This window comes from Vicugna pacos, unplaced genomic scaffold, assembly GCF_048564905.1.
Source record: "Vicugna pacos unplaced genomic scaffold, VicPac4 scaffold_20, whole genome shotgun sequence".
NCBI classification, from domain to species: domain Eukaryota; kingdom Metazoa; phylum Chordata; class Mammalia; order Artiodactyla; family Camelidae; genus Vicugna; species Vicugna pacos.
Window position 1 is genome coordinate 70,184,947 of NW_027328741.1, and position 72,089 is coordinate 70,257,035.

Consider the following 72,089-nt stretch of genomic DNA (forward strand, 5'->3'; position numbering starts at 1 on the left):
AGGTAATATCAGATATCTAATGTAGACTTCTAGGGCTTTGTTAAGTGAAAATTTTAGACTCTTGGCTCTACGCAATTCCATGGGATTTCTGTGAGGACAATTTCTCCTAGACATTGATGCCATATGCTGTTCCTGTGTGTGTTGTCCTGTATATCTCCAATTGCTGGTGTTGCATTTGCTGTGATAAACAACCCATACTATTTCGAGTAGCATAACTTCATTTTGATTACGTTTATCTCACAATTCTGAAAGTGCGCAGGACACTTCCTCTTGTGGAAATGAAGCTTCTAAAGGTTCTCAGCTCTGCATTCTGCTCTATGTCATTTTGGAGTGTTTCCCAAACAGCAAACTGAGAGTGCGCTTGTGCTTTGTAGTGCCACGGGAATGTCCCAATGAAAGCAGTCCTTCCCAGAGCTTCTCTGTCTACTGACACAACAGTGGAAGCATATCTATGGATGTCACACATCAGGGCCTGCTGGAATGGTCCCGCAGACCTGCATTGGCGTCCTCTGTGCCGTACCGTGCTGGTGCCATCGAAAATGTAGCATCCGCTTTTGGGAGATAATGGTGAAGGTAATGCTTCCTCTTCTCACGCTGTGGACTTGGACCACTCTTCCTTGTCCTCTCATCCTAGTGGCACGGGTGCACGAAGGCAACCGCAGAGCTTTTGCGCATCCTGTGCCTCAAACCAAACCATAATCCCAGCCCAGGTTATGAATGTAGCAGATCCTAAGGCTTTTCATTCTGATTTCAAACCCAAGGCCCCTGGATCCCTCAGACCAGATGCACGATAGCTCTGATTCAGCCCCACACGTGCTCTATTGGCAAAATGCCCAATTGGTCCCTGGTCCTGCAGATGCACTGGGTGTGGCCATGGGACATATCGGTAATCTCAACCGCGTGACCAGTGTGGTTGCTTTATCATTGGTACACAGTTCGGCTTGCTCTCTTGATTTGACCCACCACATCCCACAACGCACTCCAGATCCCTGAGACTCAGCGTGTGCCATCATCCGTAGCCCTATCCCTCACTGACCGTTGCCTCTGCTACCTCAAATTTGGCAGATCGGATCTTGGTCTCAGAATCAACTGTGGGGATATTTTGCGCTGGTTTCTTTGAGTTCTGTCAGCCAAGCATCTGCTGTGCACTCTTGTAAATCTCAGCACATCACCTTCAATCCCATGTCTCCTGTCCGCTTGAGAGTGTGCGTCCAAGTTAACAGAGTTCCACCCTTGTTGCTCCATCACCAGGGGTCAGACCCTGCACTGGTTTCCATTCCCTGCATTGCCTTCTCCTGCTTCCAGGTGTTCTGAGGCCTCATCCTGTCTTTGGTAGTAACAGACCTCTCTTCGGCAAGTGTCCTGTGCAAGGGCTGGGTGAGTGGATGTTTCCATTGCTCTGTACATGGGAGCGAGTGAGTGCAGGTTGCACTTCTTCTCTGCCAACTGGGCATCGATGAATCAACACTATCCAGATACATTTCACAGAAATGTGGTATTTGCTTAGCTCTTGGTTTCTATACAGCCGTGGTGGGAGGGATTGTCCGAAGACAATTGTTTTGACATTATGTTGATATCTCATTTGCACCCTTTAAGAATTTTAACAGAATTCATTTACATGTTTTGGGAGTTATACGAAAATGAAGTTATTTTTTGAAACACACTAAATCGACCTAGAAGCCAGACTTGTCAATTTTGGTAACATTTTGTCAGCTCTACGGAAAACCTAGACAGATAGAATGCAAACTAGCAGTCCAAACTGTTAAAGGGGTCATGTCAGCTCTTTACGGTTGAAGCCTCCGAAAACAACAGGAACCATGAAATAACTATTGGAAACAGGAAGTAACCCCCAACCTTGGATACACTTGTGCATGTGGTGCCCTTTACTCCCAATGACACCTACTGGCCAATGTTGGCATTTCAAGGGGTAACACCCCTCTCTAGGAAAATACAAGAGGAAACAAACCAAATATATACATTTAGGTTTGAATCTAAAAGCACCTAGAGGCATTATAACTAGGAGAACCCTGCTGCAGTTATGCTAGTCTATTGAGAACCAGGTGTTCTTCTATCAGTGATGAGAACGCTTAATCATCCGATCATGTTGGGTAAAGCCATTTAACGCAACCAAGTCTGCACCCCCATGATATAGTGCCCCCGGGGGCTTGACTCAAGTGAAAGGCGATCCGCAAAAGCTGTGACTTTAATGTCATTGGCGACTTTTACAGTACAGTTCACTTTCTGACTTATACTATTTACCTATACTGTCTTGAAAAACTGAGGCCTAATACAGATTCAAGTTCAGTCAATGATTCCCCTCACTTACCACACTCCCTTCACCCCAGGGAAGACATAAACACAACATTTGCTGAATCTAGCGGAAGGCCATCGTTTCTAGGTGTGAGCTAAGTATTCAATTCCTATCTATTTCAGCCGAGACTATTTGACCTTTAGGGAGTTCACTGTTGTTCACAGAGTGTGAAGCTGGAGGAACTCTGATTCTAGGAGGGGCTTGCTCTTCTCGTAATGGCTTCCTTGCAGCTCAGGTACTGATCCTTCAAAATGGATGCCTGAGTGGAGGGGAGGGAAGGGCAAGTGCTTGCTAGCTAGGCCCAAACCTGGGAAAAGGCTTACCTGGGCTTGGTGAATTTTGGTCTGAATGGCTTGGGAATGCCCCTTGGGACGTGTGGATTCTCACGACCTCTTCCAAGAACAGGAGCGTTTTGATCATCTCTGCCATCTCTTCTCTTTCAGACGTCAGGGACCTTGGACCCGTTCTTGGAGAAGAGAATTGAGGAACTTCCTCAAGTCCACGTTGGCACTCCGTATGTTTCTGCCAGGATCAGCGAGGTCCAATATGTCTCATGAATGTCTTTTGAGCCTGGTATCCTCTACAGCTGTCTCCACGCCAGTATTCTCCATGGTAGCAGAACAACACTCATCAATGTGTTGGTATCTCTCCTCAATCCGTGCAGCCAGCTTTCCGGCCAGCTTCTCTTCGTGCCTCCCATAAAGTCGACTTCACCAGGACTGGGCAAGTCTGAAAGTACCTCGGAGCCTCACCAGTAAGCTGATGACAGGCAGATCTTCCACTGTCTGCCCTTTCAGGTTCTGGAAACTGACCTGTGAACTCAGGTCTTTGGGCAGCAGCAGTATCTCGAACTTACACAGCTTCCCGGACCAAACACCTAAGCCAAGCTCCACAGACGGCGGCAGCCCCTCCATCACACTGATCCACCCACAGAACTCTGCCCGGTTACCTAGGATCCAACAGCCACAACAAGCCTCGCGTTGCACACCAAAATTCCACCTGGAATCCAACCGGTAACTGCCATCCCCAATGGCTGCTGCGTCTTGTCAGTCTTGGGGGAGGGGCTACATCCGACCAGAGGTTCCTAAGGTAAATGTGATTCTACCCACTAGCGTCCCATGGGCCTTTCTTCTTCCCTCTTTCCTTTTGTTCAGATCTGTATGCACAGTACCAATGGAGGGAAGTGTGTCCCTTTTCAGTTGATGCTTTCACACGTCTTTAAACTTTCTAACAGTTCACAGTACACAGAGACCCACGAAAGGAGACTTATGTTCCTATAATATCCGTACACCCGGAAGACATATGCGTCGCCTGATTTCTGCTGAAACACCCGCACTCTCAGGACATGGATCCATTTGTTTCATGGGGGCTGAAATTCCAAGAAGTGAAACCAACCCCAATGTGCACTTTACTTTCTGGCTCTTTTGCTCTCAGTACATTTTGGCAGAGCTACTTGCCTTTGTTATAGGCTTCTTACATTTCTTCTCTACGTAGCGTAGAATATGGCATTCCTTCATCCTGTTGGAAGACATACAAATCTACATCACCGACAAGGAATCCATTTGATTCCAAATCAGCATTTGGGTTAGGTCACGATATGCTCTTATGAATCGATATTTACGAATATGAATGCACGCCTCTGATTTCCGAATACAAGTGTGCTGATTACATGCAAGCCGCGATACTGGGTCGATGCTTGCTGAAGGATCCTTGACATCACCTTGAGTATTTTCTTTTGAAGAATCATGGTTCCCTTGGTATATGTCAGCCAACCGTACCCGTTTGGTGCTTGTTTGTTGGTTTGATTATTTGTTGGTCTGCTTCTCGCTTGTTTTGCAAACACGTCAGGCCATGCATCTCTCCTTTCGCTTCAAACAGAGAGTCAAATAAGCTGATTCACTTAAGAGATTGCTTCCAATCACCTATGATTTCCTGCTTCCCTCTCCCATCGTTAGGGTTTTGATGTCCTCCTTGCCTTCTTCTTGTTTCTTCTTTGCCACTCATGCTCTTCTTGCATTTCCAATAATGGTTTTCTTCTTTCCATTTCCTCTTGCTGCTTTTCTATTCAGGGGATTATTGTCAACCTTTCTTTTAGAAGAAGTTTTGAACTGCTGAATTCTTTTAAGGTTTGCCGGTCTGTGGAAGCTCTGCCGTTATTAGAAATGGTGGTCATGTGGCATAGGCTACCCTAGATGGCAGCATTTGGCCATTCAGGATATGGTCTGTGTCCTGGCACTCCTCCCTGTCCTGCAATATTGCTGCCGAGATATCAGCTGAAACCCCTCTGGAGGTTCCCTTGTGACTATGTTGTTTCCTCCAGGTGCATTTAAATCACTGGGATATTCGTGAATCTTATAGCTGCTGGTAGGTCTTTTGGGATTCCACCTCCTTTGGACGCTGTGTACTTCCTGAATTCGCATAGATGATACTTTCTTGGCTTTCAGCAAGTTTCAGTCTGATTTTTCTACAGATAAATTTTCAGATATTTTTTGTTTCTTTACCTCTTGCTTTTCCATCTGGGACTCTTATGAATTTTAGTCTTTCATGCCCTGTCTTAACCCAGGATTCAACAGCAATGTTTGCATTGGTTTGCACTTGCTTTCTTATGTCTGATTCTGACCGAGGGATTTCTGTTCCCCTGTCTTCACAGTCATTCACGCATCCCTCTGCATTATCTAGTCTGCTAAGGACTGAATTTTAGCCCTGATATTATCACATCCATTGAGTTTTCTGATATTTCTTGGCTCGTCTTTAGACTTTCTCTTCCCCTTTTCTGGTATTCTGCCTTTGGTGATTCTGAGACACTGTTGTTCTTCAGTGTTTTCCTGACCACCATTTTCAACACTTGGTCTGGATAGCGTTTTGCAGTCTAGTTGTTTGAAAGCTTATCTTTTGGGCCTTCAATATCTTTGGAACTGAAAATGGTACTTCCTGTTTCTTTTACTGTACTTCTTCATCTCTACTGGTCAGGTAATATCAGATATCTAATGTAGACTTCTAGGGCTTTGTTAAGTGAAAATTTTAGACTCTTGTCTCTACGCAATTCCATGGGATTTCTGTGAGGACAATTTCTCCTAGACATTGATGCCATATGCTGTTCCTGTGTGTGTTGTCCTGTATATCTCCAATTGCTGGTGTTGCATTTGCTGTGATAAACAACCCATACTATTTCGAGTAGCATAACTTCATTTTGATTACGTTTATCTCACAATTCTGAAAGTGCGCAGGACACTTCCTCTTGTGGATATGAAGCTTCTAAAGGTTCTCAGCTCTGCATTCTGCTCTATGTCATTTTGGAGTGTTTCCCAAACAGCAAACTGAGAGTGCGCTTGTGCTTTGTAGTGCCACGGGAATGTCCCAATGAAAGCAGTCCTTCCCAGAGCTTCTCTGTCTACTGACACAACAGTGGAAGCATATCTATGGATGTCACACATCAGGGCCTGCTGGAATGGTCCCGCAGACCTGCATTGGCGTCCTCTGTGCCGTACCGTGCTGGTGCCATCGAAAATGTAGCATCCGCTTTTGGGAGATAATGGTGAAGGTAATGCTTCCTCTTCTCACGCTGTGGACTTGGACCACTCTTCCTTGTCCTCTCATCCTAGTGGCACGGGTGCACGAAGGCAACCGCAGAGCTGTTGCGCATCCTGTGCCTCAAACCAAACCATAATCCCAGCCCAGGTTATGAATGTAGCAGATCCTAAGGCTTTTCATTCTGATTTCAAACCCAAGGCCCCTGGATCCCTCAGACCAGATGCACGATAGCTCTGATTCAGCCCCACACGTGCTCTATTGGCAAAATGCCCAATTGGTCCCTGGTCCTGCAGATGCACTGGGTGTGGCCATGGGACATATTGGTAATCTCAACCGCGTGACCAGTGTGGTTGCTTTAGCATTGGTACACATTTCGGCTTGCTCTCTTGATTTGACCCACCACATCCCACAACGCACTCCAGATCCCTGAGACTCAGCGTGTGCCATCATCCGTAGCCCTATCCCTCACTGACCGTTGCCTCTGCTACCTCAAATTTGGCAGATCGGATCTTGGTCTCAGAATCAACTGTGGGGATATTTTGCGCTGGTTTCTTTGAGTTCTGTCAGCCAAGCATCTGCTGTGCACTCTTGTAAATCTCAGCACATCACCTTCAATCCCATGTCTCCTGTCCGCTTGAGAGTGTGCGTCCAAGTTAACAGAGTTCCACCCTTGTTGCTCCATCACCAGGGGTCAGACCCTGCACTGGTTTCCATTCCCTGCATTGCCTTCTCCTGCTTCCAGGTGTTCTGAGGCCTCATCCTGTCTTTGGTAGTAACAGACCTCTCTTCGGCAAGTGTCCTGTGCAAGGGCTGGGTGAGTGGATGTTTCCATTGCTCTGTACATGGGAGCGAGTGAGTGCAGGTTGCACTTCTTCTCTGCCAACTGGGCATCGATGAATCAACACTATCCAGATACATTTCACAGAAATGTGGTATTTGCTTAGCTCTTGGTTTCTATACAGCCGTGGTGGGAGGGATTGTCCGAAGACAATTGTTTTGACATTATGTTGATATCTCATTTGCACCCTTTAAGAATTTTAACAGAATTCATTTACATGTTTTGGGAGTTATACGAAAATGAAGTTATTTTTTGAAACACACTAAATCGACCTAGAAGCCAGACTTGTCAATTTTGGTAACATTTTGTCAGCTCTACGGAAAACCTAGACAGATAGAATGCAAACTAGCAGTCCAAACTGTTAAAGGGGTCATGTCAGCTCTTTACGGTTGAAGCCTCCGAAACCAACAGGAACCATGAAATAACTATTGGAAACAGGAAGTAACCCCCAACCTTGGATACACTTGTGCATGTGGTGCCCTTTACTCCCAATGACACCTACTGGCCAATGTTGGCATTTCAAGGGGTAACACCCTCTCTAGGAAAATACAAGAGGAAACAAACCAAATATATACATTTAGGTTTGAATCCAAAAGCACCTAGAGGCATTATAGCTAGGAGAACCCTGCTGCAGTTATGCTAGTCTATTGAGAACCAGGTGTTCTTCTATCAGTGATGAGAACGCTTAATCATCCGATCATGTTGGGTAAAGCCATTTAACGCAACCAAGTCTGCACCCCCATGATATAGTGCCCCCGGGGGCTTGACTCAAGTGAAAGGCGATCCGCAAAAGCTGTGACTTTAATGTCATTGGCGACTTTTACAGTACAGTTCACTTTCTGACTTATACTATTTACCTATACTGTCTTGAAAAACTGAGGCCTAATACAGATTCAAGTTCAGTCAATGATTCCCCTCACTTACCACACTCCCTTCACCCCAGGGAAGACATAAACACAACATTTGCTGAATCTAGCGGAAGGCCATCGTTTCTAGGTGTGAGCTAAGTATTCAATTCCTATCTATTTCAGCCGAGACTATTTGACCTTTAGGGAGTTCACTGTTGTTCACAGAGTGTGAAGCTGGAGGAACTCTGATTCTAGGAGGGGCTTGCTCTTCTCGTAATGGCTTCCTTGCAGCTCAGGTACTGATCCTTCAAAATGGATGCCTGAGTGGAGGGGAGGGAAGGGCAAGTGCTTGCTAGCTAGGCCCAAACCTGGGAAAAGGCTTACCTGGGCTTGGTGAATTTTGGTCTGAATGGCTTGGGAATGCCCCTTGGGACGTGTGGATTCTCACGACCTCTTCCAAGAACAGGAGCGTTTTGATCATCTCTGCCATCTCTTCTCTTTCAGACGTCAGGGACCTTGGACCCGTTCTTGGAGAAGAGAATTGAGGAACTTCCTCAAGTCCACGTTGGCACTCCGTATGTTTCTGCCAGGATCAGCGAGGTCCAATATGTCTCATGAATGTCTTTTGAGCCTGGTATCCTCTACAGCTGTCTCCACGCCAGTATTCTCCATGGTAGCAGAACAACTCTCATCAATGTGTTGGTATCTCTCCTCAATCCGTGCAGCCAGCTTTCCGGCCAGCTTCTCTTCGTGCCTCCCATAAAGTCGACTTCACCAGGACTGGGCAAGTCTGAAAGTACCTCGGAGCCTCACCAGTAAGCTGATGACAGGCAGATCTTCCACTGTCTGCCCTTTCAGGTTCTGGAAACTGACCTGTGAACTCAGGTCTTTGGGCAGCAGCAGTATCTCGAACTTACACAGCTTCCCGGACCAAACACCTAAGCCAAGCTCCACAGACGGCGGCAGCCCCTCCATCACACTGATCCACCCACAGAACTCTGCCCGGTTACCTAGGATCCAACAGCCACAACAAGCCTCGCGGTGCACACCAACATTCCACCTGGAATCCAACCGGTAACTGCCATCCCCAATGGCTGCTGCGTCTTGTCAGTCTTGGGGGAGGGGCTACATCCGACCAGAGGTTCCTAAGGTAAATGTGATTCTACCCACTAGCGTCCCATGGGCCTTTCTTCTTCCCTCTTTCCTTTTGTTCAGATCTGTATGCACAGTACCAATGGAGGGAAGTGTGTCCCTTTTCAGTTGATGCTTTCACACGTCTTTAAACTTTCTAACAGTTCACAGTACACAGAGACCCACGAAAGGAGACTTATGTTCCTATAATATCCGTACACCCGGAAGACATATGCGTCGCCTGATTTCTGCTGAAACACCCGCACTCTCAGGACATGGATCCATTTGTTTCATGGGGGCTGAAATTCCAAGAAGTGAAACCAACCCCAATGTGCACTTTACTGTCTGGCTCTTTTGCTCTCAGTACACTTTGGCAGAGCTACTTGCCTTTGTTATAGGCTTCTTACATTTCTTCTCTACGTAGCGTAGAATATGGCATTCCTTCATCCTGCTGGAAGACATACAAGTCTACATCACGGACAAGGAATCCATTTGATTCCAAATCAGCATTTGGGTTAGGTCACGATATGCTCTTATGAATCAATATTTACGAATATGAATGCACGCCTCTGATTTCCAAATACAAGTGTGCTGATTACATGCAAGCCGCGATACTGGGTCGATGCTTGCTGAAGGATCCTTGACATCACCTTGAGTATTTTCTTTTGAATAATCATGGTTCCCTTGGTATATGTCAGCCAACCGTACCCGTTTGGTGCTTGTTTGTTGGTTTGATTATTTGTTGGTCTGCTTCTCGCTTGTTTTGCAAACACGTCAGGCCATGCATCTCTCCTTTCGCTTCAAACAGAGAGTCAAATAAGCTGATTCACTTAAGAGAGTGCTTCCAATCACCTATGATTTCCTGCTTCTCTCTCCCATTTTTAGGGTTTTGATGTCCTCCTTGCCTTCTTCTTGTTTCTTCTTTGCCACTCATGCTCTTCTTGCATTTCCAATAATGGTTTTCTTCTTTCCATTTCTTCTTGCTGCTTTTCTATTCAGGGGAGTATTGTCAACCTTTCTTTTAGAAGAAGTTTTGAACTGCTGAATTCTTTTAAGGTTTGCCGGTCTGTGGAATTGTCTAGCTCTGCCCTTATTAGAAGTGGTGGTCATGTGGCATAGGCTACCCTAGATGGCAGCATTTGGCCATTCAGGATATGGTCTGTGTCCTGGCACTCCTCCCTGTCCTGCAATATTGCTGCCGAGATATCAGCTGAAACCCCTCTGGAGGTTCCCTTGTGACTATGTTGTTTCCTCCAGGTGCATTTAAATCACTGGGATATTCGTGAATCTTATAGCTGCTGGTAGGTCTATTGGGATTCCACCTCCTTTGGACGCTGTGTACTTCCTGAATTCGCATAGATGATTCTTTCTTGGCTTTCAGCAAGTTTCAGTCTGATTTTTCTACAGATAAATTTTCAGATATTTTTTGTTTCTTTACCTCTTGCTTTTCCATCTGGGACTCTTATGAGTTCTAGTCTTTCATGCCCTGTCTTAACCCAGGATTCAACAGCAATGTTTGCATTGGTTTGCACTTGCTTTCCTATGTCTGATTCTGACCGAGGGATTTCTGTTCCCCTGTCTTCACAGTCATTCACGCATCCCTCTGCATTATCTAGTCTGCTAAGGACTGAATTTTAGCCCTGATATTATCACATCCATTGAGTTTTCTGATATTTTTTGGCTCGTCTTTAGACTTTCTCTTCCCCTTTTCTGGTATTCTGCCTTTGGTGATTCTGAGACACTGTTGTTCTTCAGTGTTTTCCTGACCACCATTTTCAACACTTGGTCTGGATAGCGTTTTGCAGTCTAGTTGTTTGAAAGCTTATCTTTTGGGCCTTCAATATCTTTGGAACTGAAAATGGTACTTCCTGTTTCTTTTACTGTACTTCTTCATCTCTACTGGTCAGGTAATATCAGATATCTAATGTAGACTTCTAGGGCTTTGTTAAGTGAAAATTTTAGACTCTTGGCTCTACGCAATTCCATGGGATTTCTGTGAGGACAATTTCTCCTAGACATTGATGCCATATGCTGTTCCTGTGTGTGTTGTCCTGTATATCTCCAATTGCTGGTGTTGCATTTGCTGTGATAAACAACCCATACTATTTCGAGTAGCATAACTTCATTTTGATTACGTTTATCTCACAATTCTGAAAGTGCGCAGGACACTTCCTCTTGTGGAAATGAAGCTTCTAAAGGTTCTCAGCTCTGCATTCTGCTCTATGTCATTTTGGAGTGTTTCCCAAACAGCAAACTGAGAGTGCGCTTGTGCTTTGTAGTGCCACGGGAATGTCCCAATGAAAGCAGTCCTTCCCAGAGCTTCTCTGTCTACTGACACAACAGTGGAAGCATATCTATGGATGTCACACATCAGGGCCTGCTGGAATGGTCCCGCAGACCTGCATTGGCGTCCTCTGTGCCGTACCGTGCTGGTGCCATCGAAAATGTAGCATCCGCTTTTGGGAGATAATGGTGAAGGTAATGCTTCCTCTTCTCACGCTGTGGACTTGGACCACTCTTCCTTGTCCTCTCATCCTAGTGGCACGGGTGCACGAAGGCAACCGCAGAGCTGTTGCGCATCCTGTGCCTCAAACCAAACCATAATCCCAGCCCAGGTTATGAATGTAGCAGATCCTAAGGCTTTTCATTCTGATTTCAAACCCAAGGCCCCTGGATCCCTCAGACCAGATGCACGATAGCTCTGATTCAGCCCCACACGTGCTCTATTGGCAAAATGCCCAATTGGTCCCTGGTCCTGCAGATGCACTGGGTGTGGCCATGGGACATATCGGTAATCTCAACCGCGTGACCAGTGTGGTTGCTTTATCATTGGTACACAGTTCGGCTTGCTCTCTTGATTTGACCCACCACATCCCACAACGCACTCCAGATCCCTGAGACTCAGCGTGTGCCATCATCCGTAGCCCTATCCCTCACTGACCGTTGCCTCTGCTACCTCAAATTTGGCAGATCGGATCTTGGTCTCAGAATCAACTGTGGGGATATTTTGCGCTGGTTTCTTTGAGTTCTGTCAGCCAAGCATCTGCTGTGCACTCTTGTAAATCTCAGCACATCACCTTCAATCCCATGTCTCCTGTCCGCTTGAGAGTGTGCGTCCAAGTTAACAGAGTTCCACCCTTGTTGCTCCATCACCAGGGGTCAGACCCTGCACTGGTTTCCATTCCCTGCATTGCCTTCTCCTGCTTCCAGGTGTTCTGAGGCCTCATCCTGTCTTTGGTAGTAACAGACCTCTCTTCGGCAAGTGTCCTGTGCAAGGGCTGGGTGAGTGGATGTTTCCATTGCTCTGTACATGGGAGCGAGTGAGTGCAGGTTGCACTTCTTCTCTGCCAACTGGGCATCGATGAATCAACACTATCCAGATACATTTCACAGAAATGTGGTATTTGCTTAGCTCTTGGTTTCTATACAGCCGTGGTGGGAGGGATTGTCCGAAGACAATTGTTTTGACATTATGTTGATATCTCATTTGCACCCTTTAAGAATTTTAACAGAATTCATTTACATGTTTTGGGAGTTATACGAAAATGAAGTTATTTTTTGAAACACACTAAATCGACCTAGAAGCCAGACTTGTCAATTTTGGTAACATTTTGTCAGCTCTACGGAAAACCTAGACAGATAGAATGCAAACTAGCAGTCCAAACTGTTAAAGGGGTCATGTCAGCTCTTTACGGTTGAAGCCTCCGAAACCAACAGGAACCATGAAATAACTATTGGAAACAGGAAGTAACCCCCAACCTTGGATACACTTGTGCATGTGGTGCCCTTTACTCCCAATGACACCTACTGGCCAATGTTGGCATTTCAAGGGGTAACACCCTCTCTAGGAAAATACAAGAGGAAACAAACCAAATATATACATTTAGGTTTGAATCCAAAAGCACCTAGAGGCATTATAGCTAGGAGAACCCTGCTGCAGTTATGCTAGTCTATTGAGAACCAGGTGTTCTTCTATCAGTGATGAGAACGCTTAATCATCCGATCATGTTGGGTAAAGCCATTTAACGCAACCAAGTCTGCACCCCCATGATATAGTCCCCCCGGGGCTTGACTCAAGTGAAAGGCGATCCGCAAAAGCTGTGACTTTAATGTCATTGGCGACTTTTACAGTACAGTTCACTTTCTGACTTATACTATTTACCTATACTGTCTTGAAAAACTGAGGCCTAATACAGATTCAAGTTCAGTCAATGATTCCCCTCACTTACCACACTCCCTTCACCCCAGGGAAGACATAAACACAACATTTGCTGAATCTAGCGGAAGGCCATCGTTTCTAGGTGTGAGCTAAGTATTCAATTCCTATCTATTTCAGCCGAGACTATTTGACCTTTAGGGAGTTCACTGTTGTTCACAGAGTGTGAAGCTGGAGGAACTCTGATTCTTGGAGGGGCTTGCTCTTCTCGTAATGGCTTCCTTGCAGCTCAGGTACTGATCCTTCAAAATGGATGCCTGAGTGGAGGGGAGGGAAGGGCAAGTGCTTGCTAGCTAGGCCCAAACCTGGGAAAAGGCTTACCTGGGCTTGGTGAATTTTGGTCTGAATGGCTTGGGAATGCCCCTTGGGACGTGTGGATTCTCACGACCTCTTCCAAGAACAGGAGCGTTTTGATCATCTCTGCCATCTCTTCTCTTTCAGACGTCAGGGACCTTGGACCCGTTCTTGGAGAAGAGAATTGAGGAACTTCCTCAAGTCCACGTTGGCACTCCGTATGTTTCTGCCAGGATCAGCGAGGTCCAATATGTCTCATGAATGTCTTTTGAGCCTGGTATCCTCTACAGCTGTCTCCACGCCAGTATTCTCCATGGTAGCAGAACAACTCTCATCAATGTGTTGGTATCTCTCCTCAATCCGTGCAGCCAGCTTTCCGGCCAGCTTCTCTTCGTGCCTCCCATAAAGTCGACTTCACCAGGACTGGGCAAGTCTGAAAGTACCTCGGAGCCTCACCAGTAAGCTGATGACAGGCAGATCTTCCACTGTCTGCCCTTTCAGGTTCTGGAAACTGACCTGTGAACTCAGGTCTTTGGGCAGCAGCAGTATCTCGAACTTACACAGCTTCCCGGACCAAACACCTAAGCCAAGCTCCACAGACGGCGGCAGCCCCTCCATCACACTGATCCACCCACAGAACTCTGCCCGGTTACCTAGGATCCAACAGCCACAACAAGCCTCGCGGTGCACACCAACATTCCACCTGGAATCCAACCGGTAACTGCCATCCCCAATGGCTGCTGCGTCTTGTCAGTCTTGGGGGAGGGGCTACATCCGACCAGAGGTTCCTAAGGTAAATGTGATTCTACCCACTAGCGTCCCATGGGCCTTTCTTCTTCCCTCTTTCCTTTTGTTCAGATCTGTATGCACAGTACCAATGGAGGGAAGTGTGTCCCTTTTCAGTTGATGCTTTCACACGTCTTTAAACTTTCTAACAGTTCACAGTACACAGAGACCCACGAAAGGAGACTTATGTTCCTATAATATCCGTACACCCGGAAGACATATGCGTCGCCTGATTTCTGCTGAAACACCCGCACTCTCAGGACATGGATCCATTTGTTTCATGGGGGCTGAAATTCCAAGAAGTGAAACCAACCCCAATGTGCACTTTACTGTCTGGCTCTTTTGCTCTCAGTACACTTTGGCAGAGCTACTTGCCTTTGTTATAGGCTTCTTACATTTCTTCTCTACGTAGCGTAGAATATGGCATTCCTTCATCCTGCTGGAAGACATACAAGTCTACATCACGGACAAGGAATCCATTTGATTCCAAATCAGCATTTGGGTTAGGTCACGATATGCTCTTATGAATCAATATTTACGAATATGAATGCACGCCTCTGATTTCCAAATACAAGTGTGCTGATTACATGCAAGCCGCGATACTGGGTCGATGCTTGCTGAAGGATCCTTGACATCACCTTGAGTATTTTCTTTTGAATAATCATGGTTCCCTTGGTATATGTCAGCCAACCGTACCCGTTTGGTGCTTGTTTGTTGGTTTGATTATTTGTTGGTCTGCTTCTCGCTTGTTTTGCAAACACGTCAGGACATGCATCTCTCCTTTCGCTTCAAACAGAGAGTCAAATAAGCTGATTCACTTAAGAGAGTGCTTCCAATCACCTATGATTTCCTGCTTCTCTCTCCCATTTTTAGGGTTTTGATGTCCTCCTTGCCTTCTTCTTGTTTCTTCTTTGCCACTCATGCTCTTCTTGCATTTCCAATAATGGTTTTCTTCTTTCCATTTCTTCTTGCTGCTTTTCTATTCAGGGGAGTATTGTCAACCTTTCTTTTAGAAGAAGTTTTGAACTGCTGAATTCTTTTAAGGTTTGCCGGTCTGTGGAATTGTCTAGCTCTGCCCTTATTAGAAGTGGTGGTCATGTGGCATAGGCTACCCTAGATGGCAGCATTTGGCCATTCAGGATATGGTCTGTGTCCTGGCACTCCTCCCTGTCCTGCAATATTGCTGCCGAGATATCAGCTGAAACCCCTCTGGAGGTTCCCTTGTGACTATGTTGTTTCCTCCAGGTGCATTTAAATCACTGGGATATTCGTGAATCTTATAGCTGCTGGTAGGTCTATTGGGATTCCACCTCCTTTGGACGCTGTGTACTTCCTGAATTCGCATAGATGATTCTTTCTTGGCTTTCAGCAAGTTTCAGTCTGATTTTTCTACAGATAAATTTTCAGATATTTTTTGTTTCTTTACCTCTTGCTTTTCCATCTGGGACTCTTATGAGTTCTAGTCTTTCATGCCCTGTCTTAACCCAGGATTCAACAGCAATGTTTGCATTGGTTTGCACTTGCTTTCCTATGTCTGATTCTGACCGAGGGATTTCTGTTCCCCTGTCTTCACAGTCATTCACGCATCCCTCTGCATTATCTAGTCTGCTAAGGACTGAATTTTAGCCCTGATATTATCACATCCATTGAGTTTTCTGATATTTTTTGGCTCGTCTTTAGACTTTCTCTTCCCCTTTTCTGGTATTCTGCCTTTGGTGATTCTGAGACACTGTTGTTCTTCAGTGTTTTCCTGACCACCATTTTCAACACTTGGTCTGGATAGCGTTTTGCAGTCTAGTTGTTTGAAAGCTTATCTTTTGGGCCTTCAATATCTTTGGAACTGAAAATGGTACTTCCTGTTTCTTTTACTGTACTTCTTCATCTCTACTGGTCAGGTAATATCAGATATCTAATGTAGACTTCTAGGGCTTTGTTAAGTGAAAATTTTAGACTCTTGGCTCTACGCAATTCCATGGGATTTCTGTGAGGACAATTTCTCCTAGACATTGATGCCATATGCTGTTCCTGTGTGTGTTGTCCTGTATATCTCCAATTGCTGGTGTTGCATTTGCTGTGATAAACAACCCATACTATTTCGAGTAGCATAACTTCATTTTGATTACGTTTATCTCACAATTCTGAAAGTGCGCAGGACACTTCCTCTTGTGGAAATGAAGCTTCTAAAGGTTCTCAGCTCTGCATTCTGCTCTATGTCATTTTGGAGTGTTTCCCAAACAGCAAACTGAGAGTGCGCTTGTGCTTTGTAGTGCCATGGGAATGTCCCAATGAAAGCAGTCCTTCCCAGAGCTTCTCTGTCTACTGACACAACAGTGGAAGCATATCTATGGATGTCACACATCAGGGCCTGCTGGAATGGTCCCGCAGACCTGCATTGGCGTCCTCTGTGCCGTACCGTGCTGGTGCCATCGAAAATGTAGCATCCGCTTTTGGGAGATAATGGTGAAGGTAATGCTTCCTCTTCTCACGCTGTGGACTTGGACCACTCTTCCTTGTCCTCTCATCCTAGTGGCACGGGTGCACGAAGGCAACCGCAGAGCTGTTGCGCATCCTGTGCCTCAAACCAAACCATAATCCCAGCCCAGGTTATGAATGTAGCAGATCCTAAGGCTTTTCATTCTGATTTCAAACCCAAGGCCCCTGGATCCCTCAGACCAGATGCACGATAGCTCTGATTCAGCCCCACACGTGCTCTATTGGCAAAATGCCCAATTGGTCCCTGGTCCTGCAGATGCACTGGGTGTGGCCATGGGACATATCGGTAATCTCAACCGCGTGACCAGTGTGGTTGCTTTATCATTGGTACACAGTTCGGCTTGCTCTCTTGATTTGACCCACCACATCCCACAACGCACTCCAGATCCCTGAGACTCAGCGTGTGCCATCATCCGTAGCCCTATCCCTCACTGACCGTTGCCTCTGCTACCTCAAATTTGGCAGATCGGATCTTGGTCTCAGAATCAACTGTGGGGATATTTTGCGCTGGTTTCTTTGAGTTCTGTCAGCCAAGCATCTGCTGTGCACTCTTGTAAATCTCAGCACATCACCTTCAATCCCATGTCTCCTGTCCGCTTGAGAGTGTGCGTCCAAGTTAACAGAGTTCCACCCTTGTTGCTCCATCACCAGGGGTCAGACCCTGCACTGGTTTCCATTCCCTGCATTGCCTTCTCCTGCTTCCAGGTGTTCTGAGGCCTCATCCTGTCTTTGGTAGTAACAGACCTCTCTTCGGCAAGTGTCCTGTGCAAGGGCTGGGTGAGTGGATGTTTCCATTGCTCTGTACATGGGAGCGAGTGAGTGCAGGTTGCACTTCTTCTCTGCCAACTGGGCATCGATGAATCAACACTATCCAGATACATTTCACAGAAATGTGGTATTTGCTTAGCTCTTGGTTTCTATACAGCCGTGGTGGGAGGGATTGTCCGAAGACAATTGTTTTGACATTATGTTGATATCTCATTTGCACCCTTTAAGAATTTTAACAGAATTCATTTACATGTTTTGGGAGTTATACGAAAATGAAGTTATTTTTTGAAACACACTAAATCGACCTAGAAGCCAGACTTGTCAATTTTGGTAACATTTTGTCAGCTCTACGGAAAACCTAGACAGATAGAATGCAAACTAGCAGTCCAAACTGTTAAAGGGGTCATGTCAGCTCTTTACGGTTGAAGCCTCCGAAACCAACAGGAACCATGAAATAACTATTGGAAACAGGAAGTAACCCCCAACCTTGGATACACTTGTGCATGTGGTGCCCTTTACTCCCAATGACACCTACTGGCCAATGTTGGCATTTCAAGGGGTAACACCCTCTCTAGGAAAATACAAGAGGAAACAAACCAAATATATACATTTAGGTTTGAATCCAAAAGCACCTAGAGGCATTATAGCTAGGAGAACCCTGCTGCAGTTATGCTAGTCTATTGAGAACCAGGTGTTCTTCTATCAGTGATGAGAACGCTTAATCATCCGATCATGTTGGGTAAAGCCATTTAACGCAACCAAGTCTGCACCCCCATGATATAGTCCCCCCGGGGCTTGACTCAAGTGAAAGGCGATCCGCAAAAGCTGTGACTTTAATGTCATTGGCGACTTTTACAGTACAGTTCACTTTCTGACTTATACTATTTACCTATACTGTCTTGAAAAACTGAGGCCTAATACAGATTCAAGTTCAGTCAATGATTCCCCTCACTTACCACACTCCCTTCACCCCAGGGAAGACATAAACACAACATTTGCTGAATCTAGCGGAAGGCCATCGTTTCTAGGTGTGAGCTAAGTATTCAATTCCTATCTATTTCAGCCGAGACTATTTGACCTTTAGGGAGTTCACTGTTGTTCACAGAGTGTGAAGCTGGAGGAACTCTGATTCTTGGAGGGGCTTGCTCTTCTCGTAATGGCTTCCTTGCAGCTCAGGTACTGATCCTTCAAAATGGATGCCTGAGTGGAGGGGAGGGAAGGGCAAGTGCTTGCTAGCTAGGCCCAAACCTGGGAAAAGGCTTACCTGGGCTTGGTGAATTTTGGTCTGAATGGCTTGGGAATGCCCCTTGGGACGTGTGGATTCTCACGACCTCTTCCAAGAACAGGAGCGTTTTGATCATCTCTGCCATCTCTTCTCTTTCAGACGTCAGGGACCTTGGACCCGTTCTTGGAGAAGAGAATTGAGGAACTTCCTCAAGTCCACGTTGGCACTCCGTATGTTTCTGCCAGGATCAGCGAGGTCCAATATGTCTCATGAATGTCTTTTGAGCCTGGTATCCTCTACAGCTGTCTCCACGCCAGTATTCTCCATGGTAGCAGAACAACTCTCATCAATGTGTTGGTATCTCTCCTCAATCCGTGCAGCCAGCTTTTCGGCCAGCTTCTCTTCGTGTCTCCCATAAAGTCGACTTCACCAGGACTGGGCAAGTCTGAAAGTACCTCGGAGCCTCACCAGTAAGCTGATGACAGGCAGATCTTCCACTGTCTGCCCTTTCAGGTTCTGGAAACTGACCTGTGAACTCAGGTCTTTGGGCAGCAGCAGTATCTCGAACTTACACAGCTTCCCGGACCAAACACCTAAGCCAAGCTCCACAGACGGCGGCAGCCCCTCCATCACACTGATCCACCCACAGAACTCTGCCCGGTTACCTAGGATCCAACAGCCACAACAAGCCTCGCGGTGCACACCAACATTCCACCTGGAATCCAACCGGTAACTGCCATCCCCAATGGCTGCTGCATCTTGTCAGTCTTGGGGGAGGGGCTGCATCCGACCAGAGGTTCCTAAGGTAAATGTGATTCTACCCACTAGCGTCCCATGGGCCTTTCTTCTTCCCTCTTTCCTTTTGTTCAGATCTGTATGCACAGTACCAATGGAGGGAAGTGTGTCCCTTTTCAGTTGATGCTTTCACACGTCTTTAAACTTTCTAACAGTTCACAGTACACAGAGACCCACGAAAGGAGACTTATGTTCCTATAATATCCGTACACCCGGAAGACATATGCGTCGCCTGATTTCTGCTGAAACACCCGCACTCTCAGGACATGGATCCATTTGTTTCATGGGGGCTGAAATTCCAAGAAGTGAAACCAACCCCAATGTGCACTTTACTGTCTGGCTCTTTTGCTCTCAGTACACTTTGGCAGAGCTACTTGCCTTTGTTATAGGCTTCTTACATTTCTTCTCTACGTAGCGTAGAATATGGCATTCCTTCATCCTGCTGGAAGACATACAAGTCTACATCACGGACTAGGAATCCATTTGATTCCAAATCAGCATTTGGGTTAGGTCACGATATGCTCTTATGAATCAATATTTACGAATATGAATGCACGCCTCTGATTTCCGAATACAAGTGTGATGATTACATGCAAGCCGCGATACTGGGTCGATGCTTGCTGAAGGATCCTTGACATCACCTTGAGTATTTTCTTTTGAATAATCATGGTTCCCTTGGTATATGTCAGCCAACCGTATCCGTTTGGTGCTTGTTTGTTGGTTTGATTATTTGTTGGTCTGCTTCTCGCTTGTTTTGCAAACACGTCAGGCCATGCATCTCTCCTTTCGCTTCAAACAGAGAGTCAAATAAGCTGATTCACTTAAGAGATTGCTTCCAATCACCTATGATTTCCTGCTTCCCTCTCCCATCGTTAGGGTTTTGATGTCCTCCTTGCCTTCTTCTTGTTTCTTCTTTGCCACTCATGCTCTTCTTGCATTTCCAATAATGGTTTTCTTCTTTCCATTTCCTCTTGCTGCTTTTCTATTCAGGGGAGTATTGTCAACCTTTCTTTTAGAAGAAGTTTTGAACTGCTGAATTCTTTTAAGGTTTGCCGGTCTGTGGAAGCTCTGCCGTTATTAGAAATGGTGGTCATGTGGCATAGGCTACCCTAGATGGCAGCATTTGGCCATTCAGGATATGGTCTGTGTCCTGGCACTCCTCCCTGTCCTGCAATATTGCTGCCGAGATATCAGCTGAAACCCCTCTGGAGGTTCCATTGTGACTATGTTGTTTCCTCCAGGTGTATTTAAATCACTGGGATATTCGTGAATCATATAGCTGCTGGTAGGTCTATTGGGATTCCACCTCCTTTGGACGCTGTGTACTTCCTGAATTCGCATAGATGATTCTTTCTTGGCTTTCAGCAAGTTTCAGTCTGATTTTTCTACAGATAAATTTTCAGATATTTTTTGTTTCTTTATCTCTTGCTTTTCCATCTGGGACTCTTATGAATTCTAGTCTTTCATGCCCTGTCTTAACCCAGGATTCAACAGCAATGTTTGCATTGGTTTGCACTTGCTTTCCTATGTCTGATTCTGACCGAGGGATTTCTGTTCCCCTGTCTTCACAGTCATTCACGCATCCCTCTGCATTATCTAGTCTGCTAAGGACTGAATTTTAGCCCTGATATTATCACATCCATTGAGTTTTCTGATATTTTTTGGCTCGTCTTTAGACTTTCTCTTCCCCTTTTCTGGTATTCTGCCTTTGGTGATTCTGAGACACTGTTGTTCTTCAGTGTTTTCCTGACCACCGTTTTCAACACTTGGTCTGGATAGCTTTTTGCAGTCTAGTTGTTTGAAAGCTTATCTTTTGGGCCTTCAATATCTTTGGAACTGAAAATGGTACTTCCTGTTTCTTTCACTGTACTTCTTCATCTCTACTGGTCAGGTAATATCAGATATCTAATGTAGACTTCTAGGGCTTTGTTAAGTGAAAATTTTAGACTCTTGGCTCTACGCAATTCCATGGGATTTCTGTGAGGACAATTTCTCCTAGACATTGATGCCATATGCTGTTCCTGTGTGTGTTGTCCTGTATATCTCCAATTGCTGGTGTTGCATTTGCTGTGATAAACAACCCATACTATTTCGAGTAGCATAACTTCATTTTGATTACGTTTATCTCACAATTCTGAAAGTGCCCAGGACACTTCTTCTTGTGGAAATGAAACTTCTAAAGGTTCTCAGCTCTGCATTCTGCTCTATGTCATTTTGGAGTGTTTCCAAAACAGCAAACTGAGAGTGCGCTTGTGCTTTGTAGTGCCACGGGAATGTGCCAATGAAAGCAGTTCTTCCCAGAGCTTCTCTGTCTACTGACACAACAGTGGAAGCATATCTATGGATGTCACACATCAGGGCCTGCTGGAATGGTCCCGCAGACCTGCATTGGAGTCCTCTGTGCCGTACCGTGCCGGTGCCATCCAAAATGTAGCATCCGCTTTTGGGAGATAATGGTGAAGGTAATGCTTCCTCTTCTCACGCTGTGGACTTGGACCACTCTTCCTTGTCCTCTCATCCTAGTGGCACGGGTGCACGAAGGCAACCGCAGAGCTGTTGCGCATCCTGTGCCTCAAACCAAACCATAATCCCAGCCCAGGTTATGAATGTAGCAGATCCTAAGGCTTTTCATTCTGATTTCATACCCAAGGCCCCTGGATCCCTCAGACCAGATGCACGATAGCTCTCATTCAGCCCCACACGTGCTCTATTGGCAAAATGCCCAATTGGTCCCTGGTCCTGCAGATGCACTGGGTGTGGCCATGGGACATATCAGTAATCTCAACCGCGTGACCAGTGTGGTTGATTTATCATTGGTACACAGTTCGGCTTGCTCTCTTGATTTGACCCACCACATCCCACAACGCACTCCAGATCGCTGAGACTCAGCGTGTGCCATCATCCGTAGCCCTATCCCTCACTGACCTTTGCCTCTGCTACCTCAAATTTAGCAGATCGGATCTTGGTCTCAGAATCAAATGTGGGGATATTTTGCGCTGGTTTCTTTGAGTTCTGTCAGCCAAGCATCTGCTGTGCACTCTTGTAAACCTCAGCACATCACCTTCAATCCCATGTCTCCTGTCCGCTTGAGAGTGTGCGTCCAAGTTAACAGAGTTTCACCCTTGTTGCTCCATCACCAGGTTTCAGACCCTGCACTGTTTTCCATTCCCTGCATTGCCTTCTCCTGCTTCCAGGTGTTCTGAGGCCTCATCCTGTCTTTGGTAGTAACAGACCTCTCTTCGGCAAGTGTCCTGTGCAAGGGCTGGGTGAGTGGATGTTTCCATTGCTCTGTACATGGGAGCGAGTGAGTGCAGGTTGCACTTCTTCTCTGCCAACTGGGCATCGATGAATCAACACTATCCAGATACATTTCACAGAAATGTGGTATTTGCTTAGCTCTTGGTTTCTATACAGCCGTGGTGGGAGGGATTGTCCGAAGACAATTGTTTTGACATTATGTTGATATCTCATTTGCACCCTTTAAGAATTTTAACAGAATTCATTTACATGTTTTGGGAGTTATACGAAAATGAAGTTATTTTTTGAAACACACTAAATCGACCTAGAAGCCAGACTTGTCAATTTTGGTAACATTTTGTCAGCTCTACGGAGAACCTAGACAGATAGAATGCAAACTAGCTGTCCAAACTATTAAAGGGGTCATGTCAGCTCTTTACGGTTGAAGCCTCCGAAACCAACAGGAACCATGAAATAACTATTGGAAACAGGAAGTAACCCCCAACCTTGGATACACTTGTGCATGTGGTGCCCTTTACTCCCAATGACACCTACTGGCCAATGTTGGCATTTCAAGGGGTAACACTCCTCTCTAGGGAAATACAAGAGGAAACAAACCAAATATATACTTTTAGGTTTGAATCCAAAAGCACCTAGAGGCATTATAGCTAGGAGAACCCTGCTGCAGTTATGCTAGTCTATTGAGAACCAGGTGTTCTTCTATCAGTGATGAGAACGCTTAATCATCCGATCATGTTGGGTAAAGCCATTTAACGCAACCAAGTCTGCACCCCCATGATATAGTCCCCCCGGGGCTTGACTCAAGTGAAAGGCGATCCGCAAAAGCTGTGACTTTAATGTCATTGGCGACTTTTACAGTACAGTTCACTTTCTGACTTATACTATTTACCTATACTGTCTTGAAAAACTGAGGCCTAATACAGATTCAAGTTCAGTCAATGATTCCCCTCACTTACCACACTCCCTTCACCCCAGGGAAGACATAAACACAACATTTGCTGAATCTAGCGGAAGGCCATCGTTTCTAGGTGTGAGCTAAGTATTCAATTCCTATCTATTTCAGCCGAGACTATTTGACCTTTAGGGAGTTCACTGTTGTTCACAGAGTGTGAAGCTGGAGGAACTCTGATTCTTGGAGGGGCTTGCTCTTCTCGTAATGGCTTCCTTGCAGCTCAGGTACTGATCCTTCAAAATGGATGCCTGAGTGGAGGGGAGGGAAGGGCAAGTGCTTGCTAGCTAGGCCCAAACCTGGGAAAAGGCTTACCTGGGCTTGGTGAATTTTGGTCTGAATGGCTTGGGAATGCCCCTTGGGACGTGTGGATTCTCACGAACTCTTCCAAGAACAGGAGCGTTTTGATCATCTCTGCCATCTCTTCTCTTTCAGACGTCAGGGACCTTGGACCCGTTCTTGGAGAAGAGAATTGAGGAACTTCCTCAAGTCCACGTTGGCACTCCGTATGTTTCTGCCAGGATCAGCGAGGTCCAATATGTCTCATGAATGTCTTTTGAGCCTGGTATCCTCTACAGCTGTCTCCACGCCAGTATTCTCCATGGTAGCAGAACAACTCTCATCAATGTGTTGGTATCTCTCCTCAATCCGTGCAGCCAGCTTTTCGGCCAGCTTCTCTTCGTGTCTCCCATAAAGTCGACTTCACCAGGACTGGGCAAGTCTGAAAGTACCTCGGAGCCTCACCAGTAAGCTGATGACAGGCAGATCTTCCACTGTCTGCCCTTTCAGGTTCTGGAAACTGACCTGTGAACTCAGGTCTTTGGGCAGCAGCAGTATCTCGAACTTACACAGCTTCCCGGACCAAACACCTAAGCCAAGCTCCACAGACGGCGGCAGCCCCTCCATCACACTGATCCACCCACAGAACTCTGCCCGGTTACCTAGGATCCAACAGCCACAACAAGCCTCGCGGTGCACACCAACATTCCACCTGGAATCCAACCGGTAACTGCCATCCCCAATGGCTGCTGCATCTTGTCAGTCTTGGGGGAGGGGCTGCATCCGACCAGAGGTTCCTAAGGTAAATGTGATTCTACCCACTAGCGTCCCATGGGCCTTTCTTCTTCCCTCTTTCCTTTTGTTCAGATCTGTATGCACAGTACCAATGGAGGGAAGTGTGTCCCTTTTCAGTTGATGCTTTCACACGTCTTTAAACTTTCTAACAGTTCACAGTACACAGAGACCCACGAAAGGAGACTTATGTTCCTATAATATCCGTACACCCGGAAGACATATGCGTCGCCTGATTTCTGCTGAAACACCCGCACTCTCAGGACATGGATCCATTTGTTTCATGGGGGCTGAAATTCCAAGAAGTGAAACCAACCCCAATGTGCACTTTACTGTCTGGCTCTTTTGCTCTCAGTACACTTTGGCAGAGCTACTTGCCTTTGTTATAGGCTTCTTACATTTCTTCTCTACGTAGCGTAGAATATGGCATTCCTTCATCCTGCTGGAAGACATACAAGTCTACATCACGGACTAGGAATCCATTTGATTCCAAATCAGCATTTGGGTTAGGTCACGATATGCTCTTATGAATCAATATTTACGAATATGAATGCACGCCTCTGATTTCCGAATACAAGTGTGCTGATTACATGCAAGCCGCGATACTGGGTCGATGCTTGCTGAAGGATCCTTGACATCACCTTGAGTATTTTCTTTTGAAGAATCATGGTTCCCTTGGTATATGTCAGCCAACCGTACCCGTTTGGTGCTTGTTTGTTGGTTTGATTATTTGTTGGTCTGCTTCTCGCTTGTTTTGCAAACACGTCAGGCCATGCATCTCTCCTTTCGCTTCAAACAGAGAGTCAAATAAGCTGATTCACTTAAGAGATTGCTTCCAATCACCTATGATTTCCTGCTTCCCTCTCCCATCGTTAGGGTTTTGATGTCCTCCTTGCCTTCTTCTTGTTTCTTCTTTGCCACTCATGCTCTTCTTGCATTTCCAATAATGGTTTTCTTCTTTCCATTTCCTCTTGCTGCTTTTCTATTCAGGGGAGTATTGTCAACCTTTCTTTTAGAAGAAGTTTTGAACTGCTGAATTCTTTTAAGGTTTGCCGGTCTGTGGAAGCTCTGCCGTTATTAGAAATGGTGGTCATGTGGCATAGGCTACCCTAGATGGCAGCATTTGGCCATTCAGGATATGGTCTGTGTCCTGGCACTCCTCCCTGTCCTGCAATATTGCTGCCGAGATATCAGCTGAAACCCCTCTGGAGGTTCCCTTGTGACTATGTTGTTTCCTCCAGGTGCATTTAAATCACTGGGATATTCGTGAATCATATAGCTGCTGGTAGGTCTATTGGGATTCCACCTCCTTTGGACGCTGTGTACTTCCTGAATTCGCATAGATGATTCTTTCTTGGCTTTCAGCAAGTTTCAGTCTGATTTTTCTACAGATAAATTTTCAGATATTTTTTGTTTCTTTATCTCTTGCTTTTCCATCTGGGACTCTTATGAATTCTAGTCTTTCATGCCCTGTCTTAACCCAGGATTCAACAGCAATGTTTGCATTGGTTTGCACTTGCTTTCCTATGTCTGATTCTGACCGAGGGATTTCTGTTCCCCTGTCTTCACAGTCATTCACGCATCCCTCTGCATTATCTAGTCTGCTAAGGACTGAATTTTAGCCCTGATATTATCACATCCATTGAGTTTTCTGATATTTTTTGGCTCGTCTTTAGACTTTCTCTTCCCCTTTTCTGGTATTCTGCCTTTGGTGATTCTGAGACACTGTTGTTCTTCAGTGTTTTCCTGACCACCGTTTTCAACACTTGGTCTGGATAGCGTTTTGCAGTCTAGTTGTTTGAAAGCTTATCTTTTGGGCCTTCAATATCTTTGGAACTGAAAATGGTACTTCCTGTTTCTTTCACTGTACTTCTTCATCTCTACTGGTCAGGTAATATCAGATATCTAATGTAGACTTCTAGGGCTTTGTTAAGTGAAAATTTTAGACTCTTGGCTCTACGCAATTCCATGGGATTTCTGTGAGGACAATTTCTCCTAGACATTGATGCCATATGCTGTTCCTGTGTGTGTTGTCCTGTATATCTCCAATTGCTGGTGTTGCATTTGCTGTGATAAACAACCCATACTATTTCGAGTAGCATAACTTCATTTTGATTACGTTTATCTCACAATTCTGAAAGTGCCCAGGACACTTCTTCTTGTGGAAATGAAACTTCTAAAGGTTCTCAGCTCTGCATTCTGCTCTATGTCATTTTGGAGTGTTTCCAAAACAGCAAACTGAGAGTGCGCTTGTGCTTTGTAGTGCCACGGGAATGTGCCAATGAAAGCAGTTCTTCCCAGAGCTTCTCTGTCTACTGACACAACAGTGGAAGCATATCTATGGATGTCACACATCAGGGCCTGCTGGAATGGTCCCGCAGACCTGCATTGGAGTCCTCTGTGCCGTACCGTGCCGGTGCCATCCAAAATGTAGCATCCGCTTTTGGGAGATAATGGTGAAGGTAATGCTTCCTCTTCTCACGCTGTGGACTTGGACCACTCTTCCTTGTCCTCTCATCCTAGTGGCACGGGTGCACGAAGGCAACCGCAGAGCTGTTGCGCATCCTGTGCCTCAAACCAAACCATAATCCCAGCCCAGGTTATGAATGTAGCAGATCCTAAGGCTTTTCATTCTGATTTCATACCCAAGGCCCCTGGATCCCTCAGACCAGATGCACGATAGCTCTCATTCAGCCCCACACGTGCTCTATTGGCAAAATGCCCAATTGGTCCCTGGTCCTGCAGATGCACTGGGTGTGGCCATGGGACATATCAGTAATCTCAACCGCGTGACCAGTGTGGTTGATTTATCATTGGTACACAGTTCGGCTTGCTCTCTTGATTTGACCCACCACATCCCACAACGCACTCCAGATCGCTGAGACTCAGCGTGTGCCATCATCCGTAGCCCTATCCCTCACTGACCTTTGCCTCTGCTACCTCAAATTTAGCAGATCGGATCTTGGTCTCAGAATCAAATGTGGGGATATTTTGCGCTGGTTTCTTTGAGTTCTGTCAGCCAAGCATCTGCTGTGCACTCTTGTAAACCTCAGCACATCACCTTCAATCCCATGTCTCCTGTCCGCTTGAGAGTGTGCGTCCAAGTTAACAGAGTTTCACCCTTGTTGCTCCATCACCAGGTTTCAGACCCTGCACTGTTTTCCATTCCCTGCATTGCCTTCTCCTGCTTCCAGGTGTTCTGAGGCCTCATCCTGTCTTTGGTAGTAACAGACCTCTCTTCGGCAAGTGTCCTGTGCAAGGGCTGGGTGAGTGGATGTTTCCATTGCTCTGTACATGGGAGCGAGTGAGTGCAGGTTGCACTTCTTCTCTGCCAACTGGGCATCGATGAATCAACACTATCCAGATACATTTCACAGAAATGTGGTATTTGCTTAGCTCTTGGTTTCTATACAGCCGTGGTGGGAGGGATTGTCCGAAGACAATTGTTTTGACATTATGTTGATATCTCATTTGCACCCTTTAAGAATTTTAACAGAATTCATTTACATGTTTTGGGAGTTATACGAAAATGAAGTTATTTTTTGAAACACACTAAATCGACCTAGAAGCCAGACTTGTCAATTTTGGTAACATTTTGTCAGCTCTACGGAGAACCTAGACAGATAGAATGCAAACTAGCTGTCCAAACTATTAAAGGGGTCATGTCAGCTCTTTACATTTGAAGCCTCCGAAACCAACAGGAACCATGAAATAACTATTGGAAACAGGAAGTAACCCCCAACCTTGGATACACTTGTGCATGTGGTGCCCTTTACTCCCAATGACACCTACTGGCCAATGTTGGCATTTCAAGGGGTAACACTCCTCTCTAGGGAAATACAAGAGGAAACAAACCAAATATATACATTTAGGTTTGAATCTAAAAGCACCTAGAGGCATTATAGCTAGGAGAACCCTGCTGCAGTTATGCTAGTCTATTGAGAACCAGGTGTTCTTCTATCAGTGATGAGAACGCTTAATCATCCGATCATGTTGGGTAAAGCCATTTAACGCAACCAAGTCTGCACCCCCATGATATAGTGCCCCCGGGGGCTTGACTCAAGTGAAAGGCGATCCACAAAAGCTGTGACTTTAATGTCATTGGCGACTTTTACAGTACAGCTCACTTTCTGACTTATACTATTTACCTATACTGTCTTAAAAAACTGAGGCCTAATACAGATTCAAGTTCAGTCAATGATTCCCCTCACTTACCACACTCCCTTCACCCCAGGGAAGACATAAACACAACATTTGCTGAATCTAGCGGAAGGCCATCGTTTCTAGGTGTGAGCTAAGTATTCAATTCCTATCTATTTCAGCCGAGACTATTTGACCTTTAGGGAGTTCACTGTTGTTCACAGAGTGTGAAGCTGGAGGAACTCTGATTCTAGGAGGGGCTTGCTCTTCTCGTAATGGCTTCCTTGCAGCTCAGGTACTGATCCTTCAAAATGGATGCCTGAGTGGAGGGGAGGGAAGGGCAAGTGCTTGCTAGCTAGGCCCAAACCTGGGAAAAGGCTTACCTGGGCTTGGTGAATTTTGGTCTGAATGGCTTGGGAATGCCCCTTGGGACGTGTGGATTCTCACGACCTCTTCCAAGAACAGGAGAGTTTTGATCATCTCTGCCATCTCTTCTCTTTCAGACGTCAGGGACCTTGGACCCGTTCTTGGAGAAGAGAATTGAGGAACTTCCTCAAGTCCACGTTGGCACTCCGTATGTTTCTGCCAGGATCAGCGAGTTCCAATATGTCTCATGAATGTCTTTTGAGCCTGGTATCCTCTACAGCTGTCTCCACGCCAGTATTCTCCATGGTAGCAGAACAACTCTCATCAATGTGTTGGTATCTCTCCTCAATCCGTGCAGCCAGCTTTCCGGCCAGCTTCTCTTCGTGCCTCCCATAAAGTCGACTTCACCAGGACTGGGCAAGTCTGAAAGTACCTCGGAGCCTCACCAGTAAGCTGATGACAGGCAGATCTTCCACTGTCTGCCCTTTCAGGTTCTGGAAACTGACCTGTGAACTCAGGTCTTTGGGCAGCAGCAGTATCTCGAACTTACACAGCTTCCCGGACCAAACACCTAAGCCAAGCTCCACAGACGGCGGCAGCCCCTCCATCACACTGATCCACCCACAGAACTCTGCCCGGTTACCTAGGATCCAACAGCCACAACAAGCCTCGCGGTGCACACCAACATTCCACCTGGAATCCAACCGGTAACTGCCATCCCCAATGACTGCTGCGTCTTGTCAGTCTTGGGGGAGGGGCTACATCCGACCAGAGGTTCCTAAGGTAAATGTGATTCTACCCACTAGCGTCCCATGGGCCTTTCTTCTTCCCTCTTTCCTTTTGTTCAGATCTGTATGCACAGTACCAATGGAGGGAAGTGTGTCCCTTTTCAGTTGATGCTTTCACACGTCTTTAAACTTTCTAACAGTTCACAGTACACAGAGACCCACGAAAGGAGACTTATGTTCCTATAATATGCGTACACCCGGAAGACATATGCGTCGCCTGATTTCTGCTGAAACACCCGCACTCTCAGGACATGGATCCATTTGTTTCATGGGGGCTGAAATTCCAAGAAGTGAAACCAACCCCAATGTGCACTTTACTGTCTGGCTCTTTTGCTCTCAGTACACTTTGGCAGAGCTACTTGCCTTTGTTATAGGCTTCTTACATTTCTTCTCTACGTAGCGTAGAATATGGCATTCCTTCATCCTGTTGGAAGACATACAAGTCTACATCACGGACAAGGAATCCATTTGATTCCAAATCAGCATTTGGGTTAGGTCACGATATGCTCTTATGAATCGATATTTACGAATATGAATGCACGCCTCTGATTTCCGAATACAAGTGTGCTGATTACATGCAAGCCGCGATACTGGGTCGATGCTTGCTGAAGGATCCTTGACATCACCTTGAGTATTTTCTTTTGAAGAATCATGGTTCCCTTGGTATATGTCAGCCAACCGTACCCGTTTGGTGCTTGTTTGTTGGTTTGATTATTTGTTGGTCTGCTTCTCGCTTGTTTTGCAAACACGTTAGGCCATGCATCTCTCCTTTCGCTTCAAACAGAGAGTCAAATAAGCTGATTCACTTAAGAGAGTGCTTCCAATCACCTATGATTTCCTGCTTCTCTCTCCCATTTTTAGGGTTTTGATGTCCTCCTTGCCTTCTTCTTGTTTCTTCTTTGCCACTCATGCTCTTCTTGCATTTCCAATAATGGTTTTCTTCTTTCCATTTCTTCTTGCTGCTTTTCTATTCAGGGGAGTATTGTCAACCTTTCTTTTAGAAGAAGTTTTGAACTGCTGAATTCTTTTAAGGTTTGCCGGTCTGTGGAATTGTCTAGCTCTGCCCTTATTAGAAGTGGTGGTCATGTGGCATAGGCTACCCTAGATGGCAGCATTTGGCCATTCAGGATATGGTCTGTGTCCTGGCACTCCTCCCTGTCCTGCAATATTGCTGCCGAGATATCAGCTGAAACCCCTCTGGAGGTTCCCTTGTGACTATGTTGTTTCCTCCAGGTGCATTTAAATCACTGGGATATTCGTGAATCATATAGCTGCTGGTAGGTCTATTGGGATTCCACCTCCTTTGGACGCTGTGTACTTCCTGAATTCGCATAGATGATTCTTTCTTGGCTTTCAGCAAGTTTCAGTCTGATTTTTCTACAGATAAATTTTCAGATATTTTTTGTTTCTTTACCTCTTGCTTTTCCATCTGGGACTCTTATGAATTCTAGTCTTTCATGCCCTGTCTTAACCCAGGATTCAACAGCAATGTTTGCATTGGTTTGCACTTGCTTTCCTATGTCTGATTCTGACCGAGGGATTTCTGTTCCCCTGTCTTCACAGTCATTCACGCATCCCTCTGCATTATCTAGACGGCTAAGGACTGAATTTTAGCCCTGATATTATCACATCCATTGAGTTTTCTGATATTTTTTGGCTCGTCTTTAGACTTTCTCTTCCCCTTTTCTGGTATTCTGCCTTTGGTGATTCTGAGACACTGTTGTTCTTCAGTGTTTTCCTGACCACCATTTTCAACACTTGGTCTGGATAGCGTTTTGCAGTCTAGTTGTTTGAAAGCTTATCTTTTGGGCCTTCAATATCTTTGGAACTGAAAATGGTACTTCCTGTTTCTTTTACTGTACTTCTTCATCTCTACTGGTCAGGTAATATCAGATATCTAATGTAGACTTCTAGGGCTTTGTTAAGTGAAAATTTTAGACTCTTGGCTCTACGCAATTCCATGGGATTTCTGTGAGGACAATTTCTCCTAGACATTGATGCCATATGCTGTTCCTGTGTGTGTTGTCCTGTATATCTCCAATTGCTGGTGTTGCATTTGCTGTGATAAACAACCCATACTATTTCGAGTAGCATAACTTCATTTTGATTACGTTTATCTCACAATTCTGAAAGTGGGCAGGACACTTCCTCTTGTGGAAATGAAGCTTCTAAAGGTTCTCAGCTCTGCATTCTGCTCTATGTCATTTTGGAGTGTTTCCCAAACAGCAAACTGAGAGTGCGCTTGTGCTTTGTAGTGCCACGGGATTGTCCCAATGAAAGCAGTCCTTCCCAGAGCTTCTCTGTCTACTGACACAACAGTGGAAGCATATATATGGATGTCACACATCAGGGCCTGCTGGAATGGTCCCGCAGACCTGCATTGGCGTCCTCTGTGCCGTACCGTGCTGGTGCCATCGAAAATGTAGCATCCGCTTTTGGGAGATAATGGTGAAGGTAATGCTTCCTCTTCTCACGCTGTGGACTTGGACCACTCTTCCTTGTCCTCTCATCCTAGTGGCACGGGTGCACGAAGGCAACCGCAGAGCTGTTGCGCATCCTGTGCCTCAAACCAAACCATAATCCCAGCCCAGGTTATGAATGTAGCAGATCCTAAGGCTTTTCATTCTGATTTCAAACCCAAGGCCCCTGGATCCCTCAGACCAGATGCACGATAGCTCTGATTCAGCCCCACACGTGCTCTATTGGCAAAATGCCCAATTGGTCCCTGGTCCTGCAGATGCACTGGGTGTGGCCATGGGACATATCGGTAATCTCAACCGCGTGACCAGTGTGTTTGCTTTATCATTGGTACACAGTTCGGCTTGCTCTCTTGATTTGACCCACCACATCCCACAACGCACTCCAGATCCCTGAGACTCAGCGTGTGCCATCATCCGTAGCCCTATCCCTCACTGACCGTTGCCTCTGCTACCTCAAATTTGGCAGATCGGATCTTGGTCTCAGAATCAACTGTGGGGATATTTTGCGCTGGTTTCTTTGAGTTCTGTCAGCCAAGCATCTGCTGTGCACTCTTGTAAATCTCAGCACATCACCTTCAATCCCATGTCTCCTGTCCGCTTGAGAGTGTGCGTCCAAGTTAACAGAGTTCCACCCTTGTTGCTCCATCACCAGGGGTCAGACCCTGCACTGGTTTCCATTCCCTGCATTGCCTTCTCCTGCTTCCAGGTGTTCTGAGGCCTCATCCTGTCTTTGGTAGTAACATACCTCTCTTCGGCAAGTGTCCTGTGCAAGGGCTGGGTGAGTGGATGTTTCCATTGCTCTGTACATGGGAGCGAGTGAGTGCAGGTTGCACTTCTTCTCTGCCAACTGGGCATCGATGAATCAACACTATCCAGATACATTTCACAGAAATGTGGTATTTGCTTAGCTCTTGGTTTCTATACAGCCGTGGTGGGAGGGATTGTCCGAAGACAATTGTTTTGACATTATGTTGATATCTCATTTGCACCCTTTAAGAATTTTAACAGAATTCATTTACATGTTTTGGGAGTTATACGAAAATGAAGTTATTTTTTGAAACACACTAAATCGACCTAGAAGCCAGACTTGTCAATTTTGGTAACATTTTGTCAGCTCTACGGAAAACCTAGACAGATAGAATGCAAACTAGCAGTCCAAACTGTTAAAGGGGTCATGTCAGCTCTTTACGGTTGAAGCCTCCGAAACCAACAGGAACCATGAAATAACTATTGGAAACAGGAAGTAACCCCCAACCTTGGATACACTTGTGCATGTGGTGCCCTTTACTCCCAATGACACCTACTGGCCAATGTTGTCATTTCAAGAGGTAACACCCCTCTCTAGGAAAATACAAGAGGAAACAACCCAAATATATACATTTAGGTTTGAATCTAAAAGCACCTAGAGGCATTATATCTAGGAGAACCCTGCTGCAGTTATGCTAGTCTATTGAGAACCAGGTGTTCTTCTATCAGTGATGAGAACGCTTAATCATCCGATCATGTTGGGTAAAGCCATTTAACGCAACCAAGTCTGCACCCCCATGATATAGTCCCCCCGGGGCTTGACTCAAGTGAAAGGCGATCCGCAAAAGCTGTGACTTTAATGTCATTGGCGACTTTTACAGTACAGTTCACTTTCTGACTTATACTATTTACCTATACTGTCTTGAAAAACTGAGGCCTAATACAGATTCAAGTTCAGTCAATGATTCCCCTCACTTACCACACTCCCTTCACCCCAGGGAAGACATAAACACAACATTTGCTGAATCTAGCGGAAGGCCATCGTTTCTAGGTGTGAGCTAAGTATTCAATTCCTATCTATTTCAGCCGAGACTATTTGACCTTTAGGGAGTTCACTGTTGTTCACAGAGTGTGAAGCTGGAGGAACTCTGATTCTAGGAGGGGCTTGCTCTTCTCGTAATGGCTTCCTTGCAGCTCAGGTACTGATCCTTCAAAATGGATGCCTGAGTGGAGGGGAGGGAAGGGCAAGTGCTTGCTAGCTAGGCCCAAACCTGGGAAAAGGCTTACCTGGGCTTGGTGAATTTTGGTCTGAATGGCTTGGGAATGCCCCTTGGGACGTGTGGATTCTCACGACCTCTTCCAAGAACAGGAGCGTTTTGATCATCTCTGCCATCTCTTCTCTTTCAGACGTCAGGGACCTTGGACCCGTTCTTGGAGAAGAGAATTGAGGAACTTCCTCAAGTCCACGTTGGCACTCCGTATGTTTCTGCCAGGATCAGCGAGGTCCAATATGTCTCATGAATGTCTTTTGAGCCTGGTATCCTCTACAGCTGTCTCCACGCCAGTATTCTCCATGGTAGCAGAACAACTCTCATCAATGTGTTGGTATCTCTCCTCAATCCGTGCAGCCAGCTTTCCGGCCAGCTTCTCTTCGTGCCTCCCATAAAGTCGACTTCACCAGGACTGGGCAAGTCTGAAAGTACCTCGGAGCCTCACCAGTAAGCTGATGACAGGCAGATCTTCCACTGTCTGCCCTTTCAGGTTCTGGAAACTGACCTGTGAACTCAGGTCTTTGGGCAGCAGCAGTATCTCGAACTTACACAGCTTCCCGGACCAAACACCTAAGCCAAGCTCCACAGACGGCGGCAGCCCCTCCATCACACTGATCCACCCACAGAACTCTGCCCGGTTACCTAGGATCCAACAGCCACAACAAGCCTCGCGGTGCACACCAACATTCCACCTGGAATCCAACCGGTAACTGCCATCCCCAATGGCTGCTGCATCTTGTCAGTCTTGGGGGAGGGGCTGCATCCGACCAGAGGTTCCTAAGGTAAATGTGATTCTACCCACTAGCGTCCCATGGGCCTTTCTTCTTCCCTCTTTCCTTTTGTTCAGATCTGTATGCACAGTACCAATGGAGGGAAGTGTGTCCCTTTTCAGTTGATGCTTTCACACGTCTTTAAACTTTCTAACAGTTCACAGTACACAGAGACCCACGAAAGGAGACTTATGTTCCTATAATATCCGTACACCCGGAAGACATATGCGTCGCCTGATTTCTGCTGAAACACCCGCACTCTCAGGACATGGATCCATTTGTTTCATGGGGGCTGAAATTCCAAGAAGTGAAACCAACCCCAATGTGCACTTTACTGTCTGGCTCTTTTGCTCTCAGTACACTTTGGCAGAGCTACTTGCCTTTGTTATAGGCTTCTTACATTTCTTCTCTACGTAGCGTAGAATATGGCATTCCTTCATCCTGTTGGAAGACATACATGTCTACATCACGGACTAGGAATCCATTTGATTCCAAATCAGCATTTGGGTTAGGTCACGATATGCTCTTATGAATCAATATTTACGAATATGAATGCACGCCTCTGATTTCCGAATACAAGTGTGCTGATTACATGCAAGCCGCGATACTGGGTCGATGCTTGCTGAAGGATCCTTGACATCACCTTGAGTATTTTCTTTTGAATAATCATGGTTCCCTTGGTATATGTCAGCCAACCGTACCCGTTTGGTGCTTGTTTGTTGGTTTGATTATTTGTTGGTCTGCTTCTCGCTTGTTTTGCAAACACGTCAGGCCATGCATCTCTCCTTTCGCTTCAAACAGAGAGTCAAATAAGCTGATTCACTTAAGAGATTGCTTCCAATCACCTATGATTTCCTGCTTCCCTCTCCCATCGTTAGGGTTTTGATGTCCTCCTTGCCTTCTTCTTGTTTCTTCTTTGCCACTCATGCTCTTCTTGCATTTCCAATAATGGTTTTCTTCTTTCCATTTCCTCTTGCTGCTTTTCTATTCAGGGGAGTATTGTCAACCTTTCTTTTAGAAGAAGTTTTGAACTGCTGAATTCTTTTAAGGTTTGCCGGTCTGTGGAATTGTCTAGCTCTGCCGTTATTAAAAGTGGTGGTCATGTGGCATAGGCTACCCTAGATGGCAGCATTTGGCCATTCAGGATATGGTCTGTGTCCTGGCACTCCTCCCTGTCCTGCAATATTGCTGCCGAGATATCAGCTGAAACCCCTCTGGAGGTTCCCTTGTGACTATGTTGTTTCCTCCAGGTGCATTTAAATCACTGGGATATTCGTGAATCATATAGCTGCTGGTAGGTCTATTGGGATTCCACCTCCTTTGGACGCTGTGTACTTCCTGAATTCGCATAGATGATTCTTTCTTGGCTTTCAGCAAGTTTCAGTCTGATTTTTCTACAGATAAATTTTCAGATATTTTTTGTTTCTTTATCTCTTGCTTTTCCATCTGTGACTCTTATGAATTCTAGTCTTTCATGCCCTGTCTTAACCCAGGATTCAACAGCAATGTTTGCATTGGTTTGCACTTGCTTTCCTATGTCTGATTCTGACCGAGGGATTTCTGTTCCCCTGTCTTCACAGTCATTCACGCATCCCTCTGCATTATCTAGTCTGCTAAGGACTGAATTTTAGCCCTGATATTATCACATCCATTGAGTTTTCTGATATTTTTTGGCTCGTCTTTAGACTTTCTCTTCCCCTTTTCTGGTATTCTGCCTTTGGTGATTCTGAGACACTGTTGTTCTTCAGTGTTTTCCTGACCACCATTTTCAACACTTGGTCTGGATAGCGTTTTGCAGTCTAGTTGTTTGAAAGCTTATCTTTTGCGCCTTCAATATCTTTGGAACTGAAAATGGTACTTCCTGTTTCTTTTACTGTACTTCTTCATCTCTACTGGTCAGGTAATATCAGATATCTAATGTAGACTTCTAGGGCTTTGTTAAGTGAAAATTTTAGACTCTTGGCTCTACGCAATTCCATGGGATTTCTGTGAGGACAATTTCTCCTAGGCATTGATGCCATATGCTGTTCCTGTGTGTGTTGTCCTGTATATCTCCAATTGCTGGTGTTGCATTTGCTGTGATAAACAACCCATACTATTTCGAGTAGCATAACTTCATTTTGATTACGTTTATCTCACAATTCTGAAAGTGCGCAGGACACTTCCTCTTGTGGAAATGAAGCTTCTAAAGGTTCTCAGCTCTGCATTCTGCTCTATGTCATTTTGGAGTGTTTCCAAAACAGCAAACTGAGAGTGCGCTTGTGCTTTGTAGTGCCACGGGAATGTCCCAATGAAAGCAGTTCTTCCCAGAGCTTCTCTGTCTACTGACACAACAGTGGAAGCATATCTATGGATGTCACACATCAGGGCCTGCTGGAATGGTCCCGCAGACCTGCATTGGAGTCCTCTGTGCCGTACCGTGCCGGTGCCATCCAAAATGTAGCATCCGCTTTTGGGAGATAATGGTGAAGGTAATGCTTCCTCTTCTCACGCTGTGGACTTGGACCACTCTTCCTTGTCCTCTCATCCTAGTGGCATGGGTGCACGAAGGCAACCGCAGAGCTGTTGCGCATCCTGTGCCTCAAACCAAACCATAATCCCAGCCCAGGTTAAGAATGTAGCAGATCCTAAGGCTTTTAATTCTGATTTCAAACCCAAGGCCCCTGGATCCCTCAGACCAGATGCACGATAGCTCTGATTCAGCCCCACACGTGCTCTATTGGCAAAATTCCCAATTGGTCCCTGGTCCTGCAGATGCACTGGGTGTGGCCATGGGACATATCGGTAATCTCAACCGCGTGACCAGTGTGGTTGCTTTATCATTGGTACACAGTTCGGCTTGCTCTCTTGATTTGACCCACCACATCCCACAACGCACTCCAGATCCCTGAGACTCAGCGTGTGCCATCATCCGTAGCCCTATCCCTCACTGACCTTTGCCTCTGCTACCTCAAATTTAGGAGATCGGATCTTGGTCTCAGAATCAAATGTGGGGATATTTTGCGCTGGTTTCTTTGAGTTCTGTCAGCCAAGCATCTGCTGTGCACTCTTGTAAACCTCAGCACATCACCTTCAATCCCATGTCTCCTGTCCGCTTGAGAGTGTGCGTCCAAGTTAACAGAGTTTCACCCGTGTTGCTCCATCACCAGGGGTCAGACCCTGCACTGGTTTCCATTCCCTGCATTGCCTTCTCCTGCTTCCAGGTGTTCTGAGGCCTCATCCTGTCTTTGGTAGTAACAGACCTCTCTTCGGCAAGTGTCCTGTGCAAGGGCTGGGTGAGTGGATGTTTCCATTGCTCTGTACATGGGAGCAAGTGAGTGCAGGTTGCACTTCTTCTCTGCCAACTGGGCATCGATGAATCAACACTATCCAGATACATTTCACAGAAATGTGATATTTGCTTAGCTCTTGGTTTCTATACAGCCGTGGTGGGAGGGATTGTCCGAAGACAATTGTTTTGACATTATGTTGATATCTCATTTGCACCCTTTAAGAATTTTAACAGAATTCATTTACATGTTTTGGGAGTTATACGAAAATGAAGTTATTTTTTGAAACACACTAAATCGACCTAGAAGCCAGACTTGTCAATTTTGGTAACATTTTGTCAGCTCTACGGAAAACCTAGACAGATAGAATGCAAACTAGCAGTCCAAACTGTTAAAGGGGTCATGTCAGCTCTTTACGGTTGAAGCCTCCGAAACCAACAGGAACCATGAAATAACTATTGGAAACAGGAAGTAACCCCCAACCTTGGATACACTTGTGCATGTGGTGCCCTTTACTCCCAATGACACCTACTGTCCAATGTTGGCATTTCAAGGGATAACACCCCTCTCTAGGAAAATACAAGAGGAAACAAACCAAATATATACATTTAGGTTTGAATCTAAAAGCACCTAGAGGCATTATAGCTAGGAGAACCCTGCTGCAGTTATGCTAGTCTATTGAGAACCAGGTGTTCTTCTATCAGTGATGAGAACGCTTAATCATCCGATCATGTTGGGTAAAGCCATTTAACGCAACCAAGTCTGCACCCCCATGATATAGTGCCCCCGGGGGCTTGACTCAAGTGAAAGGCGATCCGCAAAAGCTGTGACTTTAATGTCATTGGCGACTTTTACAGTACAGTTCACTTTCTGACTTATACTATTTACCTATACTGTCTTGAAAAACTGAGGCCTAATACAGATTCAAGTTCAGTCAATGATTCCCCTCACTTACCACACTCCCTTCACCCCAGGGAAGACATAAACACAACATTTGCTGAATCTAGCGGAAGGCCATCGTTTCTAGGTGTGAGCTAAGTATTCAATTCCTATCTATTTCAGCCGAGACTATTTGACCTTTAGGGAGTTCACTGTTGTTCACAGAGTGTGAAGCTGGAGGAACTCTGATTCTAGGAGGGGCTTGCTCTTCTCGTAATGGCTTCCTTGCAGCTCAGGTACTGATCCTTCAAAATGGATGCCTGAGTGGAGGGGAGGGAAGGGCAAGTGCTTGCTAGCTAGGCCCAAACCTGGGAAAAGGCTTACCTGGGCTTGGTGAATTTTGGTCTGAATGGCTTGGGAATGCCCCTTGGGACGTGTGGATTCTCACGACCTCTTCCAAGAACAGGAGCGTTTTGATCATCTCTGCCATCTCTTCTCTTTCAGACGTCAGGGACCTTGGACCCGTTCTTGGAGAAGAGAATTGAGGAACTTCCTCAAGTCCACGTTGGCACTCCGTATGTTTCTGCCAGGATCAGCGAGGTCCAATATGTCTCATGAATGTCTTTTGAGCCTGGTATCCTCTACAGCTGTCTCCACGCCAGTATTCTCCATGGTAGCAGAACAACTTTCATCAATGTGTTGGTATCTCTCCTCAATCCGTGCAGCCAGCTTTTCGGCCAGCTTCTCTTCGTGTCTCCCATAAAGTCGACTTCACCAGGACTGGGCAAGTCGGAAAGTACCTCGGAGCCTCACCAGTAAGCTGATGACAGGCAGATCTTCCACTGTCTGCCCTCTCAGGTTCTGGAAACTGACCCGTGAACTCAGGTCTTTGGGCAGCAGCAGTATCTCGAAATTACACAGCTTCCGGAACCAAAGACCTAAGCCAAGCTCCACAGAGGGCGGCAGCCCCTCCATCACACTGATCCACCCTCAGAACTCTGCTCGGTTACCTAGGATCCACCAGCCACAACAAGCCTCGCGGTACACACCAACATTCCACCTGGAATCCAACAGGTAACTGCCATCCCCAATGGTGGCTGCATCTTGTCAGTGTTGGGGGAGGGGCTGCATCCGACGAGAGGTTCCTAAGGTAAATGTGATTCTACCCACTTGCGTCCCATGGGCCTTTTTTCTTCCCTCTATCCTTTTGTTCAGGTCTGTATGCACAGTACAAACGGAGGGAAGTGTGTCCATGTTTAGTGGATGGTTTCACACGTCTTTAAACTTTCTAACAGTTCACAGTACACAGAGACCCACTACAGGAGACTTATGTTCCTGTAATATCCGTACACCCAGAATCCATATCCGTCGGTTGATTTCTGCTGAAACACCCGCACTCTCGGGACATGGATCCATTGGTTTCATGGGGGCTGAAATTCCTAGAAATGAAACCAATCCCAATGTGCACTTCACTGTCTGTCTCTTTGGCTCTTTGTACACTTATGCAGAGCTACTTGTCTTTGTTATAGGCTTCTGTAATTTCTTCTCTACGTAGGGTAGAATATGGCATTCATTCATCCTTTTGGAAGACTTGCAAGTCTTTATCACGGACTAGGAATCCATTTGATTCCAAATCGGCATTTGGGTTAGGTCAAGATTTGCTCTTATGGATCAATATTTACGAATATAAATGCAGGCCTCTGAATTCCGAATACAAGTGTGCTGAGTACATGCAAGCCGCGATACTGGGTCTATGCGTGCTGAATGATCCTTGACATCACCTTGAGTATTTTCTTTGGAATAATCATGGTTCCCTTGGTATATGTCAGCCAACCGTACCCTTTTGCTGCTTGTTTTTTGTTTGATTCTTTGTTTGTCTGCTTCTCGTTTGTTCTGCAAACACATCAGGCCATGCATCTCTCCGTTCGCTTCAAACAGAGAGTCATATTAGCTGATTCACTTTAGATAGTGCTTCCAATCACATTTGATTTCCTGCTTCCCTCTCCCATCTTTAGGTTTTTGATGTCCTCCTTGCCTTCTTCTTGTTTCTTCTTTGCCACTCATGCTCTTCTTGCATTTCCAATAATGGTTTTCTTCTTTCCATTTCACCTTGCTGCTTTTCTATTCAGGGTGGAATTCTCAACCTTTCTTATAGGATAAGTTTCGAACTGCTGAATTCTTTTAAGATTTACCGGTCTGTGGAATTCTCTAGCTCTGCCTTTATTAGAAATGGCGGTCATGTGGCATAGGCTACCCTAGATGGCAGCATTTTCCCATTCAGGATATGGTCTACGTCCTGGCACTCATCCCTGTCCTGCAATATTGCTGCCGAGATATCAGGTGAAACCCCTCTGGAGGTACTCTGGTGACTATGTCGTTTCCTCCAGGTGCATTTTAAATCACTGAGATTCTCGTGAACTTTGTTGATTTGAATCATCCAGCTGCTGGTAGGTCTATAGGGATTCCACCTCTTTTGGACGCTGTGTACTTCCTGAATTCGTATAGATGATTCTTTCTTGGCTTTCAGCAAGTTTCAGTCTGATTTCTCTACAGATAACTTTTCAGACATTTTTTTGCCCCTTTATCTCTTGCTTTTCCATCTGGGACTCTTATGAATCCTAATCTTTCATGCCTTGTCTTACCCCAGGCTTAAAAACTATTGTTTTCATTGGTTTGCACTTGCTTGCCTACGTCTGCTTCTGACCGAGGGATTTCTGTTCCCCTGTCTTCACAGTCATTCACGCGTCCCTCTGCATTATCTAGTCTGCTTTGGACTGAATTTTAGCCCTGATATTATCACATCCATTGAGTTTTCTGATATTATTTGGCTCGTCTTGAGACTTTCTCTTCCCCTTTTCTGGTATTCTGCCTTTTGTGATTCTGAGACACTGTTGTTCTTCAGTGTTTCCCTCACATCCGTTTTCAAAACTTGCTCTGGTTGCGTTTTGCAGTCTAGATGTGGGAAAGCATATCTTTTGGGCCTTCAATCTCTTTGGAACTGAAAATGGTACTTCTGTTTCTTTTACTGTACTTCTTCATCTCTACTGGTCAGGTAATATCAGGTATCTAATGCAGACTTCTAGGGCTTTGTTAAGTGAAAATTTTAGACTCTTTGCTCTACGCATTTCCATGGGATTTCTGTGAGGACAATTTCTCCTAGACATTGATGCCTTGTCCTGCTCCTGTGTGTGTTGTCTGGCATATCTCCAATTTCAGGGGTTGCCTTTGTTTGTGATAAACCATCCCTTACGATTTCGATTAGCATAAACTCACTTTTATTACGCTGATCTCGCAAATCTGAAAGTGCACAGGACACTTCCTCTAGTGGAAATGAAGCTTCTAAAGGTTCTCAGCTCTGCATTCTGCTCTATGTCATTTTGGAGTGTTTCCAAATCAGCAAACTCAGAGTACGCTTGTGCTTTCTAGTGCCATGGGGATGTCCCAATGTAATCCGTTCTTCCCAGAGCTTGTCTGTGTACAGAAACACCCGTGGCAACATATCTATGGTTGTCATACATCAGGGCCTGTTGGAATGATCCCGCAGACCTACCTTGGTGTCCTCGGTGCCGTACCGTGTTAGTGCCACCCAAAATGCTGCATCTGCTTTTGGGAGATAATGCTGAAGGAAATGCTTCATCTTCTCATGCCGTGGACTTTGACCACTTTTCCTTGTCCTCTCATCCTAGTGGCACGGGTTCACGAAGGCAATCACAGAGCTGTTGCATATCCTGTGCCTCAAACCAAACCATAATCCCAGCCCAGGTTTTGAATGTAGAAGATCCTAAAGCTTTTCATTCTGATTTCAAACCCAAGGCCCCCTGCATCCCTCAGACCACATGCACGATACGCCTGTTTCAGCCCCACATGTGCTCTATTGGCAAAATGCCAAATTGGTCCCTCGTCCTGCAGATGTACTGGGTGTGGCCATGGGACATATCGATATTCTCAACTGCACGCGCCAGTGTGGTTGCTTTCTCATTGGGGTCACAGGTCGGTTTGCTCTCTTGATAGGACCCACCACATCCCACAACGCACTCCAGATGCCTGAGAATCAGCGTGTGCCAGCAGAAGTAGCCCTATCCCTCATTGACCGCTGCCTCTGCTACCTCAAATTTGGCAGCTCGGATCTTGGTGTCAGAATCAATTGTGGGGACATTTTGTGCTGGTTTCTTGGAGTTCTGTCAGTCAAGCTCTGCTGTGCACTCTTGTAACACTCAGCGCATCACCTTCAATCCCAAGTCTCCTGTCCGGTTGAGAGTGTGCGTCCAAGTAAAACAGAGATTCACCTTTGCTGCTCCATCACCAGGGGTCAGACCCTGCACTGGTTTCCATTCCCTGCTTTGCCTTCTCCTGCTTCCAGGTGTTCTGAGGCCTCATCCTGTCTTTGGAAGTAACAGACCTCTCTTCGGCAAGTGTCCTGTGCCAAGGGCTGGGTGAGTGGATGTTTCCATTGCTGTGTACATGGGAGCGAGTGAGCGCAGGTTGCACTGCTCCTCTGCCAACTGGGCATCGACTAATCAACACTTTCCAGATATATTTCACAGAAATGTGATATTTGTTTAGCTCTTTTTTCTATACAGCCGTGGTGGGAGGGATTATCCGAAGACTCCAGTTTTGACATTGTTTTGATATCTCATTTGCAGGCTTTAAAAAGTTTAATAGAATTGATTTACATGTTTAGGGAGTTGTACGAAAATGAAGTTAGTTTTTGAAACATACTAAATCGACCTAGAAGCCAGACTTGTCAATTTTGGTAACATTTGGTCAGCTCTGAGGAAAACATTGTCAGATAGAATGTAAAATAGCAGTCCAAACTGTTAAAGGGTCATGTCAACTCTTTACTGTTGAAGCCTCCGAAACCATCAGGAACCATGAAATAGCTATTGGAAACATGAAATAACCCACAACCTTGGATTCACTTGGTGCATTTCGTGCCCCTTACACCCAATGACACCTACTGGCCAATGTTGGCATTTCAAGGGGTAACATCTCTCTCTAGGAAATTACTAGAGAAAACAAACCAAATATATACATTTAGGTTTGAATCCAAAAGCACCTTGAAGCATTAGAGCTATGAGAACCCTGCCTCAGCTATGGTAGTCTATTGAGAACCACGTGTTCTTCTATCAGTGATGGGAACACTTAATCATCCGATCATGTTGGGTAAAGCAATTTAGCGTGACCAAGTCTGCACCCCCATGATATAGTGCCCCCGGGGGCTTGACTCAAGTGAAAGGCGATCCACAAAAGCTGTGACTTTAATGTCATTGGCGACTTTTACAGTACAGTTCACTTTCTGACTTATACTATTTACCTATACTGTCTTGAAAAACTGAGGCCTAATACAGATTCAAGTTCAGTCAATGATTCCCCTCACTTACCACTCCCTTCACCCCAGGGAAGACATAAACACAACATTTGCTGAATCTAGCGGAAGGCCATCGTTTCTAGGTGTGAGCTAAGTATTCAATTCCTATCTATTTCAGCCGAGACTATTTGACCTTTAGGGAGTTCACTGTTGTTCACAGAGTGTGAAGCTGGAGGAACTCTGATTCTAGGAGGGGCTTGCTCTTCTCGTAATGGCTTCCTTGCAGCTCAGGTACTGATCCTTCAAAATGGATGCCTGAGTGGAGGGGAGGGAAGGGCAAGTGCTTGCTAGCTAGGCCCAAACCTGGGAAAAGGCTTACCTGGGCTTGGTGAATTTTGGTCTGAATGGCTTGGGAATGCCCCTTGGGACGTGTGGATTCTCACGACCTCTTCCAAGAACAGGAGCGTTTTGATCATCTCTGCCATCTCTTCTCTTTCAGACGTCAGGGATGTTGGACCCGTTCTTGGAGAAGAGAATTGAGGAACTTCCTCAAGTCCACGTTGGCACTCCGTATGTTTCTGCCAGGATCAGCGAGGTCCAATATGTCTCATGAATGTTTTTTGAGCCTGGTATCCTCTACAGCTGTCTCCACGCCAGTATTCTCCATGGTAGCAGAACAACTCTCATCAATGTGTTCGCATCTCTCCTCAATCCGTGCAGCCAGCTTTTCGGCCAGCTTTTCTTCGTGTCTCCCATAAAGTCGACTTCACCAGGACTGGGCACGTCTGAAAGTACCTCGGAGCCTCACCAGTAAGCTGATGACAGGCAGATCTTCCACTGTCTGCCCTTTCAGGTTCTGGAAACTGACCTGTGAACTCAGGTCTTTGGGCAGCAGCACAGCTTCCCGGACCAAACACATAAGGCAAGCTCCACAGAGGGCGGCAGCCCCTCCATCACACTGATCCACCCACAGAACTCTGCCCGTTTACCTAGGATCCACCAGCCACAACAAGCCTCGCGTTACACACCAATATTCCACCTGGAATCCAACCGGTAACTACCATCCCCAATGGCGGCTGCATCTTGTCAGTGTTGGGGGAGGGGCTGCCTCCAACGAGAGGTTCCTAAGTTAAATGTGATTCTACCCACTAGCGTCCCATGGGCCTTTTTCCTTCCCTCTTTCCTTGTGTTCAGATCTGTATGCACAGTACCAACGGAGGGAAGCATGTCCGTTTTCAATTAATTGTTTCACACGTCTTTCAACTTTCTAACATTTCACATATAAGCAGCACATACGACTCAATAAGAAAAAAATAAACAACCCAATCCAAAAATTGGCAGAAGACATAAACAAGCAACTCTCCAAGGAAGACATACAAATGACCAAAAAGCACATGAAAAAATGTTCAATATCACTAATTATCAGAGAAATGCAAATCAAGACTACAATGAGTTATCACCTCACACCAGTCAGAATGGCTGTCATTCAAAAATCCAAAAATGACAAATGCTGGAGAGGCTGTGGAGAAAGGGGAACCCTCCTACGCTGCTGGTGGGAATGCAGTTTGCTGCTGCCACTATGGAAAACAGTGTCTAGATTACTCAAAAGACTAGTAATAGACTTACTATTTGACCCAGGAATCCCACTCCTGGGCTTGTACCCAGAAGGAAATCTACTTCAGGATGATACCTACACTCCAATTTTCTTAGCAGCACTATTTACAATAGCCAAATCATGGAAACAACCTAAATGTCCATCAACGGGTGACTGGATAAAGAAGATGTGTTATATTAATCAATGGAATACTACTGAGCCATAAAAACAGATAACATAATCCCATTTGCATCAACATGTATGCTCCTAGAGAATGTCATTCTAAGTGAAGTAAGCCAGAAAGAGAAAGAAAAATACCATATGAGATCGCTCATATGTGGATTCTAAAAACAAAAACAAACAAACAAAAACAAAGCATAAATACTGGACAGAAATAGACTCATGGACAGAGAATACAGACTTGTAGTTACCGGGGTGTGGTAGAGGGTGGGAAGGGATAGACTGGGATTTCAAAATTGTAAAATAGATAAACAAGATTACACTGTATAGCACAGGGAAATATACACAAAATGTTATGATATATCACAGAGAAAAAAACGTGAAAATGAGTTTGTATATGTCCATGAATGACTGAAAAATTGTGCTGAATACTGGAATTTGACACAACACTGTAAAATGATTATGAATCAATAAAAAATTTTAAAAAAAAAAGAAAAATGCAAGTCCAAAAAACAATGAGATTTTATGTCACTCCTGTCAGAATGAGTATTATCAAAAAGATAACAAACATAACTGTTGGTTATGTTGTAAGAAAAACAACACTGATCAACTGCTGGAGTGAATGTAAATATGTGATGCCACTGTGGAAAACAACATGGAGTTTTATCTTAAAATTAAAATTGAAATATAACCCAGCATATACATATCGGGATACTTATTCCAAGAAAATAAAAACACTAATTAGAAAAGATAAATTCAACTCTATATTCAGTGCAGCATTATCCACAATAAACAGGATTTATAAGCAAATTAATTGCTCATCAATAGACGATGGATAAAGATATTTGTTTATAGTTTATATACCTACACATCTTATGTACAGACTTATGAGTATATATAAATATATACACATATATTTTATATATATGTGCACTATATATATATACACACATATATTTTATATATATGTACTATATATATATATTTATATATATATACACACACACACAAATAAAAATTCAATGGGTTATTACTCAGCTCTAAAAAGTATAAGTTCTTGCCATTTGCAAAAATGGGTTGAACAAGCTGGTAATTTGCTAAGTGAGATAATTAAGAAAGTGAATGACAAATGCTGAATTATTTTACTCATATTTAGAATTTATAACAAATGAACATAACAACACAGAAAAGGATTTATACATATAGAAAGAAACAGGTTGTTCACAAGAAGGAGGGAAATGTGGTGAGGAAAAGAAAAAGTTGAGGATATTAAGAGAGAAAATTTTCCAGTTGCAATTTAAATGAGTCAGGGACAGGAAATGTACTGTATGGGGAATAGCCAATGACTATTAAATATTTTTAAATAGCAGCATATCATATCTAGATATATTCTGGTGATCAGTTTGAAATTTATTAAAAACCGCAAACAGTATGTTGTGTAACAGAAACTAACACAGTGTTATATATAAAAGTACACTTCAAAAACAAGCAAACATACATATAGAAAAAAATTAGATTTGTAGTTAACATAGGGAGGGGTCGAGAATGGAGAATTTGATTAATGCACTCAAAAGCCAGAAATCTCCAGCCGTAAAATAATCGTGTCCCAGGGATGCCCCATAGAAACATGAAAATTAAAATTAATACTGCTTTATGTTCTATATCAATGTTGTTAAGAGAGTAGACCATATTATTTCTCAAAAATACCAAAAGACAAATTGTATTTGTTTACAATTTTATCTAAATGAAATAATGAATACTCCCTTAAGTTGCAATGGTATTTATTTCATGATACTAGTAAATCAAATCACTATCCTGTGCACCTAAAATTACACAGTGTTTTATGCCAATTATATCTCAATAAAATTGGAAGAAAAAATGGAAAATCAATGGTCACTCTTTCCCATGACATTTCTCATGATTGTTTTTGCAGTAAGTAAACTTGAGTCATGACATACTTATCCTAGGTAAAGAAACAAATAAATAAGTGATTCTAATAAATTATACATAAAGATACAAATAAAATTAGTGTTTTATCATGCCTTAATCTTTCTTCATGTTAACAGCCCACTGCTTCTGTAGGCATCAAAATTTCACTTTGTGTATTCATCCGAGATTAGGGAATGGATACAAATTTTAATCCTGGCTGCTTTTCCTGTGAGTGATAAAGTTCACTGTCTCAGAACGAATGTCTCATTTCCACGAGAGCATTTGTAAAAATGAAACAGGTAGCTAAAAATTTCAGAATGGTAAAATCTCAGAAATCCTACAATTTTTAACTGTTTTACAATGGGAATGCAATACTAACAAAGACTTGATTTTGGGTAACAATGTGGTGTTTTCTCATGATTGAATTATGGGTTGTGAGAATAATTCCTGACATCCAGAACATTCTCTCTCAAGTGCTAGGCAAAGAACTGTAAAGCTTCTGCATTTTTAGAACTGAAGACTGCTTTCAAAATGATGATATGCTCACTCTATTCCAGGTAGTCCAAGGAAAGAAAGGTTATTGCAATTTGTAAATTAAAGGGAATAAATCAGCAGTTCAGTCCCTATAAATTAGTCAAGGGGTGTTCAAAGACAAAATAAGTTGTTTTAACAATGAGAATTAAAAGAAAAAAAATTAGACATAAGCTTATATTAAAAAGGAGACACAGTTCTGTGCTGGACTCTTGGGACTGGAGAATGTATATGCCTCTGTCCAATTCAAGGGTTCAGTGGCTTTGCCCTAGCATTAGCTTGGGATTCAATGAAAAGGTAACAATTAGTATACGGGGAAAAATATAATCTACCTCTCCCTGATCGGAAGAAAATCTGGTGGCTAAATGAAACTCTTGATTCACAGAGATTCTGCCAGGTGCAGAGGAATAATTCACTATTGACTCAACTAAGACAAACTTAGTTACTGCTTAACAATCCATTTTCACACACACACACAGTGGTAGAGAGATTTGTAGTATTTAGTGGGAAGAATTCATTGGGCAGAGATCAGAGAACAGTTTTCAAACACCAGCTAACTTTTCTACTTTGCCAGTAATCTAGATTTTGCCAGGTAGAAAACTACAGATGGACAAACAAACAATATAATTCTTTAGGATTTCTAATTTTGAATGTAAAGTGTAGATTTTGACTTATCAGTATAGAACCTTGTTATGATGATCACAGTAAGACCCAGTGTGTGATAATAGAGCTGGAAGTTAGCCGCTGAACCAGCCCATCTGAACCTCAGACTGCTAATGAAAGCAACAAAATAGTCACCATCATAGTTGATCTGACAAATTTAAAAGCTTGATGTTTTTGTTTTAGGAAATCAACTGCTGTCCAGACACAGATCACCTGCTGCAAGTGGGCTCTTTTCTTCTCTTGGTAAAAGTCATATTGGATGTTGCTAGGGCTTACCCTGACCCATTAACTCATTCTCCAGATTATCAAAGGCTTTCTACACAACAGGTGACACATTTTCAGGACTCAATGTTGCCATTCCAGTCTTACCAACTGACACTGGCTGCATGATTGTGAGCAGAAGCCTTAGGCTCCCTGACTTTGCCTACAATTTTCCAGCATTTCAGGGCATTTCACATTCTGAAAATGCTTCACCTTTTATTTTAAATTAATGGGAAATAGTCAAAGTCTTCCATGAATATTTTATATTTCCTAATATCTGCAGAAATTTGGTATTCTTGCAGTTGGACAAATTTTTAATTCTACCAACCTCACCTCTTTTTAGTCCACACAATTTGATTGCAGTTTGGTTACTGAATACGACCACCCCAACCATGGGTCTATTACCTCTAAGATGCTTCCTTTGTGAAGGTTAGAAAGGGCACAATTTTTATGGAGTGTATAATCCTACATTAAATATTTGCAATGACACTGTCTCTTCAGGATAAAGCTCTGATTCTAAGAAGTAAATTAATTAGAAGTCAGTATATTTATTGTTATGGGGAAGAGAATCAACTATTTTGGGGTTCGTGGGTGATGAAGAGACAGGAAAAAATTAAGCAAATGAGAATGGAATGCTTTAGGCCTCTGGAGGCATAAATAAAGAAGAAAATAATACTTTGTCTCCTGTACCTACCTCCAATTACTGTCTTGAGTGACTAGTCCTTGGGCTATGAAAGAACTAGTCTGTGGTGAAGAGTAAAGACCATAACGAAATAGTTTGAAAACCATGAGAGTTCTGTCGTTTCAGGAAAGTAGATTTTGCTTAAAGTCATCATGTATTTTTCATTCACTCAATAATAAAATGCATCCTGTGGCATGTGATTTGCTTCCTGTGTTTGTATTCAAGTTAAACAAGGAAAGGGGGATAGACAGAAAATATCTGCAGGATGTGGTTTCTGTGCTGAGACTGGGAAAATCTATTTAGGTAAAAGGAGGTCAACCTAAGTCCAAGGATGAGCTGGAGCAAAAGTTGTGAGGATGGAGCTAACATAGTTGAAAAGCATTTGCCTGGATATATCTCCAGATACAGTGAATCATAAAGATATGCCAAGGTAATCAGATGCCAGATCTATAAAGTAATGACTATACTATATTGAGTTTGTGGGCTTAGAGTTGGAAAGGCATTAAATGCCACCCTGAGGATGTAAGCTTGACTTTGGCTGGAATATAAAAGTAACATTAAGTATTGACAAGAAAATATAGTATAGAATATTGAGGGGAGGAAAAAAAGCACCAATTGGAATGCTTTGAGAACAGCACAAAGAAGACTATAGACAAAATTAATTCTTAAATTCTTCCACATGCTTAATGTGCCATCTGAGACTACATCATGTGATCTTTATGATTCCAAGGATGACATAATAGAGACCATGATCCCTGGGCCGGTTCCTGCATTTATCTTCTGTTCCAAACTATCCTAACTTAACACTTTTAATACATTCCAGGATGAACCAGAAACCATTTAGTACGTTTCCCTCACTCCATGTTTTAGTATTTTTCCAAATTCTTCCATTTTCTCTCCTTCCTTCCAAGAAACTATTTAATTTTCACCCATATTTTTCCATCAAATAATCACATCAATTAAATATCTCTTTTTTCTTTAAATGGTAATTTTGTTCCCGTTTAACTCTTTACTCTTTTTTTAAAAAAGTAACTAATATACAGGTACAAATCAATGTTTATTTAAAAAAGAAAATTGGACTCAGTTGTCGACATTTTCAAACATCAATATTAATCTTTGTTTTCCTTCATAATCTGGAAGTCCTCTGGTATATCAGTTGTAATAAGGATGACGTTCATAAACTGAAGATGACTGATGAGTTGGCCTTGAAAGAGAGGTAGCTGATGTATCAGCTATCACTTTCACTGGAAACCGTGGGTTGCTCCCAGGTTAAAGTTTAGAAAAACGACCTTCATGGGCACATATGCTGTGATATTTATTTGTAAAATTTGAAGGCTCCACCATTACTCCAAAATAATTGCTCTGTATGGGAGACAAGTTGCTGTACTGAGAAGTAGAAGTTGTAGTTGTAATGAAGTTCACAACACGGCGATTTGCTACAGTGTAGCTGCTTTGAGAGTGCTTGTGGACAGTGGTCAACTGATTTAAAACAACACGTTGATCCACTGCAATTTGTTTTCGTGTTCTAACTGACATTGATGATGGAAGAGAAAAATCACCTCTGATCGGGGTAGTTGTATCACCAATTATGTGGCTAGTAGAGGGTTTTCTTATTAGAGGCATGTTTAAATTTGCAGAAGGTAAAAATGCACTTTCTCCACTAGTGTCAGCCACAAAATCAGAATTATGATTTTGCCTATTCCCCCCTGCTTTAAAGTGCTTCTTTTTGAAACCTTCAGCCAATGAATATACCAGAGAGGCATTTCTAATCCCAACTCTTCTTTTTATTGTCACTAAAAGCTGGGGACTTCCCCGTTTAAGATTTGGATTATGGCAAAACTGCAGCTACAACTATAGGAGAAAGATTTTAGTAATATTTTAAAACAAAATACAAGACTACAATAAGCCTAACCTATAAAACCTCAGATTTCATGATTAATATGCAAAGATAATATCATCAAAATATGAACATTGTTGACTGTGTTTTGAAATTCCTTATTTGGTATATACACATTTAATTAGTATAGTCATGAAATTTAAGAAGTTAGCATTGGCAGTATCGGTGAAAGCGACTTTTTAAAAGCAGCTTTAATACCTTTATTTAGATTTCTTGTAAGATTCATAGTTGCTAGGAATGTTTCTCATAATCTTGAATACATAAGGCACTGTCCTCATTTTTAGAAAAAATTAAGAATTTTAGCCTTTTTAGTTTTATACAATTTTCAAAATCTATCTTTATATTTATATTACCATAGTTTGATGTACAAAATAAAATTTTATATATACGTTACCAAGTCGTAACTACAATTACTGAATACCTTGCTTAAAACAGAGACTACTTTTTCTTCTGCCAGAAAGTCAGCTAGACAAGTAGATCTTTGAAAATTCTGCCGCACTTTACTAAACCCATAAATGTTAAGCTGTCTAAGTAAACTTCATACTTCGAGTTTCAAATATTCTGAAAGGGTCCTTTCTTTCCAATACTTCCTTCTTAAACACATTTTCATCAATCACTATGGAAGTTCCATTATCATCCCACCAGATGGATTTAAATTGGTCATTCCCAGCCATTTTCCAGAGTATTCTTGGAAATATCAGAGAACGAAAATCATTATCTTCATCTGGTTCACAGACACCATGTGTGTAGCATGGTCTTTTTATCAAGGATTCTTCAGACAAATTCTGAAAATCATTTTCTTCCATCATACACCCCAAGTCCAAGTCCCCAGAGAATGTTCGATCACACAATAGAGATCTACCGGAGTTTCCTGAATCAGTTGGTCCATCTTTACAAGACACATCTTGAATTTCTGAAGAAACAGGTGCCATCTCAAATAACTTTTTCTACTGCTACTTTTATAATCTGCATGTTTTTGAGCACTGCAGCTACAAATGCTGTTCTGGCAGGCCTGCACAGATAAACTGCTAGGCCATCACAATGGTTCTAAACTTGAGTAGATGTGACATCACCTAATGACTGGTCCCCTGGTAACTCAAGTGTAACATTCAGCCTGTGTTTACTCCTCATTCATCCAGTTAAACTGAAATATATAGGGTGCTTATTTTTATAGTGTGATCTGCAAATATTATCCCCACAAAATCTTTTAAAATAATTTAATTTTGAGGTCTATGAAATAAAACCAATCTCCATACTTCTGTACACAAATTTATACCACATTTGTGAACAGAGTATAAATAATGAACAAAATATATAAAATCATTTTAAAGTTATGTAATTTAAGTGAAATTTGTGTAAAACCTGTACAGATAAGGTATACTTATTTCATTATAGTTTGTAATTAAAGTGAAACAATTTGATTTGGAAATGGAGGTAGTTATTTATCTGTTTAATTTACAATAAGTAGCTCTATAATTTAAACATGAGCAGAATAATTATCAGTGTATTTGTTATGTTTATAAATATTGGTAAATATTTATGAAATAAAACTAGATTAAAATAATGAATCAAGTTTAAGAAATCCCAAAGGGGATAATTTTTGTTTTAAATAGTAATTCAGTGCTATAAGTAAAACAAATATAATTTAGTATTCTTCTTTAAAATTACAAAAGAGAATATCTTATAATATATTTATAAAAGTTTACTTTTGCCATTCTTTTACTCAGAGGATTTTCAGTCCCTAGAAGGAATAAATTTTCTTGTCATCTTTATAATCAATACTTTTGGGGCTTCTGTTAAGTGTTCCAAAATGATGTTGATAAATACACTTATACACTGGATCCTGGGTTCAGTAAACAGTGCCTCCATTAAGGGGAAAACAAACAATGAAAAACAAAGAAATAACAGTATATGTGGGTTGCAGTGGAAAAGACCAGGTAATGGATCTTAGGAAGCAATATGTTTCTCAGTCCTGAAACAGTTGGCATTTTTTGTATAATGCAGCATTTTAAGGCAAGTGTTTTGTACACTAATTGTTAATAATAGCTAGGTTCTGTATCACTAAACTGTAGTAAATCAATTTCTACCAAAATTTGTATTATTTATTTAGACATAAATTCCATTAAACATAAGCCAAATTCAAAATGATAGATAAAATCTTTAAATAAATAAATGTTCACTCAAGCTACAATGTAAATTTTTCCTTCAGTATGTGTATATTCCATTCTAAGTAAATATTAGCTACTGAATTCATGGTATATTATATGTATTTTAAACTGTAGTTAAGTTGGATTTAGTCCTGATTCATAAATTTTATTTAACATACGGAAATGAATAAATGTGATACCATCCCTTAAATAACAAAGTATTCAAAAATAACAATCTCAAAATATGTAGGAAAATTATTCACAGATCTGATCTTAACTTGTTTATAAAAAAATTTCTTAACAAATTTGCTCTAGATGGAATATGACTAAACATAATAAAAGCCGTATATGAAAAACCCATGACTAACATCAAGTTAATGTTAACATACAGGAAGTTTTTCCTCTGGTCCAGTAATAAGAAAAAGTAGCTCATTTTCACAAGACCTACCTAAATTACACTACTAGATATTTTAGCCAGAAGAACTAGTCAAGAAATAATATAAAAGACATTCAACTTGTAAGCAAGCAGTAAGATTTTACAGATGACATAATTATACGTAGACAGAAAACTCCATACACTCCTACAGTGACTGTTAGAAATAATGAACCAACTTAGCAAACTTGCAGAATACAAAATCAATATAAAAATATCCATTGCATTTTTATATAATAACAACACATTATCAGAAACAGAAATTAGGAAAACAATTTTGTGTAAATTTATACCAAAAAGAATAAAATAGGAATACATTTGATAAGTGAAATAAAAAATCTAACTCATAGATCTATAAATTACAGGTGCAAGAAATATAAGTAAATAAATTAAGTATAAAGATATTCTGTGCTTAATGATTGTATAAAATGTGAGGAAATACTCTAATCTATCTTTCACATGTTCAATCTCTCCTGCACTACTCATTGAGGAGAAACTCTTTTCTTCATTTCATATTCTTGCTTCGGTTTTCATGGGTTAATTGATCATATGTGTGAGGGATTATATCTGGTTGCTCTATTTTCTTCTACTAATAGGTGTCAGTTTTTGAACCAGTATAATGTTGTTCAAATTACTAAAGCTTTGTAGGACTGTTTAACATCAGAGAACTTTACACTATTATATTTAATACTCTATTTCAAGATTATTTTGGCCACTCAAGATTTTTGTGGTTACATATAAATTTTGAATTTATTTCTTCTATTTAATGGAAAAATCTCATGTGTATTTTTTCTTGAATCACACTAAATGTAGATTCCTTTGGGTAGTATGGTTGTTTCAACCACATTGTTTCACATCATTAACAAGATATATTTTCATTTCTTTGGATCAATTTCAATTTCCTTCATCAATGTTTTTTTTTAATGTATAAGTTTTCTCCTTATTTGTTAACTTCATTTGTAGATATCCTTTATATATATATACTTATATGCATTATATTTCTAAACACATTTCCCACACAAAAACAAAAGGCAGAAGGCAGTGGCAAGACATATTGAAAGTCCAGAATGAAAGAAAACTGTTATCTAATATAATATATCATGGAAGGCTATCTTTAGAATACAAGGAGAGATAAATAAACTCCACAGAAGCAAATACTAAAAGTATTTCTCAACAGATAGAGAAATAATGAAACATCTACTCTAAAAATAAAGAAGCAGGATGCCATAGAAAGGAGAAAATCATAATTAGGAAGGCAATACCTACGATGATAGACAACAGAATAAACATGATGTTGTAAAACAGGACATCAAAATTTTTGAGGATCACAGAGTGAAACAGGACAATACAGAGTATTTTCTTCTTGTTTCTGTTCTCTGTATGATGCGTTTGAGTTTGTATTCCTTTCAGTTAATATAAACATATATATTAATGGGTCAATATACATACAAAACAGGGTAACCATAAGTCAAAATCTTACAATGAAGTCACAAAGCCAGAAAAAAACCGTTAATAAAAGAAAACTTATAAAGCCACAAAAAGAAAAAGAAATGTACAAAAAGGAAATACCAAATCAAGTGCAAAATGAAGTTCAAAATGGAAATAAACACCAGTTTATAAAAAATTGTTACAAATGGTAATGGACTTAGTGCTTCTATCAAAAGATATATATTGTCAGATTGGATAATATAACAAGACCCTACATTATGAAATATACAAGAGACCCACTTTAGAAAGAGGAACACACATCAATTCAAAGTCAGGAGATGGAAAAACTTACTCCATGCAAATGCACATGACAAGGAAAGAGGACTAGCAGTACTGACTTCACACAAAATAGGCTTTACAAGAAAAGCCATAGAGAAAGATAAACAAGGACATGATATAATGATTAAAGGAGCAATACAATATGAGGGTATTATACTAATTAATATATATGCATTGAATATAGAAGCACCTAAATATATAAAGAAAATACTAACAGATAAAAAGGGACAAATTGATGGGAACACAATAACAGAAGGAGAATATAACTCCCCATTATCATCACTAGACTGGTCTTTCAGACAGAAAATTAATAAGGGAACAAAGATACTAAAAGATATGATAAAATAATTGGATTTGGTTGATTTTCCAAAACACTACTTCTCCCCAAAACAGAATATGCATTCTTTTCCAGTACACATGGAACATTTTCTAGGAAAGTTTATGTACTGAAGCACAGAAGAAGCCTCAATAAATTTAAGAAAATAAAAATTATTTCAAGCAGCTTTTCTGAGTATAATACCATGAAACAAGAAATCAATTACAGTAAAACAGGGAGAAAACATGACAGCATGTAAATTAAAAACATGGTAGTAAAACAACGGGGGGAGGTGATGAATTAAAAGAAGAAATTAAAAAATATCTTGAGAAATTTGACACAACACTACACAAAGTCTATGGAATACAGTTAAAGTAGGCTTAAGAGGGATGTTCATAGTGACAAGGTCCGTTTCAAAGTAGAAGAGAAATTTCAAATAAATAATCTAACGTTCTATGTAAACTAATCATGAAGAGAAGAGCAAACAAAACCAAAAGTCAGCAGAAAGCGGGAAAATAAAGATCAAGGGAGAAAGAATTGAAATAAAGATTAAAAAATAGAAAAAATTAATCAAACAGTTTCTTGAAATAGTCAACAACACTAACAAATCTCAGGACAGACTCACCAACATGAAAAGAGAGAACAAAAATAACATAAGAAATGAAATTGGGGAAACTGCAAAGAGTATATCAAATTTGCAAAATATCATAAGGGATTACCTTAAGCAACTGCATGGAAACAAACTGAATAACCTAGAAGAAATGAAGAAGTTTCTGGAAACATTCAGCCCACCATTATTTCATCAAGAAGAAATTTACCATTTGAACAGACAGATCACCAGAAATGGAATAGAATTATCAATAAAATAAAAATCTGCAAACAAAAATCTAGACCGAAATAGATTCACTGGGAAATTTGACCAAACGTACAAAGAAAAGTCCATACCAGTCCTCCTCAAACACTTCCAAAATATTGATATGGAATGAGTACACACAAACTCACACCATAAGGCCAACATCAACCTGATAACAAATCCAAAGACACTAACTAAAAAGAAAACTATAGGCCAATATCATTGATAAACATAGATGTAAATGTGCTTAAGAAATTATTAACAAACAGAATCCAACAGCATTTAGAAAAAGATCATACACCATTATCAAGTTAGGTTCATCCCAGGAACACAAGGATGGTGTAACATATGCAAATCAATCAATCAATTGTGATAAACCATATCAACAAAAGAGAGGACAAAAATCCACATGATAATCTCAGTAGATGCAGAAAAACATTTGATAACATTTAACACCTTACTGCTAAAAAAGTTCTTATCACAGTGGGTACAGAGGGACCATATCTCAACATAATAATAGCTATTTATGACATATAGCCAGCAAAATACTCAATGGTGAAAAACTGAAAACCTTCTCACAAAAACCTGAGACAAGACAAGGTGGCCCATTCTCACAATTTCAATTCAATATAGTCTTGGAAGTCCTAGCCACAATGATCAGGCAAGAAAATTTGATTTCCTATCAAATTATGAAAAACATTTCTTTTTAGGACTGAAACACATGATCCAAAGATTTACATACAGTCATAAAGAATCCATAGTTTCCTAAGCAATATTGAAGTAAAAGAAAGAGGATGGAGGAATAACCCACCAGGTCTCCATACACTATTGCAGAGCTACCATAATCAAAATTACATGATATTGGTACAGAAAAAGGCATATGGACCAATGGAGCAGAATAGAGAGCCTAGGAATAATCTACAGGCCTATGTTCAATTAATCTTTGACAGAGTAGCCAGGAATATGACATAGAAAAGACCATCTCTTCTCCAACTGGTGTTGGGAAAACTGGATAGCAGCATGCAGAGCAATGGAGTTAGAACATTCCTTCAAAGCATACACAAGAAGAAACCCAAAATGGCTTGAAGACTTAAATATAAGCAAGACACAGTAAATCTCCTAGAAGAAAATATATGGAAAACACTCTGAGGTAAATCTCAGCAATGATCTCCAAGAATAGACTACCTAGGTAATGGATGTAAGAGCAAAATTATTAAATGGGACCTAATAAAACTTATAAGCTTTTGCACAGCAAAGGGTACCGTAAACATAGCAAAATGACAACCTGCAGGATTAAACAAAATATTTAGAAGTGATGCAACTGACAAAGGCTAAATTTCCAAAATATAAAGATTCATACAACCTAATAATAATAAAAAAACAAGAAACCCAATCTGAAAATGGGCAGAAGCCCTAAACATGAAATTCTCCAATAGAGACATTCAAATGACACACAGATATATGAAAAAACAACAACAAAAAATTGCTCACTATCATTATTAGAGAAGGGCAATTCAAAATTATAATGAAGTATCACTTCACAGTAGTCACAATGGTCATCATTCAAAAGTCCACAAACAATAAATGCTGGGGAAGCTGAGGAGAAAGGGAACATTCCTACACTGTTGGTAGGAATATAGTTTGGTGCAGTCATTTTGGAAACCAGGATGGGGATTCCTCTAATGGATAAAAATAAACTTAACATACGATCCAGCAATCCCACTTCTGGGTATATATCAAAGGGAACCCTATTTCAAGAAGACACCTGCACCCCAATGTCCTTAGCAGTGCTATATACAACAGCCACAACATGGAAGCAACCTAATTGCCCAACAACAGATGACAGTATTCAGAAATTATGCCATATTTACACAATGGAATAATATTCTGCAATAAAAAATGATAAAACAATGACATTTGCAGCAAAATGGATGTCCCCAAAAAGGGTCATTCTAATTGAAGTAAGCCAGAAAAAGAAAGAAATATAATACATGACATTACATATGAAGAAGCTTAAAAATATATTTGGATGAGAACTCTATGATTATATCTACAAAACTGAAACACACTCGCAGATCTACTGAACAATTTTATGATTACTGTGGAAAGGGGCTGCAAGAGGATATATTTGGGAGCTGTAGATTTATAAATGTTATCCACTATATATAAAAATAGAAGTTTTCAAAATTTCTTTTGTATGACACAGGGCAGTATGTTAAATAACGTGAAGTAATGTTTTATAGGCACAGAAATATATGCATGTACGGGGACACTATGCAATACACCACAGATTGACACATGGTAAATGGCATATTTCAATGATAAATAAATGAATAAATATGTAAACAAACAAATAAATAAATAAATAAATAATATTTAATAATTAAAGAAATACAAAGATTCGCACTACTTAACTTTACACGTCAAGAATCTAGGAGAAATGAGAAAGAATAAAGAAGAAAATTGAATCAATGACAGTAAGGCATATAACAAGAAAAACAATTGAAAAGATAAAAAAAACAGTCTTTTTTTGTTAAACATAAAGTGGACAAAAGTTTAGGTTGGCTAAGAAAATAAAAACTCAAATAAAATTAGAAATTATAGTGAAGATATTACCACTGATGTTGTAGAGATGCATTGCATCATAAGAAATTAACACTAGTCAACGATTTGAATGACCTAGAACAAAAGACAAATTCCCAGAAGCATATGTCTTCCAATAATGAATCAAGAAGAAATTAGAAAGTTCAATACAGCAAAAGTGTATATGAGTAAATCATAATCCAAACCTACCAAACCAGAAAAAATTTACAAGGTGACTTTACTGGTGAATTCTGTCATACATTTGAAGACAATATTTCACCAATTCTTCGAAAAATCTTCCAAGAATTTGAAGGGGGGAAAAGATTCCAAAGTTGTTTTATGATTCCAGCTTTATTTGCATAACAAATCTAGAAAGGACATCAGATGCAAAATATAGAACATTATCCCTGATAAACACATGTGCCAAAATTCTCAACAAAACACTAGCAAAATGAATTCAACAACACATTTAATATATCATACACATACATGAGTAAAGGGATTTATCCCTGGGTTTAAGGATACTTCAAAATATTCAGATCAATAAAGGTGAAATGCCACAGTAATAGAATGAGAAATAAAACTCACATAATCATTTCAATGGGTGCAAAAAAAGCATTGTATATAATGCAATATACTTTAAGATACTCCCAACTAATTAAATTAACCCTGTCAGTGGCACAATAACATATACACATAAAACGCTTTGTGGAGAGAAGTGGAGAAGTTCTCTTTTTATTAATTCTTAGAAAAAGGGTTTATATAACATGCACAATGCCTCACATATAATCTAAGTGATTACAATGTTAATAATCTTAAGCTATTTATGTCCCCAAGCTCCAGCAGTAAGCACAGAATGTTAAATGATCAAGGATTGTTTTAAAGTTCATCACGGAACTTCATTAAATAGGCCATCTCTTACCAGCCGGCTGTGCCTGTCTTAGGTTGTCCTCCTCTGAGTACCTTACCCAGTATAGTCTATACAGCCATCCATACTGGATACAATGAGCAGGCCATTTCTTATCCAGCCTGGATATGTGACATTCCTCACAGCTTGTTTATCAGTTCAGACCATGGGCTTATTCACTAGAGCCTTCAGACAGGAGATCACAAACCCAATATCCCTTGACAGAAAAATGGATGAAGAAAATTTGATGTATATATGCAATGGAATCAATACTTTGCATTCCTATCAACATTGTCCACATTGCTCATTTTTCTTCACAATCTCACCAACATTTATTTCTTTTCTTTTTGATGAGAAGTTCTGACAATTGTGAGGACTTGTCTCATTTTTGGTTTATGATTTTCCTAATAATTTATAACTCTGAACATATTTTCATGTGTCATTTATCCAACTGTATGTTTTCTACCGATAATTGATTCAAATCTATATATTCATTTCCTATGGACTTTTTTTTAATTTGATTGTTTGCTCTTTTTTGTTGTTTTTATGGGGTAAGAGTTTGCCATAAAATTGGATATTAACACTTGATTGGAAAATATCACTTACAAATATATTCTCCCTATGTGTTGGTTGAATTTTCAATTTAATGATCATGTCTTCTGCAGTGTAAAACTGTTTAGAGTGATACAATCATATTTTGTTAGTTTTGCTTCTGCTTCCCTTGTCAGAGTAGACAAATGTAGAATCAATTTAAGTCCAATGTCAGAGTGTACTTCATATGTTTTACCCTAGGATACTTTGTTGTCAGGTTTTATGCTTTAAATGCTCAGGAGTGGGATTGCTGGGTCATATGATAGGTCTATCTTAATTATTTAAAGGAAGTTCCATACTGTTTCCAAAGTGCTTGCACCAATTTTCATTCCCACCCACAGCGTTGTAGAGTCCCTTTTTCTACACAAATTCCCCAGTCTTTATTATTTGTAGACATTTTTATGACAGCCCTTCTCAGTAGTGTGATGTAAAACATTATTTAATTTTTGTCTTGCATTTGTATAATGATTAGCTATGTGAGCATGTTTTTAAGTTTCTGATTGACATCTGTGTGTCTTCTTCAGAGAATTGTCTTCTGCTAATTTTCTGGCTGAGTTGTTTGTAGATTTTTGAAATGGAGTTGTATGAACGAAGTGTGTATTTTAGAAATTAGCCTCTTGTTGATAGCATTGTTTCCTAATGTTTTCTCCCACTTGGAATTTCATCTTTTCATATTGTTTATTTTGCTGTGTAGAAGGTTTTAAGTTTAACTAGGACCTATTTGATTATTTTACTTTTATTGTTTTCAGCTTGGGAGATTGACATAAGAAAATTTCGCTGCAATTTATGTCTTGTTTTGCCTATGTTAATTTCCAGGAGTTTTATTGTGTCATGTATTAGATTCAGATATTTAAAACATTTTGAGTTTATTTCTGTACAATGTGATGGAGTGTTCTAATTCCATTGATTAACATGTAGCTGTCTAGCTTTCTCAACATCACTTTCTGAATACTGTCTTTTAGGCTTTGTATATTTTTGTTTCCTTTGTCATAGTTTAGTTGACCATAGGTGTAATGTTTTATTTCTGCCTCTGTGTTCTGTTCCAGTGATATAGATGTTTGTTCGTTCTCCAGTATTGTGCTGATTTGATTACTGTTTTTGTAATATAGTCTGAGATCTGGGAGGGTTATGGGTAATGACTCCAACTTTGTTCTTTTTCCTCATTGTTCCTTTTGCAGTTCTGGTGCTTTTGCAGTTCCATACAAATCTTAGGACTGATATAATTTCTGTGGAAAATACCATGTAGTTCGATCTGAATCACTTTATATCTGTAGACATCTTTTGTATTATGTATATTTTAACAATATTAATTCCTCTAAACTAAGACCTTGAGATTTCTTTCCATTTCTTTTCATCATCTTCAAATTTTTTATCAGTCTCCTATTGATTTTATTATCTTGGATTTTTCATTAGTTTTTCATTTTTGATCTGATATCGTATGGATTTTTTAAAATTATGGAATATTTCATTGTTAGTGTAAAGAAATGTAACAGTTTTTGTATATTAATTATGAATCATGCTGCTTTGCTAAATGTCTTTTTTAGTTTTAGTTGTTTTGGTGTGGAGAATCTTTAGGGTTCTCTATATAGATTATCATGTCATCTAAAATAATAACAGTTTTACTTCATTCAATCCAACTTCAATAAGTTATTTTCTTGTCGATTGTTGTTGCTAGGACTTCCCATACTGTGTTTAATAGAAATGGTGAGAGGGGGCATCCTTTCCTTATTCCTTAATTTGGCTTTCATTTATTCACTTTTGCATATTATGTTCTCTGTCTGTCAGTTATTAAAGACTTTATTTATGTTGAGATATATTCCCTGAATCCTAATTTGTTAAGAGATTTCTGTTGTTAGTTTTTCAGCTTTATTTTTGTTGCTGTTGTTGCTGCTACAGTAATGAATAAAAGTTGAATTTTCTGAAATGCTTTTTATGGATTTATTGGGATGACCACGTCATTTTCCCCTTTACTTTTGTTAATGTGGTGTATCAAACTGATTGATTTCAAGTATGTTCCACCACTCTTATGACCCTGCAATGAATTTAATTTGATCATAGCATATAATTCATTTTAAATATTGCTGGATTTAGTTTGCTATTAATAATTTTTAGAATTTTTGCATCTTTATCAATCAAAGATTTTGGCTTGAAATTCTCTTTGCTTCTACTTTGTTGGCTTTGCTATTAGGGTGATAAAATCTTCATAGAATTAATTTGGGATTTTCCAACATCTTCACTATGTTTGAATAGTTTGAAGAGTATAAGTTCTGCTATGTTTTTTTTTACAGTTTTCCAAGGGAGCTTTTTAAATCAGCACTAACTTTTAAAGATTTTTTTAAATGCAGATTTTTTCATTCTTCTAGTAGACACTTTGTTCAAATTATTTATTTCTCCTTATCCCTTTCTCTTTCTAGACATTTGTTTGTTTCTTCTAAGTTGTCCAGTTTATTGGCATGTAAGTATAGACACAATGATCTCTTTTTTGTATATCTGAGGGAAGAATTGTTATTTCTCCACATTTATTTCTGACTTTATTTCTTTGGAGCTTCCTTCTTTTCTTCATGATGCACCTGGCTAGAGTTTTTTTGATTATGCTTATATTAAAAAGAAAACAAAAACAAAATCTTTGGTTTTACTACTCTTTGCATATTTGCTTTTCTCTCTAATTTATTTTTAATCCTGTAATATTTACTTTTTTTAATTTTTTATTTATTTTTAATCCTTTTGCAAGGTTTCCTCAAATTCAAATGTAGAGCACAATTTTTTAGTTACAATGAACATATATACATTTGTTATCCAATTTTTTCCCCTGTGAGCTGCCGTAGATTATTTATATATTTCCCTGTGCTATTCAGTACAATCCTGTTTATCTATTCTACAGTTTTGACCTCCCAGCCTATCTCTTCCCACACCCCACCCACTTGGCAACTAAAATTTTGTATTCTCTGACTGCGAGTCTTTTTCTGTTTTGTATTTCTGCATTTTTTGTTTGGTTTGATTTGGTTTTTAGATTCCACACATGAGCCTTCTTATATGGTATTTTTCTTTCTCTTTCTCTCTTACTTCACTTAGACTGATTTTCCCCAGGATCATCCATGTTCCTGAAAATGGCATTATGTTGTCAGTTTATAAGACTGACTACTAATCCATTGAATAAATATACCACCTCTTCTTTATCTAGTCAAATGTCGATGGACATTTAGGCTGTTTTCATGTCTTGGCTATTGTACATACTGCTGGCTATGATCATTGGTGTGCAGGTGTCATCCTGAAGTAGGGTTCCTTCTGGATTTATGCCCAGGAGCGGGATTCCTGGGTCATATGATAAGTCTATTCCTTGGCTTTTGTGGAATCTCCATCCTGTTTTCCACAGTGGCTGCACCAAACTGCATTGCCACCAGCAGTGAAGGATGGTTCCCTTTACTCCACAGCCTATCCAGCATTTGTCATTTGTGGGTTTTGGAATGATGACCATTCTGACTGGTGTGAAGTGATACCTCATTGCAGTTTTCATTTGCATATCTCTGATAATCTGTGATATTCAGCATTTTCTTATGTGCCTTTTGATCATTTGTATGTCTTCCTTGGAGAATTGCTTAGTTAGGTCTTCTGCCCAATTTTAGAATGGGTTGTTTATTTTTTCTTATTCTTTGGATGAGCTGCTTATATACTCTGGAGATCAAGTCTTTGACGATTTCATCTGCAAATTTTTTTCCCATTCCGTGGGTTGTCTTTTTGTTTTACTTCCGGTTTCTTTACTGTGCAGAAGCTTGTAAGTTTCATTAGGTCTCATTTGTTTATTCTTGCTTTTGTTTCTTCTACGAGGAAATTTTCGAGACATATCAGAAAACATTTTGCCTATATTTTTCTCTTGGTGGTTTATTCTATCTTAACTTATGTTTAAGTCTTTGATCCATTCTGAGTTTATTTTTGTGTATGGTGTTCTAGCTTCATTGGGAATGTTCTAGCTGCACTGAATTACATGCTGCTGTCCAGTATTCCAAACACCAGTTGCTGAAGAGACTTTCTATTTTCCATTGTAATTTCTTTCCTCCTTTTATCGAAGATTAATAGACCAAACATTTTTGGGTTAATTTCTTGGCTCTCTATGCTGTGCCATTGGCCTATATGAATGTTTGTCTACCAATAAAGTGCTGTCATGTTGACTTTAGCTCTATAGTATTATCTGAATCGTTAGCATAAAGAAATTCCACTGATATTTGTATCTCAATCTGGTAACCTGCTACTTTGCTAAATTCTTTGATCAGCTGTAGAAAATTCATTGTGGATCTTGTAGGGTTTTCTATAAACAGTAACATATTATCTGCATATAGTTACACTTTTATCTCTTCCTTTCCAATTTACATCCCTTTTACTTCTCTCTCTTGTTTGATTGCTGTGGCTAGGACTTCCAAGACTATCTTGAGTAGGAGTCGTGTTAGTGTGCATCCTTTTACTGTCCCAGATTTTAGTAGGAAGAATTTGACTTTCTCATCTTTGAGTACTATGGTGTCTGTAGGTTTGATATCTATTGCTTTCATGATGATGAAATATATTCCCTCTATGCCCACATTGGTGAGAGTTCTTATCATACGTGGGTGTTGATTTTTATCAAATGCTTTTCCTGCATCTATTGAGATGATCATGTGGTTTTGGTTCTTTCACTTGTTGATGTGCTGTTTTACATTGATTAATTTGCATAAGTTGAACCATCCCTGTGTCACTGGCATGATCCCCACTTTGTCATGATATATAATGTTTTTTCTGTGTTGTTGGATTCTATTTGTTACTATTTTGGTGAGGATTTTGGCGTCTGTGTTCATCAGTGATATTGGCCTATAATCCTCTTTTTTTGGTAGTGTCTTTGCCTGGTTGTGGTATCAGGGTGATTGTGGCTTCATAGAATGACTTTGGGAGTATTCCTTCCTTTTCAATATTCTGGAAGAGTTTGAGAAGGCCTGGTATGAGTTCTTCTGTGTTTGTTTGGTAGAATTCTGCTGTGTATCCATCCGGACCTGGACTGTTATTTGTAGGAAGGTTTCATATTGCTATTTTGATTTCATTTCTAGTGCTCTGTTTCTTCAAGTGGTCAGTTCCTTCTTGATTCAATCTTGGTGGACAGTATGTTTCCAGAAACTTGTTCATCTCTTCCAGGTTATACAATTTGTATCCAAATATTCTTCATAATATTCTCGTATGATATTCTGTATTTCTATTATTTTGTTGTAATTTCTCCATTCTCCTTTCTTATTTTGCTAATTTGTGCTCTCTCTCTTTTCTTCTTAGTTTTGCCAGAGGCTTTTCGATTTTACTTACTTTTTGAAAAAACTAGATTTTGGATTGGTTAACTTTTTTCCTAAGTTCTTTTTAATCTCAATTTTATTTATTTCCTCCCCAATATTTATGATTCCCTTCCTTCCGCTGCCTTTTGGGATTTTTTGGTCTTGTTTCTCTAGTTCATTCTTCTGGTGGGTTAAATTGTTTATTTGTCATTGTTCTTCTTTTTTGAGGAACGCCTGTATCGCTATAAACTCCCCTCTCAGCACTGCTTTTGCTGTGTCCCATAAATTTTGTGGTGTTTTGCTTTCATTTTCTTTTGTCTCAAGGTACGTTTTCATTTCTGCTTTGATTTCTCATTGACCAATTGGTTTTTTAATAACATATTGTTTAATCTCCATGTTTTCTTTTGTTTCTCTGTTGTTGATTTCAAGCTTCATGGCATTGTGGTCAGTAAAGATGCTTGAGGTAATTTCTATCATCTTAAAATTGCTGAGGTTTCTTTTGTGCCCAAGTACATCATGAATCCTGGGAAATGTCCCACGTGCACTTGAAAAGAACGTACATCCTATTTTGGGGGGTTACAATGCTCTGAAAATATCCACCAAGTGTAGTATTTCTATCGTATTATTTAATTTTTATGTTGCCTACTTTTTTTCTGTCTCAATGATCTGTCCAGTTATGTTAATACATTGTTGAAATCTACAAATATGATTCCCCCTTTATATCAGTTAGTATTTATTTTATGTACTTAGGTGCTCCTGTATTTGGTGCATATGTATTAACGAGTCTGCTATCCTCATATTGTATCACTCCTTCAATCATTATAAAATGTCCTTCTTTATCTTTCTTTATGGCCTTTGTTTTAAAGAGTATTTTTTCTGAAATCAGTAATGCAACACCTGTTTTTTGCTTTTCCAATTGTATGAAATACTCTTTACCATCCTTTCACTCTCAATCTATATGTGTCCTTCTCTCTGAAGTGGGTCTTTTGTATGCAGAATATTGAAGGTTCTTGCTTTATTATTCAGCCTGCCACTCTATGACTTTTGACTGGAGCATTTAGTCCATTAACATTTACAACAATTGATGATAGGCTTGTGTTTATTGCCAAATTGACCTTATATGTGTAGTTGATTTGGAATTTCCTCTTTTTTCCTTTCATCTTCCTTTTATGGTTGGTCATTTTCCTTTGTATTATCATTAATTTTATTTAGTTTTAGTGACTCCCTGATAAGTTATCGTCTTTTTGTTAACCTTTTTTATGTCCATCAGACCATTAATATAACTGCATTTTTTAAAGTGATAGAAACATGATCTCACACCCATCCTACCGAGAACAAAATATTTTTAAATGAAAGACCAAAAAAAAAATTTTCTATTTTCCTTCCTCCCTCTCCCACTCTCAATTATTTGTATGTCTTGTTTTAAAATTTTGTGTTTATTTTATTTGTAATTCATGAGTTATCACCTTTCCAGCTGTGAGTTTCACATTTCTGTAGCATCCTGCTGCTTTTTTTGTAGAGAAAACCTTTCAATACTTCTTTTAGCATGGGTCTAGTGTTGCTAATTCTTAAAGATTTTTCTTGTCAGTGAAATCCATTATTTCTACATCAGCCAAAAAGTATAGCATTGTTGGTCAATGTATCCTACAGTATATAATTTTTTCCATTCAGGACTATGAATATATATCTTGCCAATCCCTTCTGGGCTATAGTATTTGTGTAGAGAAATCCGCTGATATCCTTATGGGGATTCTCTTGTAACTCACAATTTACTATCCTCTTGTTGTCTTTAGGATAATTTCTTTTTCCTTGACTCTGACCATCTTAATTATATATCTTAGTGTGGGTGTATTTCTTTTCTTCTTGTTTGGGACACTCTGAGCTTCCTGTACTTGGATATCTGATTCCTTATTTAAGTTTTGGAAGTTCTCAGTCATGATTTCTACAAAAACCTTTGCAATCCCCTTTGGTCATTCTTCCCCTTCTGGGACTTCTATCATGCCAAGATTGTCATGCTTTCTATTATCCCATAGGTCCCTTATGCTTTTTTCATTTGTTTCTCATTGTTTCTCTTGTAGCTCTTATGATTGGGAGCTTTCTATTTTCCTGTCTTCTAAGTCACTAATTCATTCCTCTGCGTTATCTAGTCAGCTTTTCTACACCTTTAAATCATTCCTCATCTCAGTCAACGTGTTTACCTAATCTACTCGACACTTCCTTATTGTTTCAATTTCATTTTTGACATATTTTGTATCTCTAAGCACTATCTCTTTAATTTCCTTCTGTAATTTGATCACTCCGTTTTTGAAATCTTGATCTAGTTGGATATCGATGTCTATTTCACTGATCGTTCTTTCAGGGGATTTCTCTTGTTCGTTTAATTGGGGATGGTTTCTCTGCTTCTTCAACTTTCTACTACCTCTCTGACACTGTGGTTTATGGAGTATCAGTTATCTAATTTGGACCTAAAGAGTTTATCTACCTAAAGCCTATGTAGTTATACAACTTCGAAAAGAGAAAAAAGTGAGAGAGAGTTAAAGAATTTTAAAGATGAGAGAAATAAAGGTTTGAAGACATTGTTGAATGAATAATAGAAAAAGAATTTGAAGCAGTGTTTTGAAAAATAATAATAATAAAAATATTTTTAAAAATATCAAAGGAATTATAATGGGGCTATACATAATTCAATAAGAAGTAAAAATTAAGAGGGTAATAAAAATGGAACAGGTAAAAAACACATTAATGCAAGGGTGTGGTCATTGTCCTCCTGGAGACTGTGTACTTTTAATGTGAATTCTTTCTTTATTCATCCTGATTTGGAAGCTCAGCTTGTTGTTTCCAGAGGTCCTCCACTGGAGCACTCATCTGTGCTGCTCCCAGGGCATGTCGGCAAGCAGATCGCTCCTAAACCCTACACTGGGTATGATGAAGCTCTCTTCTCTATGGGCTGTCTTGACAATGCCCTGACCGATGCTGCAGTTAGATGTTGCAGAATGACCAGGCATGATAGGGCATCACGCCCTCTCCCAGCACCACTGTAAGGGGCTGTAATCTAGCCCAAAATTTGAGGGGCCAACCGTCCTCTCAGGTTGCTGATCACTCTGCTGCTCTGTGCCTCTGTACGCTCTGCCTCAGGTTTGCACACCGGAAGTGGGCTCAGGGAAGACTGAGGAACAGCCCTGTCCCTGGTCTGGCCCAAAATCCAGTTCCTTGTTTGTCTTGTCAGACAAGTTCTCTGAGGAACCAGACAGTAGGGTCCTATATGCCTCAGGATTTAGACAAGTCTCGGTCTGACCCTTGAGGCTGCTAAGCCCTTAGGTGTAGATACAGGTATTTCCCCCACTGCCACATTGGTGAAAAGCACCAGAGGGTATGGTGGCTGTGTCTGAGCCCCAGCTCTCTTCACCTAGAAACTCTTGTGGATTTTCAGAGATGGGTAATGTACCCTTTCACCCACAGGGCACATCTGCCCTGTTGTTTTATGGAAGGCCCAGGCTGTTCTGCCCTGTCCACCCACAGCCATGACACAATGCCAAATCCATTCCCCTGGGCAGCCACAGTGCAGCCATTCCCATCTACCACCCAGCTCGGGCAGCAGGGCCCTGCCCCCAGCTTCTGGGCTGCATCTTCAGCTGAGTGTCACAGGGATCCTCTGTGCCTGTTTAACTTAGTTCTGTCAGTCAACTTATACAATGTACATGTCGAAGCCTTGGAGGCTCCCCTTCTTCCTGCCAATCACACAGCTGGAGAGGGGAGACACAGTGAATGAGCACCAGTCCTTCTTTGCTGCTCCCTCCCTGATGGAACTGTCCAATTCTGTTTTGCCTTTTCTTCTTTCTTTCTTCCTTTTCTCCTACCGGATTTTTCACATCTTTATCTATTGAAGAGTACAATCCACTGTCATAGAACTGCAGGTTCTCTGATTAGCTGAGTGGGTCTTTGTATGAGGGTCTGGTGCATTTGTGGCAAAGTGTGAGCTACGAGCATCTTCCTACTCCACCATCTTTGCCTCCCCCCAAAAGCCTCATTTTATGGTGGAAGATAAACATAGTCTGGAAATAAATGGAAAAGATATTCCATGGAATTGACAAGAAAGTGCAGATTGCAATACTTAACTCATGCAAAATACGTTTTAAAATAGGGGCCAAAATAAAACAAATATGACATTATATAAAGAAAAAGGGATCAATACAAAAAGGGCATTACACTTATTAAATTATATATGGATCCAACACCATAGATCCTAAGTATAAAAAGAAATTTTAGTAGACATGAAGGAATTATTTCATTATAAAACAATAATAGTAGATGAGATGAACATCCCACTATTCTGATAGCCAGATCATCCAGAAAGAATATCTGTAAGAAAACAGAGATCTTAATAGCATATTAGATCATTTGAACCTAAGTGAGATATTGGACACTGCATCAGAAAAGCAAAACACATAAACTTTTCAAGTTGCACAGGATGTTATCTAAGGAATTAACCACATATTATGTCATGAAATGAGCCTCAGGAACTTTAAGCAAGTATAGATTACAGCAAGTATTTTTCCATTCACAAAGTAAGAACCTGTGCATCAACTCTAGAAAGAAGAATAGGAAAAGCACAAACATGAGGTCAAACGACATCCTTTAAAAAATAAAATAAAACAAGTTCAATGATGAAATCAAAGAGGTAATAAAATCATACGTGGAGAGAAATTACAATGAAAACACAGCTTCATAAAACATATGGGATACAGCAAATACAAATCTAAGAGGGAAGTTGAGAACAAATCATGACTTCTACAAGGAACAGGAAAAACCTCATAGAAAGGACCAAGTATACCACCCAAAATAACAAGAAATAAGAACAAACAAAATCCAAAGGCAGTAGAATGAAAAATCTTTAATAATTATGTTGAAAATAAATAAAATATTAGTTGAAAAATAAATTAC